The following is a 71,741-nucleotide window of genomic DNA, read 5'->3' as shown; positions in this document are numbered from 1 at the left end:
TTGGACAAACTACATGTACCTACCAGCGTACTCCACTACAGTGTCATTAAGTGACGTCTGAGACAAAGTTTACCCTTTCAGAGTTTGACTCACAAAATGAGCATGGACCCAAACAGCAGTTTAAAGCTGTAATCCCAGCATGCAACAATTTGTAAATTGTTTCCAGAATATTTTTGCATGCGTTCTGTGGGGCAGGGGTGGCACAGCCTGTAGAGGAAGTGTGTGTGTATGTGTGTGTGTGGGGGGGGAGTGAATTTGCATGGCATCGTTCTGAGGAAACAAGCAGAAAGGGGATCTGCTCATCCAAGCACGAGGCGCACCAGCCCACAGGAACAGGGTTACGGCACGAGGCTGGCCCGACACAGCCATGACTGTGCATCCGCCCTGTCTGCAGCTTCTGCCTGCGCAGACACCTTCCATACAGGGTTACAGCACCAGCCTGGTCCTGACTGCGCATCCGCCCTGTCTGCAGCTTCTGCCTGCGCAGACGCCTCCATTCAGAGCCAGAAAGCACCACTGCACTGTTGTGGTGCCATTCTTATGTGTGTCCTCAAGTGTAATTAAAGATAAGGGTTCACATAGATAAGCCCTGAGTGAACTCGAGGTTTGCAGGTTGTGGATGAAGTGTATGTCTGGGGGTGCAGTGCCTTTGGGTTAGCGCTTATGGCTGAAATCTGTATTACCCCAGGTAACACTGAAGGTGTCTGTGAGTAACAATACTTAAAAGCAAGGCTATGCAAGGGGTGAAATTAACAGCAATCTTTAGTCTAACCCAGTCTGTTGAATCAAGAGATGTCATCTTGTTGATCCTGAGAACATAAAGGTTAAAGAATTGTTTGCATACAATTTCTATCTACTTATGAATAAAACTTGAATGTTATATTGCTATAACTTAGAAGACATACTCAGGTGAAGGTTGTTAAAATAATTTTAAAAGTAAAAAAACTTCATCATGCCAGATGTGAAATATAACATACACCTGGAAACATGCATAAATCAGCAAGGCTGATAGCTATTATCTTTCATAATGATCAGTGAGAAAGTAATGACTATTTACAATATTTTGTTAATGCTGCACATCACTAAAGCCTTGTGTAGGGTTTACCGAATCATTTAACTACTGTATTTGATTTTTAAAAATATCCTGTTTAAAAAGTAATATGCCTAAGAAATAGGCCAAATCTTTCATGAATCTTTACTGTATGGTTTAAGTGGTTAATCTAATGCTGTTGTCACATGTCATTCATTAATAGTACTGTCGTGCTCAGGGAATCCAGTCGTTTTGCAAATACATCAGCACTGTTTATTTAAATGACATTTTTTGGCATGTTCTCCAGTTTTGTGAGGCATGAAGAATTCTGTTCGATATTGAATTGGAATGCCTCTTTAGGTAATGGCTTATTTTACTTGGTCCATTATTAAGACTAAAGAGCTGAGCCACAGCACACCACCCTCTGAGGAAGCAGTGAAAAATTGCATTTGGTTTGAGCGTTTTTTTTTTTTTTTCTTTTGCAGAAAATTTCCACATGCAGGCCAGAGCACCTTGGCGTCGGGGGTGCCATTTTGTGCCGCAGTGAGAGACGCGTGCACGAGATCGCGAGACGGCGAGACGGCGAGCCGCCCGGCGCCGAGGCAATGGCAGTGCTGCCCACTGCAGGCCAGAGCGAGCAGAGATGTTCAGACATGGCCGTGCGAACAGGGGGGCCACCGACGCGGCGCTGAACAGAGCGCAGGGGAATGGCGCCCAGCGCAGAAATTACAGCAGACTGCACGGACCCTCTCGTTTACAATTCCCAGATCTGCCCTTCACACTGAGGATGTTTACCCCACCCGAGCACTGAGCAGACCCTTCTACACAGACTTTACACAGTGGTCAACAGTGGCATGGGAAAGCATGCAAATAAATGTTAAATCCAAGTGATTAATGCTCTTACACGTTTTTTTTTTTTTTTCCTTGTGAATTTCTTCTGAATTTCTTCAGCACTCAAGACTACAGGAATTTGAAAACTGGTGTTCTTACGAAATGAAGCAAACAGCAGCATCGCCACAATGCACAAAACAGCCAGGTAAATAAAAATTGTTCATTCAAAATCACCTAATTATTCCAGACATATCGCCCCAGGACAGAATTTGTATTCATACGTGTTCAACGACATTGAAGATTTTAAGTCCACTTTCAGGTTATTGCTCTGAGGTAGATGTTTCTGTTTTCCCAAACTAGAACATGCCGTATTGAACATTGCATACTCTGAGGAACTAAAAGTAGCCACGGAAAAAGTTATGAATCACATATTTTCTTGGACAGGCTCACCTGTGCCCTGTGACTAAAAGGCTCTGCGGAAAGCAGAGGTGAAGTGCTTCTTCTGTGTTTCCTTCCCTAATCAGCCACAGTAACAATCAAGGCAGTGACAGATAAAGAAACATTCAGTGTTATGGTGGAAACCTTGATAAAAAAAAAGCAGCACATACCTGACTGTGGACTCTCTGGAGAGGATCTCTGTCCTGGATGTGTGGAGCAGCGGTGTGCACTCCCAGGCCACGCGAGGCAGGTGAAGAGGCCGCAGACTGAGCAGTGAGGTGTGAGAGAGGGGGGCAAGTGAGGCGGATATTCGGTGGGGCACTCTTCAGCAGAGTATCTGAGCTCTAGTACTCTGGCTACCAGTTACTGAGGTTAGAAGGAGGGGTAGGGTGTTGGGAGGGGCGGAGGGTCAACTTTTAGAGATGTACTTTTTTTTTTTTTGTCTCTGAAAGACACACCCCTCTGTCCCTCCTCTTCTGTGGCACTGTTTGTGATGGTGGGGGGGACAGACGTTGGCCACAGTTGAGAACTGATATCACATTTCCCTTTCAAAGATTAACACTCACTTTTCTCTTTTCTCTGGTCATCAGATGAACAGATTCAATCACACGTATGTGGCTTCTCATTGAGCACAACCTCTCAGGCATAAAATAAATCTGAGAGAATTCACGACTCATCTTTATTGTGTAAAGCTTAACAGGGATGGTATTCAAACGACTTCAACTGTATGTCCTACCATTTGGGCAATGATGCTGTTATATCCAGTATGTGTGTGCACATGTGCATGTGAATGTATGTGTGTGTGCATGTATGTGTGTATGTGTTTTACAAAAATATCCAGACAATGTTATTTTACAAATAACTAATTTCACTTATCAGTTGTATTACAAGCTACTCCCAGACATGATGTTGTTCCATGCGATTTTTTACCTTTTTCCTCTAACATCACATTATACAGAAATAAAAACTGCTTCCAGCGGGAATCTTATCTCACTCCGGGCTCACACTTATGCTGACAGAAAAATGTGTAGGAAACGTGAGTCCTCACACATATCACCGGCTATACGGGGAATGAAACCCTTACGCACCGTGTGAAACATGACAGAGCAAAAGTGCGTCACTTTCAGCTGTGCAAGTGAGGTCTACGGCCGGTAAAAACCGAAGTCCCCAGAACTCAGGGAATCAGGAGCAGAAAAAAGCTCAGTGTCTGCTGAGTCACCAGCCTAAAACTCTGTGGCTTTTTTTATTCGCCGCTCAGGCTACACTGTGTTGCATGTTCCGATTAACTTAATAGAGCCCTCTGTTACACTTCAGTCTCTCACCACGTGTCATGCCACCAAAAGCCGTCACACCTGACGAGACGCCAAAGATCTGTCTTCCATTGAGCATCCCGAAGGTTTGGGATTCCGTGGAAACAACCACCATTGCCTGCATCTCCTTGTGCGCAGTGTAGGTCAGATCTGCACCAACAATCACATTTGGGCAAGAGCTGGGCAGCCAGCCCAAGGGAAGAGCCCCCTCCCCCTTTAAGTCTGGTTTGTTCTAAGATATCCAACTTCCTTATTCTGGGTTTACTTACCACCCTTTGGCTTGATTATTTTCGGTATTACAGGTTCTGCTCCCGGAACAGAGGAAGAGAACAGAGAGTGCACAGCTTTAGGCTGCTGAGTCAAAAAATGTTGGTCCAGAAGACAGAGAGGACCATTTACATCATTTATATAATTTTAATAAAGGCCATCTTTATTAATTCGTTAATTTCTGAAATATCTGTATGGGGAATTAAAGCTGGTGGACCACTGACACATTTCAGCTGTAACACCTATTGCTCACTGGTATGTAAATCAGGTTTTGCAAGTTTAAACAAGATAAATTGATCTGAATGTATTGAAAAATTAGAAGCAGGTAGTAATAGCCCAGCAATGACATCTTTGCATAGTCAACTGTACTCTCCTACCTGGCAACCTCACAAAATGTTATGAAATATTGATTACAAAACAGGTAGACACCCAGAGAAATGCACAAATCAAATGTCACAAACCTTCCATTCAAGCTATTCAGCTCATGTACAGAGACACCCTCCTGCCCTCGTTCCCGACTTCAATAAAAATACCAAAGGATCCTATACAATCAACGCTGCGATAGGATACCAGACAAGTAGCTGCTAATCTGGTCACTGCTACATTATTACATTACATTATTGTCATTTAGCAGACGTGTTTGTTCACAGAGACTTCCACTGTGCAGGGAATAACATGGCATGAAAACGTTTGCAAGAGCAGGACACCACTAACCACACATGAACGAACATCGGTGCCAAACATGCTGAGCGTTGAGACCGCAGCCGTATGCCTATATTGACATGTACAAGTTATATGTATGAGTTAAGGATTACGCCTTTCCAGATATGATGCTGACACGTTCCACATACATGCAAGTAAACCTCAAAATACTCTTTTACATGAACAGACAGACTACAGAAAGTAAGTGCAGCGAAGCCTCCCATTCCAACTTGTGAAAACAGGTTGCAGAATTCTATATCATTGCAGAAATCTAAATTAATGTCTATCATATAGGAAATTATAACTGTCATTCAGCCATTTATTTCATCAGTTTTCTCTTCCTTACCGTGTTTATGATATCATCTGTTTTACATCAATTGCTACTAAATGCCCTCAGTAACACAAATAATGTGTCATCGACTAAAAGCAGGAAATGCATCAAGGAAGAAATGCTTAAATAACATACATCTAATACAAACATTTGAAGTATTTAACCCCTTTTGATGTATTTGGTGACAATCTCTCTATAAAACTACTGCTTTTGGCAAAGTCTTTGTCTGAAACTCTGGACACAAACTCCAAACAAACTCGCCATTTGCAACCTTCATTCCCTTTGAAATTGTATTTGCTGGATAGTTACAATAAGCCTACAACACTTGGCACTTGTGGAGACTTCCTTTAGACTAATGAACCTTGAGCTTTTTGTGTGTTTTAAGCCGATTCTACCCTAATATTATAAAAGTAAATTCAAGTCCCAGACACAGCTCTATCCCATACATCACCTCAAAACAGGTTGTGTCATTCTTATCACTGCTCAGGCCTTTTCAGAACATCTCTGTCCTCTTCCCCAAACGAGCAACCTACCCTGTTTCCCAACCCACATGAAGCTGCCCACACGGGAACATTAAAAAAAGAGAGCATACACACACACACACACACACACACACACACACACACACACACACACGCAAGCACGCACATACACACACATGCATGCACACACACACACGCACATGCAGAGGAGAAAGGTGCTTAAACAAAGCCAATAAAAATGCAAAAAAGGCGCTCTCACTAGGGCTGACCCCACAGTTGAGCTGAGAACAGTAATGCAAATTGTGACAAATGCTGTAATCATGGCAAGCGATAGCGGCCAGGCCAAGCCCGGGTGCAGACAGAGCCCGGACTGTGCCAATAATTTGTTAAGCAAAGTGCCTCCACCTTTCCTCCTCATCTGTACATTTACAGTTTTCAGGGAAATTAGGGACTGAGAGGGAGGCAGGATTCCGTATGCGTCCCACCGCTGTTGGGTAACCGATAAATGGCATCCTCTTAGGAACTTCATGCACAATCGATTCATTTGGTCATTTAAATGTTGTGATGGTGTTTTTTTTTTCCCCTTAATTTTTTTTCCTTAATGCAATTTTACAGGCCTATAACCATGCAAATATACATGCAAATACTTACAAAGTCAACACACACTGGACACGGGTGTTAAAACTGGGCCTGACAAGTGTTCTGTATTTCAGTACAGTTGGTAAGCCTGGTTGAGCAATATAGGGTTTAACAACAGTATAAACCACCTACATGACTCCACAACCTTTTAAGTTATCCAAGTACTTACAGTATTTAGTAACAAGGCATTCAGAGATTGGTCTTTGCAGAAAGTGCCCTGTACACCTGTGCCAGTTCCCCAAAATGTGATGGACAGGATCAGACAACTGTAAAAGTAACAGCACAACAGAACAGGTAGCACATTTTATATCAGTCAGTGGGGCTTTGGGGTTGTCATGGTGGTGCAACGTGGTAAAAAAAAAAAAAAAAAAACTTCACAATATACAGTGATTTTAATAGTGATAATAACAATCACAGAGGTATTAATAGTAACTGGGGCAACTAAATCTGTCAGTCTTTGCATGTGTAAAGATAAGAGTTATGTGCTTCCTTCTTTTGAACAATGTATTGATAATGGAATGGAGGATTTGAGTCCAAAATGGAGGAGAGAGAGTAAGTGGATGACTGTCGCTGCCTGTCCCCACAGAGGAGGAGAGTGAGGGGGGCAGAGAGGAGAGCAGAGCAGGCTGAGTATACAGTTGGGTCTGTGAGGAGAGTGCGAAGGCGAGGGACGTGGCTGCTCAGCTCTGATAAGGAGTTATCAAAACGAAAGGAGGGAGACAGCAGGGCTGACACTGACATTGAGCATAAACACGGGAACAGAAACACCCTGCTCCACGCACAGACACACACACACACACACACACACACACACACACACACACACACACACACTCACTCACTCACTCACTCACTCACTCACTCACTCACAGACACACACACACACACACACACTCATTCACTCACTCACAGACAGACACACACACACACACACACACACACACACACACAGACACACACACACACACACTCACTCACAAACACACACACACACAGACACACACACACACTCACAAACACACACACACACACACACACACACACTCACTCACTTACTCACTCACTCACTCACTCACTCACTCACAGACACACACACACACACACACACACACACACACACTCATTCACTCACTCACTCACTCACAGACACACACACACACACACACACACTCACTCACAGACACATACACATGCACACACATACACTTACATTCATATACACACACACACACACATTCATACACAGCCACATACACACATATGCACACACAAACACACAAATACACACAAGAACACACAGTCTAATCATTACCAGCCCACACTGAAACACTGCACATTACCAACATGAAAACTGTGGTGCAGAAGGCCCCACACACGCACGTCAACTCCCGCCAATACGGAGGATAATGTCAGCATGCACACACTGGGACAGATACTCTATGACACAAGCTGATGCACTGTACAATGTGACTCCATACACACCATCACAGTCAGACCAAACTGAAACTGAAAGACACAAAATGAGAAAGGGCACTGACACAAAAGACAGAGAAATGACTCCAGCCATGGGTGCACAGGAATGCATGATCTCAGACCCGACATCTTAGAACAAACAGGTTCATCCCCCAGCTGGCTCATGCTTTAGCATTTCATACAGCATCGTGCTGTGTCAGAGATGCAAATGAGCTAACTCAGATATCATTACACCACAGGCACAGTCAGAGAAAGCCGGCTCCTGGTACACATAGGAGCAGACCTCTGGGCTGTCTTGATGCAGAGACAGTATAGGATGAACACCAGCAAACAAGACTTCTAAAATGGGGGTGGGGGGCTATGATATATATGTTTTATTGAAAAATAATGGCTGAGGGAGGAGCAGATCTGTCAGTCAGAACTGTTCTTTAACTTTTGAGCCAATCAGACCACCACAGGGCCACTAGGCCTCAGTGGAAGTCTTCCTCAGATTGTCATGCTGAACGGAGTTCAACCTTTTTTCAGAGTTTCTACCATCTCCACTAGCTTAAATCACACATTTTGGACAGTAACCGGTTCCCAACCTGCTTGCCCTTAAGTTCCATCTGAACAAGACCTCAGAGACAATCAACAATACATGCTTAGTTACAGCAATAAAGAGATCAGGAACATATTTCACACACCAAAAAATGGCTAGGATGTCCATGCCAACAGCTTCCACGTAAACTAAACTGCCACAAACACTCGAAGGCATGTATTATTCACTGCACACCTGCCGCACTGTTATATGAACATGGGAGATGAAATAACATTTTCCTTTGAATATTATTACTGATTATTACCCAGGTTCCGCTGTACCACAGGCTGTGTGAATGGAGGCACAGAGGAATGAGAAAGGGAAAGGTAGAGAAACAGAGTAACTTTTACTCAGTTGAGCAGGAAGAGACAGATGGTCCACAGAGTTGGATGCGAGTCTGAGGCTCTGGGCCTCCAGTTCCCCAGAAAGAGGCTTCTGTGAAAGCCTTATCTTCACTGCACACTGTCTGCTGAGCCATTCTGAGATGCCCAAATACACCCTCTGAACTCTGCCCAGTCTTACTCTCTCTCTCTCTCTGTCACTTCATCCTGCCTAGCCATCTACTTCATCTCTGTTTCACCTCTTCCTCTCACAGCCCAACTTTCTGAGTGAATGAGAATGAGGAGGGGATGCAAAACTCTAACCCTTTCTGCAGCTGGATAACAGCTTCTATCTCCAAGATTCATGCAGTGCCATCTACACTACTGCACATGGTACATGGTACACTATTGCACTGCTACAGAGTAACTGGCACACCATCCCCAGCTACCTCTGGCCAGACTGCAGACTCTCGGAGGAGTCTCCTCCAGGAATCCCTATGAGGATGATCCTGGTCACAGTAGTGATGCTGTAACGGGACTCGAGTTCTAATCTGGCGTTTTGGTTATACTGCCCTCAATTTCATCGTCATTTGGAGGAAACAATTAATCTGACAGATTGCTGAGACCTTTCCCACGATGTGCAGTTTTAAGTTTGCATCATTAGTTTAATAAGGAAAAAGCCGGTGAGGTGTCAGCCTCATCAGTGAACATGGCACAGCGTTGCCCAGGTGCTGTTCTCGGTGCATGTGTGTGTGCATGCGTGTGCATGTGTGTGTATGTGTGGGAACAAGCGTACGTGCTATGCCTGTGCACCCCCAGGCTCTCGAACAGCTGACGTGATTTCTACAGAGGAAAGGTTTCACAAGCTTTAAATAAGAGGATCTACAACCTCAAAGCCACAACCCCCACAGGTACAGCAGCGCGGAAACAAGGCAGAGCTTCTGAGTAAGTCTATATTATAGTCTTTTACTAGAAATGAAGACCCTTTACAGTCATTGCAGACAGACATTACAGCTGTCAATTACGGAACAACAAATTAAGTTCAATGAAACTGACAAAAGAGCGTTTTTTTTTTATTTTTTTTTATTTACTGTTACAACCGATTCTGCTCCCACACCCTTAACAGACAGGCACACCCTTATAAGGCCATTTTGTGCCTACTCAGTGAAGCAGTTTGCTTCCATAGGCCTTGAATGAAAACACAAACACAGAGACCCTATCCATCTCTGAAGCTCCCAGCTCCCACGTGCTACTCAGCCAGCTTATCAGTGTGCAGTAAGTTTCCCAAGGAAAAACAGTTATCTGCTCAGGGATGCAAAGACCACAGTAATCCAGGGATCAGAGCGGAGGCGATTACAGATATAACATAAGAATCAACCAATGCTGTTTTATTGAAATATCCAGGGATAGCCAGCTCTGTTCTTGGAAAGCCATACTGTCGCTGGCTTTACTGTTCTCTGCACACTACTGCATAGTTCATTTATATCCTTAAACGTATCTGGATTAAACATTCAGATCAGATCATTAAATTATATAAGATACAGCAGAAACAAATCTGTAACTCCTGCCCTTCACTGCAGTGGACCATGCCAGTACAGTTTAAACCTAAGAGAAAATACAGTCATCAGTTATACACACAGCAATGCTGATAATACCAAATTTCAATATTTAGGTGGAAAATTATGTCATCACCTCAAATACTACGAAATAATTAAATAAAATGTTGGGCTATGATGTGTTTCCACACTCAAATACAAGACTAGAAAAAACACATGCTGTTGGGACGGATGTACATGCAGTCAGAAACACCCCCATGCATGCCCTTGGATTAGTCCAGGATCCACCAAACTCTCATGGAGGGGCCGGTCCACAGAGAATTCATAGGGGGGCTGTAGGCGCTGGTGAGAGCGTTTCCCTCCTCGCTGTGGAATGGGGAGCTCCGAGTGGTGGGCAGGAAGCGGATCTGTGAAGAAATATGGGTGGAGCAGAGCCTGGGAGGAGAAAGACAGAAGAGAGAAGACGACAATGGATTTGTCTTTCTCTTTCCAAATCACTTTGTTTGCAAAGATACTACTTTTAGGGAGTACTTGGTCAAGGTACTTTAGCATACACCTGCATGACCCAAATATTCATTAGGCATTTACCTACAGAGCAGTCAACAACTCAGTACCCCATTCCAAGCACTAAGGACAGAGCCTTGTTCATATAAAAAAAATATGGATAAAACCCAGTAACCCTTTGACTTCTGACCTGGCTGGCAGAGATTCGCTGCTTGGAGGGATAGACGAGGAACTTCTTCAGCAGATCCACCGCCTGGGCCGAGGTGTCCGGCACAATCTCCTCCAGGGGGATGGGGGGGTTCTCCTTGAAGGTGATCTTGTTGTAATCTGGCAGCTCCGTAATCTCCTGTGACATGGAGAGAAAGGAAGGAAGGAAGGGGAGTCACCCTGTTTCTCAATCCCATTATATTCCAACGAAAACCTCAATTGGCTAAACACGCACAGCCACAGGCTGCCTAATCACTATCAGCCACTTAATATCTCAGACAGCACCAGCAGGTCTAGCCGCCATGTCCCATCATGCCTCTGTGTTCCCTATGTGGACTTCCGTATGTCCTCTGTGTCCAATCATACCCATACCACCTGGCACTGCACATCAAAATACCGAGTATTTACACTGTGTTTCATGTCCAAGTATACCCTGTGCAAGTATAGCGAAACAAAAAACCTCAGTGTCTTCTGAAAGAAAATTAATTATCTGTGAACAACGTTAATCTTAAAAGGACTGCACACAGCAGATTCATGTACAACATTTCAATATTTTTAAGTAGAAAAAAATGAAAATATTTAAAATATCTGTGTCACATCATTCAATTTGTTCCTATGCGATTGAGTATAGTTTGAATATGGAGAGCACTGTATATCTAAATGCACTCACACCACATTATCCACACATACCTATGCAGCTTCTTATGTACTCCTATGAGAGGCAACTAGCGCACTGATGTGTCTGTAGGTCTTGGTTGTGTGTGTCTGTCAGGTCGCCCACCTGCAGCAGAAATGCACTGGCTGTGTGTCGCTGACAGGTGAACTCACCGGCCACACTTGCTGGTTGGGTGTGCCGAGGACCCTCAGCACGCAACACAACTGCTCAATGTCATTCTCCCCAGGGAAAAGGGGGGAATTATTCAACAGCTCCCCGAAAATGCAACCCACCGCCCTGCGAACACAGCAAAGCAATTGGGCCAATTAAAAAAGATAAAAACACAAATAGAGAGAAAAGATATTTCAAATATATGATCAGTAAGCTGTGGATAGCAGACACTTTCAGATAAAGGAATGAGTCACTGGTCTTCTGCTGTGTCTGCGCTGAAGCGTAAAACAGCGTAAGAGGTGCCACAGCGCCACCTGCTGTGCAGTCAATTAAAACAGAGAACGCCCTCTTTAATTAACCAGCGCAACAAAAATGTTTTTACCAAGAAACACTAGGTACACAAGGTTAGTAAGCTTAACTGGCACACGCTGCCTGTGTGCTGCCTCAGGAGTGGTCAGGATCGAGAGCAGACAGGGCAGCTATCACAGACTAAGCACAGGAGATTACTGCAATGAGCGAGACGACGCCAGAGCCAAGAGAGATAAAATCCTCAACAGTTTGCCCACACGGGATTCCACCAGACAAAACAACGAAGGGAAGACTGAAGAGAAAATTAAATCAAACCCAAGCCCCACAGTTGAGGAAAACATTCAGATGTCTGTGGCTTCCTGCCCATCTGCCGCTCGCTCACGCCAGGTGACTGCGCGTTACCTGGAAATCTTTCAGGCATGCTCGTCTTGCGAGAAATTCAGGGCGGGACACCTGCAGCAGGCAGCCTGCATACTGCCTGCATACTGCTTTTAGACGCAGGGTCAGCTGTGCTGCTGTGCGTAAGTTTGAGCATTTGTGATTCTTGTTCAGTTTCTGCTGCCTACCATTTCATGGCATCCATAGAAATGATGGCACAAGTCAGAATGCCATGTAGCAAGTACCATTCAACTATGATGCTGCTGGGAGTCCATACGGCTGGCTAAGGTGTTTTTGCTGCAAAAGGTAACTGATGTTGGCGATGTGAGGTCACATCTAAGATAAATGAAAGTACTGTAGCTAACTGTTGCTTTTGAGAAATATGGGATTTCTCAGCAAGATGAAGCATGGCAAAGTGTTTCCCTCAGAGTTTAGTCTTAACTTCATAGTCGTATGCATTAGCGCTGCTTAATACTGTAAGTAAAACATTTATTTTATATTTTGCCTACAACTTTATATTTTATCTACAATTATTGTTACAGCTCATATTATTAGTATTATCTAGCTGTTTCATATCTCATATGGCTGTGTGTCAGGCCTGCTTCACTCATCCAGCCTTACTTTAATACTAATGGTGAAAACCATGCCCGTAAATGAGATAAGTATGCATGGCCTATCAGGTCTATCACAGGCAGGAGACTTGCCTGTTACAAAATGTGCATTTGCCGTGGCAATTATATCATGCTGAATAGGTGCAGATGATCATGAAAAAAACAGTTAATGGCTGCGAGTCCCAATTAAGAGGAGAATGAGTCTCCCTTGTTGAACCTATAAGCGCCTTGTAATAGAGTGGCTTAAGAAGAGAAACGTACAGCAGTACATACCAGAGATCAACGCCTTCATCATATTTCCGCGCACCATACAGAAGCTCTGGTGCCCGATACCACCTGTAAAAAAAGGTAAAAAAAAAACAGCATACGCTGACTAACTTACATTCAAAAACATGTTTCACTTCTTGCATTTGTCCTCAAGACTCCAAAGCAAAGTAATTTAAAATCTGTATTTTTAAAAATTTTGGATTTTTTAAACCTACAGCTTGATCAACTGCTCCCCTACAATTCCATGAACTGAAGCCGTTTGGTCTCTGGTTGTATTACATGAGTCACCATAACTGCAAAGTTGGCCTTTCAAAAATTACTTGGATTTTTAAGTGATATCTCTTGTGCTTTTTTCTCATCATCTGTATACAAAGGGTTAAAACTGAAGAAAAAAAAAAACCCTGCTGATCAGTCAGTGTCCACGAGCCCTACAGAACACCCTTGAACCCGTATGTTTGTGTACCTGGTAGCCACCTGGTGACTATAGAGCCGGTCACCCTCATTGGAGAACAGTCTGGCAAGGCCGAAGTCAGCAATCTTCAGGTGGCCAGTGGAGCTGATGAGAAGGTTTGCTGGTTTCAGATCCTACAGAGGCACAGACAGCACTCCTACCGTCAAACTTCAAAAGGCACCCGTATTTACTTCACAACACTCCAACATTTTTGACATGACCATCTGTAGCCTGAAGATAGTGTGTGAAATACAGAGAGGGGACAGCCCATCTCAGCTTTCTGGAGAAAATAAAAACACAGAGAAAGAACACTGCGGGAAGGGGACGCACAGCGACAGGGATACGCATGCAGTGATAAAGGCAGGCACACGCAGCTGCACGCCGGCCAGTCTCACCCGGTGCATGATGGAGTTCTCATGACAGAAGGCCACGCCCTTCAGCAGCATCATCATGTAACCTTTGACCTGGGACTCGGTGAGGGGCCGCTGGGAGTTGCGGATGACCTCGGACAGGTCGGACAGCATGTACTCAAACACCAGCACAAAGCCCGTCCCGTGAGGGAACACATTCTTCAGCTTTACCACCTGAGAGACATAAGGAGACAGCAAGTTCACACTAACAAATAAAAAAGGAACAATGCAGAAGTCAATATAAAAGGACAGCAATGCATGTGTTGCATGTTTGGCACATACTGTTAAACTCTACTGAAATATCCAAGGCTATTTCAGGGAGGGCCTGACCTGGCTAATTTCCCTCTGCATACAGCTATGGTGAAACGCTGAATGGTTCAGGCAAAGACTCACATATTGATTGTCTTCAATCTCCTGCAAAGCCTTGATCTCTCTTAAGGCTTGGTTTGGGATGCCATCTTCCAGCTTTCTAAGAGCTACCTTTTTCAATGCCACAGTCTCACCTGTCTGTGAAAAAGAAAACCACATACATTACAATCAATCATTTTGACCACCTGCTAATCTTTAATATTGCAAATAAGTTTTTTGGTTGTGTTCTTTTTTACAACAAATACATACATGTGGCACTAATCTAATATACTAACTTTTTGTTTAAATATAATACTTAAAACACTGAACCAAATCTCAGCTTTTTCACTATGTTGAATGGAACACAGGGAAAAAGCAATTGGTGAATTCTGCATTTACCACCAAAGACAGATTATGGAACATCTTTGCCATCGATTACCCATAACAACAGACCTTCACTTTTTTGTACTTCAAGGTTAATCACCGCCACCCACTAGCTAAATCCACTGTTACATTTTTATCATGGTACTATTCTATGTATTCTAATTTCATCTTTATTTTTATCTTATTTTTATTAATATTTTTAATTTCTATCGTATTTTACATTAATTATGGCATTCTATGTTCATTCCATGTAAAGCACTGGGTGCATGCAATATCTTTATCGTAAAGCACTTTGAGCTACATTTCTTGAATGAAAGGTGCTATACAAATAGAGTGTTATTATTATTATTATTATTGTACTCGTATAACAGGGAGTAGCGCCCCAGCCCTCGCTTTTCATTCTGCAGGTGGGCAATGCAAAAGTACACTTCACCGAGTCTGTGATATCCCACGAGTGCTGCCAAAAAACTTTCCTTTACATGAGGATTAGAACGGCATGGTAGAGTAGCAAGCACGGTGGCGGAGAAATGCTGTACCTACAAAACATTTATCTTTAATGATACTGCTATGCGAAATCCACTTTATTACTTAAAACTCAACGCACATTTTCAGTGTTTAGCCAGTGGTGGGGAAATGCGTGACTTCTCTCACATGACTTTACGCATCTTATTTGTCAGCATACTATCGACATGATTAAACGCTCCGAAAACTGACTAATGCGGTGTTTACCGGCATTTGTGGCCATTGTGCAAGGCGCGGAGCGAAAATGATAAAAGCGGGGGTAAGTACGTTTTGTCTTCTATTATTTATCCAGCCACGACTCTTGCGCACGGCTCATTCATCGTACCAAAACATCTAGCGTGCGATCTACCTGCTATCACACGACAGGCAACAATAGCAAGTTAGCAAACCAGCTTCTCATCCAGACAGTGAACATTACTGACGTTGACTTAGACTACCTAGCTAACGTTAAATTAACTGTAGAGCGACCGAGAGTAACGTTATCTCGGTTGCGAACTCGAAACAAGGTAGTTAGCGAGCTATATAAAGCTAAAGTTGCTAGACAGCTAACAAGACTAGCTACATCGTAACCAGCTAGCCAGCTGACCAGTGTATTTAATGTTACACATCATTACCTCGATATGTTTCGCTTTGAAAACAATGCCATGAGCCCCTTCTCCGATTCTACCCAATATGCTGTATTGATCCATCACCGGGTGCGCATACAGACAGCTTTGTATGCAGCTAGCGCTTAGCTACTGACAGTGAGCTCTCAAGCTAATCCTCCCAAGACTGAGCTGATATCGCAAAGCTCGGCTTGAAACAGCTACATATTATACTTAAAAGGCGCCCATTACAAAGTGCTTCTTCAAGCGCAAACTTTGCTCATAACGCAATAACTAGAAAGCAACATTTGCAAACTGCAGGACTCTGTTGCTATAGTTACAGCACGCTTACAGCAACCACCAGGCTAAGTTAACTCTCTCTACATGGCTCTGGCTAGCACACAAGAAAAGCACTGTGGACGCATGCGCGCGTCTGACGTCGCGATCTGTACTGCTGCGTCTCAAAACACCAAAAACGGTGCGCACATGGACCAGCGTCTGAAATTGCGTATGGGGGGGGCGAGAGGGAACCAAGACTGTGAGCGAAGTAAATTATCAAGTTCATTTAGCATGAAATATTGGACCTCTAAGAGTATTTCTCAACTCGAATTTTACTTTAGCGAGGACAAGTCAGATTGCGCTGTGTGTGTAAAATAACAGGGAGCTTCCCTGCAGCAGTGTTCGTAGTCCTTGGTTTTAGCGACATTCTCTTTCCACCACATGTGCTGTACGCCTTTTAAGGACAATCCCCAGTGCGCGAGTAGATGATCGTTGGTTGTGCTGACCGTGAGTCTCTAGTCCGATTCTTTTTTCCGAGACATGATTGCGATATAGGTCTTCGGGACACCCAATTTATTGCGCTGCGTCAAAGGAGGAAAAGTTGCCTGTTGTCAGAGTTGTCATCTGCCTTTCAGCATCCTCAGCAGCGACATGTGGCAGTGTTGCAGAAGTTAGTGGTCGGCAAACTCAGGTTGCAGGCTCAAATTCCCAGCGGAGACATCGCTGTTATACTCTTCCTTTATTAAATACCCAGCTGTGTAAATGGATGAGCGAAGATGTGGTTATGCAAGTAGCTAAGGGAATCTGCGAAGCAAGCGAAGTGTGCACGTTTCAAATTCAGAACACTATTGAATTTGCACTCCTTCGGCTTCTGTGCCCTCAGTAGCACTCGGTGACCACTGGTGACTAGTTAGTCAAATCTTTCTACACTTAATTGCATGTTGATTTATAAACAGGTAACCAACTGGCTTGCAAATTCTTCCATTTTAAGATATCATTCTTGAAGCAGACTCCCAACAACTGACATGAAAGCAAGGGTAAAGTTTTGCCATTTTGATACCAGTCATTTCCCCAAATCTATCTGCTAGGGGTAAACCACCATAACCTTTTGATCTCTTCCACATTGCAAGCAATTACACTTATCAAATTGTTGTTGGTGGTGTATTCTAAAAGATGTGGATGGCTGAGAACCATCCATTACTGAACTTTATTTTTTTTAACCGAGGAGGGTAAGGGAACCAGACAAGCATAAATATGGTCTTGTTTTGGGAGACAACTGGATCACCTCCCCTCGTAAGGGTAACTCAGCATAGGGAAGGAGATTCATCCGCCTCACTCCTTTGCCTCAACATCAGAACCTGGACAGTGATGATTTGCACATGTTTATTTGCAATTTTTTTTTTTTTAACTTCGAAATCACTACGACCTTAAGATTTCATTGTGAAAAATATGTAACAAACTTTGCCTAATTGATGACCATTTTAAGCACTCTCCATTGCGAAACACAGGAGCATCCTGCAAGGAAGTTCAAGATTATGGTCAGTAGGACAGAGAATACAACTGACGAACGGCAAGCATGAGCGCCTACACCGCTGACTGCGCTGGTAGGGGAAAAAGAAAAGTTCAGCAATGACGCAGTATTCCTCTATACTCATATTAAAGTTAAGTTGGCAGTGACGTTCAGCCACTTCCCTGCTCCGTTAGCTACACATTCATACGCCACTTTCAACAGTTATGGGGGGAAAAAAAAAGCACAGCAAACTCACTCAAAGATGGCTGTTTTTTTATTATTCCATAGTAGTATTCGTAAATGATATTTTGAATGTATCCTAAAACCAGATAACACATTAACATACTAATTTTCACACTACAAAATGCTCATTACATCTGATGACATCACTGCCAACTTATCTTGAGTACAAGTATAAACCAAGTTGACACTTGAAGACTGACGATCTGCAAAAACACTGACTATTGATGGTAGAGAGACAGGACACAATTATAGCACAGCACAGGAATAACAAGAACCTATATTAATGCCTTTTATACACCCTACAGTCGATGAGCAAAGTTAGGGTGCTGCTATCAAAATACACTGTCAAAACTCATGTTCCCAATCTTCAGTTTTGAATAATCCAGACAATGACTGGGTGTTGAGAGGACTGACACTTTCAAATTACAGGTTTACTTGCCACAGGATTTTTCATATATTGATTTTCCCCCCAATGGTGACAGGCTACCTGAAGATAAAACCAAAGTTAAAAATCCTGTATCCACAGAATTGAAAGCAGTTTAATTCCTGAATGTCTCATCATCTTTGACAACAGACAATATGAGATGGTATTTACACTGTCCACAATGAAATGGAAAATAGTTTGGGAGTTAGCCATGTATGCAGTTCTGTGTGATCTGATCCAAAAGACCCATCGATCACCGTTCTTCAGCATGATACTGTACCTGCATTAGACCATTTATAAATCTGACGCTGAACAAAACTGTCCAATTTCACGAGTTTTAAACTGCATTCTCTTAATGTCCTCTACTTACTAAAATAGTGAGGGAAAGAAAACAGGGTCCAATTTACAAAATGAAAGATAACTGAGCAGGGAGACAGATATTTCTGTTTCTTTTATATGTCAAGACAAAAAAGCAAGAGATGACCAACATGTAAAAACTTGTTACAGATAATTATAAAAAAGCCAAGATTTTTTCTTCTTGCTATATGAAGGAACCAATTTACAGTTGAGCCCACACTCTGGCAATGCCAATAATCCTTGTAACCCACCCGATCCCTACCGCCAAAACAAAAAAAAAGTGACCACCCCGATTCAAAAAGACATACAAGTCATCCTTCTGGTAACATTTCTGTCACATTACACACAAACTTCCACCCCCCTGTCATATCTGCAAAATACAGAGCCCCCGAAACTAATGTAAATAGTCATCCTTTTATCAACATTTTCTGCAGACATTTTTCTCCACAATTTGGGAAGAAAAATCCGTTTTATTTCCTGCAACGTTCTAAAACAAGTTAGGAAAAAAAATCCTCTTAATCCCAACAGCTAAAAATGCACTGTGTTGAAACTACTGAACTGATGAAGGGCGGTTTATAGGGAGAATGAAAGGAGAGGAGGATGTGTGTGTGTTCTCTGCGAAAATTTCCTTTAATGTCCAGTTTTGGCGTACACTAAAGAATACAAGCGTTGAAAGAGTTAAGTAAACAAAGCAAAAAACCCTCCTCTTCTCTCCCTGGGTATTCAGTCCCGTTTTGTTTTCCCATCCTCTTCGAAACAAATACAAAAAGTCATTTCTTTTTAATTTCCTCTGATACAACAAGTACAAACAATTAATCGATCCAAGATTTAAAAAAAAAAAGAAAAAAAAAAGATTGTGGCTCCCTCAACGCCGCCACCTCTTCCCACAAACACACGGAAACTACGTGAACAAACAGGGAAGGAAGGAGTAAATGAAAAAAGTGAGGTTTTAAAAAAATGCACTCTGAAGTACACACATACACACAAGGAAAAAAGCTTTAAAAAATACAAAAATAAACCACACGCAGAACTTCTGCATCACCGCTTGCTAATTTTTTGGGAAGTTTTTTTTTTTTTTACAAGATTTGTTTTAATGTGCGGCAAAAGTCTCAGTTCTACTCTAAGTCTCTGAATCTACACAAACCTAAGTCCTTTCTTCTTTCACTTGGTGAGATCATCCATGATCTGCTCTTCCCTTTCAGCAAGGTACAAGCGCACAGTGATGCAACATAACAAGGAGACGGGAGTCCAGTTTGATGCCTAGTTAGATTTTTTTTCTACGGAAGCTAGTCGTTTCCTCTGGAAAGCATCCCCTTTGTGTGAAGTGCCATTTGTTTTCCATTTCGATGTATCCACCCATGTGAAGCTTCATGTCCTGCTTATCCTCCTAACCCAACGTCTTATTCACTTTAGACTTAAAAAAAAAAAAAAAAAAAGCTAACCGACTACGAGCAAAGTTGTAATCATTTCTATCCATTGTTCTTGTGTCAAAACAAGCCAGAAAAGGGTGGGGGAGGGGTGGGGGAATACATGTCAAACTAGTAAATGCAATTAATTTTTTGCTTGAATGCTGCAGTTTAGATTTGACAGAAAAAAATATATCAAGAAAAACAAAGGAAAAAGATGTGCTTTTCATCTGTTTGCTTATGAAGAAGCAGTATTAATAAAATAAAATAAAATAAAAAATACAGGTTGAGATAAGGCGTCCATGGCACCACAATGCCCAGTGACAGGGGCTGTTTGTCTCAAATTTACGTCAATCTCGGTTTCGTTTCTTTTGCTGTTTTTGCTGTGGTTTCATTTTTTGGATGGTTGTTGGTTTCAGCTGAGGCTGTGGTGTGGTGTGGTGTGTGGTGGTCAGGTGGATGATGATCGGGGGAAGATGGGTTCAGTCATAGTCCTGATTAGGAAGAAGGGCAGAGGGAGGGGGGATCCCTCACTGGTCTGATCTTGCCTTCTTTGGACCGGTGGCTTTCCTGCAAAAAGCAAAATCAAACCCATTTAATTAAAGTGGGGGACAGGACAAAGTCCCTAAATTTGATAGCACTTAATTTCCAGTTCAACTGCATTTTGAAGGCTTAGCAATTCACTTGTGCACAGCCAGTGACGTGCTGAATGAGGCTCCAGCGGCGCAAAGCTACTCACCCGTCAGGTGAAGAGACTGGTCTTTTTGTGGCGGGTTTCGCTGCAGAGCCATCTTTACTGGACTCTGCCAAAGACAAGCACCCACAGTGACGAATGTGTACAAGGAGGAAAAAAAATTGTTTCTATGTTTTTATGTTGTGAGAACTCCAAGCTGATCACAATTCCGCAGTGAGAGTTTGTCAGGTTTTCTAACGATAAGGCACGCTAACAATTCCAAGAATCCCCTGCACCAAACCAAATGCTGGGGAGAAAGAGCTACAGTGTAGCCTCAACGTAAAGCACACAATTATGCAGTTTTGCAATCAAAAACAGACATGCTAGACAACTGACTACCCTCTGAGTTTTGAGTTTCGCTGACCAGACTGGGCCCAACTTACCAGTTCAGACTCATGCAGAGATATGTCTCGCTTTACAATCAGGAACTAAAAGCCTTTACCGCAACATGCCATTAGCTAACTTGCTGCGTCTTCCCGAGTGAGAGCAGGGCGTCCGCGTACCTTGCAGCCACCGGACTTGTGTGGCGGGGCCGTAGCCCTTCTCGTTGCGGGCAGCGATGCGGAAGATGATGGCGGGCTTGGTGGTGTAGTCGATGTGGGCGTTGGACAGGCTGGACGACTGCACCAGGCAGGAAGGGCTGGGCCCGCAGTACACGCGCATGAAGGCCAGCTGGGCCGGGGTGGAGGCCTTCTGCTCTCCGGCCTGTGCGCTCTGGATGGCCAGGTACACCGAGTACTCTATGATCTTCCCTGACGTCACTGAGGGGGGCTCCCAGGTCAGGTGAGCACCGTCTGGGCTCTGAGAGAGAGAGTTGGGGGGGAGGGGGAGGGGGAGAAGCTGTTTGAGTAAAACTGGCCAGAAACAAGAGGGCGGGACAGTCCAGTAGTACAGCTGCTCAAAAATGATCGTTTTTGTTCCAGAATACCTAACAGTGATGTTCCAAATCCCTGAAAACTATGGGATTTTTTTTGTTGTTGCTGCTGCAGGTAACATAGACATGAGGCTAGTTTGCTAGGTAGTGCAAGCTTACTCTTTACCACTTAACTAGCTAACGAGTCAACTATAATCGATGTGAAGGTGAGCCACATTAAAGAAACAACTTCCGCTTGTAAAGTCCAAGTCATTACACTGAGATGAAAGTACAGGCGTGTTCAACCACATAAATGTAGATGTTATTCAGACACATGGATAGCTGTTCACCTCAATGCATTAATGTTATGCTGTTCAGAAAATCTGGGCTACCAAGAATTGATTTTGGCAAGAGTTTGTTCACTGGTAGCCCAGAGGGCTGTCACTTCAAGTCCTAATGTGGCCACCAATGAAAAACTGATGCCTGGAATGCAGAAAAGGGGATGAAAGATGGTGGCTGAGTTCAGTTACCTTGCTGATCTTGATGGCGCAGGGTGCTCCGGGGAAGCCCGGCAGGCAGGTCTTGAAAGCGGAGATCTCTGAGAAGGCGCCACGGCCGCAGGCGTTGATGCCTGTCACTCTGAACTTGTACGCAGTGCCCGGCTGCAGCTCCACCTTCTTCATCTGGCTGTAGTCTGGGATGGCGCCCGAGTCATCCTGTGAGAGAGACATGCCATCATCAGGCGCTCGCAAAGGGGCATGTCCTGGGCACGCCATGATCTCGGACATTTGTGTACTGTGCCACTGGCAGCACTTACATCAGTAGCAGGCGCGTCGTCCGTCGGTAGGTAGTAGTGCGTGACTACCATGTTTGTCACTTTGACAACTCCCACGTCAAACCATTGGTTCTCTTTCTTCACGGGCGCCTTCACCAGGGCTGGTGCAGCACCTTGCTTCTGAGGGCCCCAAACAAAGCAGGGAGTCAGTTTAAAAGAGAGAGAGATGGACAGGCAGACATACAGAAAGGAAATTCCATCCAATTTAATGCAATTCCAAGGTTGGCTGGTGCAAAAAACAAGTCCTAGTTGAACGCTCACCCCCGTTGCAGACTCGATGCCATTAGCCACCTCGGCCAGAGCTGTGGCGGCCTGCATCTTGGCAGGGCTGGTCACCACCATGGGCTGCGAGGGGGCGAAAGTGCTGGAGGGGGCCAGGGCTGCGGATGGGGAAACATTGGCAGGGAAATGCCCGTTAATGCCAGCAACTCTTTTGTCATCATTTAGATTATGAACAGTCCAACGGTCCAAGTCAGCCATAGCCCTGTTTGACATACTGCGTTTTCACTGCATGTGTCTAACGTGAAAGGGTGTATCCCAGGGGAAGTGCTAAACTTGTGCTTTCAGACACCGTACAGAGGGGATGTCAGGAACAGGGGGGACGCACAGACACTCACTCTCCGCTGAAGTGCTGGGCAGCAGCCTGGCCACAGCACTGGTGACGGCGGCTGCCATCTCGTTGTGGCCGTTGCTCTCGGAGGCGGGGTCGTTGAGGCTGTCGGCGGGGGCGAGGCCCTCGGTGGGCAGGGCGGCCTGGGCGTTGGCCTGCTGCTGCTGGGCGGAGGCGGAGGCGGCGGCAGCGGCGGCCGCTTGGGCCTGGGCCTGGGCCTCCTGCAGCTGCTGCTGCTGCTGCACCAGCGCAGCCAGCTCCTGCTGTGTTAGCACGATGGGGATCGTGGTCGGCTGGTGGCCGTCGTGTCCCCCGTCGCCTTCACCTGTGGGAGAGGGTGGAGAATTTAACACTTCTGCTTTAAGCTCGTTACATTACTTGCGTTTAGCGGACGCTCTTATCCAGAGCGACTTCCGTCACAACAGAACATAGATGTAACCATTCATTTTAAACAAGCAACAGTGTCAGACTCAAGACCAGTGAGTGTGAGCATAACATTATTCAAGCCCTACCACAAGTTAACTTGTGCAATCTGACAAAAACCAAATATACTACCACACAACAGTCCCTAAGCTCAAGTCCCAAGCCCAAAGCACGAGGACGTCTGCCCCACACCCAGCCCGTTACTCACTCATGACTGCCTGCTGGGCGGCCTGCAGGACGGCCTGGATGGCGAGCGCCTGGGCCTCCTCCGTGGCGGCCGCCTGCGCCGCGGCCTCGGCTGCCGCCGTCACCGCCAGCTCCTCCGGGGTCAGGCCCGTCACCATCAGGGTGGTGGGCTGGCCCTCGGACATCAGCTCCTGAGGCAGAGTCAGGGGCTCCTGGTCCTGGCCAGCGCCGGCCACTGCACCCTGCTCCATCTGCCGGGAGGGAGGGGAGACAGGGACATAAGCGTTTGGCTCGACACACACACACACACACACACACGACATCCTAAAAGTAAGGAGCCCTTTTGGCTCTTGCCCTTGGTTTAACTTTACACACTGAGGTATAACTTGCTAGGCTTGCCCGTGTCTGGTTTGTGAGCACGTGCACCTGAAAGCAGACACCCTGCAGTCAGTCAGTCAGTCACACTCTAAATGACACATTTAATTAGGCCTCGGTCAGCCCTGTGAAAAAGCGCTACCTCCTGCTCCTCTTGGCTGGGCTGGGTCTCCATGGCTGTGGGCAGCTGTTCCACCTGGACCTGCAGCACGGTGGCCGCCTCTCCCACTCCGGCGTCCTCCTCCATGGCCACGCCGGCGACGGCGGCCTCCTCGCCCAGCTCGGCCTGGCACTCCGTCTGCATGGGCTCGCCCGCCTCCTCCGGGCCGGCGCCCTCCACGCCCTGGGCTTCGCCGCCCACCGCCAGGACGGCCTGGGCCCCAGCCTGCTGCAGCTGGGCCAGCTCGGCGGCGTCCTCGCGCCCCACGCCCGACGACTCCGTGATCGAAGAGATCGACTGGAGGGGGTTAAAGACAACGAGAGATAAAATGAGAACTGGTTCAAAGGTCTGTCGCGTAGACCGTGTTAAGCTACATATACCGTTACGCTCAACATTTCAGTTGGTCATATAAGAAAGCTCAAAGCCCAGCTTTGGAAGCATAGTGCTGTCAAAATACCTGTATGCAAAGCAGCAGCAATCATGAACAGTATTCCAGAGTTTGTGGCACTGATACCCTTAGTGTCTGCATTCACAAGTCAATACAGCCGTATTAATTAGTCGAGTCCCTTGAGGTTAATCCTAACTCCAGGTGTCAGTAAATCAATCACACGCTGGGCTACTACAGAGATTCAGGCCAAATGTTCAATCAATGCTGCTTGTCTGAAAAGGCTACTTCAGCTAAATGAGGACTCGAGGACATGCATAAACTGTTTAAGAGAATAACTTGCTAACAATTTTTCTGATGTCCTGGACTTTTGCCTTTCCAGTTATTTTTACTTTACATCTAATCCCTTTCATAAACTGCTACGACCTGTGCCAGACCTCTCATATAAATGAATCCCTCCACCTAATGCCCTTTTGTGGCCATGATGGAGGCTCTGGCTCTGCTCCTAAGACTCTCTCTCTCCAACTGCACATAAATCGGCCTTACTGGCACAGAGGGTCCGGGGGCGGGCGTGGCCTGGGTCACAGTCGTGATCGCCCTGCTCTGTGTTGTCGCGGGATTGGCCGCTTCTGAGGGCGGGACCTCGGAGGCGGTGCTGTCTCCCTGTGTCGCGTCACCACCCTGAGCTGGAAGGCAAACGATGTCCAGGCAAACGTGTTAGCACAGTTAAACTTGTGTGTCATCCTGTGGTTACAGTTTGCTCTCAGGAAGAACACTAACACTCCGGGTGCACAGACACACGAAAGATAGTATGCTGTGGAGTAGAACTGGTTCACTTTAGCACAGCCAAAACGCCAACCAAACCAGCAGTGTGACACTGGAATGAGCACAGTTCAGGCGCACACCGGGTGAGATGCGGAGTGTGGGTGCGTCCGTACCTGTGCCCTCGCCGCCCTCCATGCTGCAGGTGGCGGTGGTGGCGGTGTTGGTGGTGCCGGTTTCGTGGGTCTCACAGGGCGGGTTGGAGCAGACCCTCTGCACGGTGCCTGTCTGGCTGGCGCCCATGTTGGAGGAGACTGTGGACGGGGTGTTGGTGGTGCCGGTTTCGTGGGTCTCGCAGGGCGGGTTGGAGCAGACCCTCTGCACGGTGCCGGTCTGAGCGGCGCTCATGTTGGCGGTGGACTGCGTGGGGGTGTTGGTGGTGCCTGTCTCGTGGGTCTCGCAGGGTGGGTTAGAGCAGACAGTCGGCGTCTGGGAGAGCTGGGAGACGGGGCAGGCGGCCCCACCCACGGACTGCGAGCTCTGTACGGTGCCCGTCTGGTCCGAGCCCATGTTGGAGCGCGCCGTGGTGGGGGTGTAGGTGGTGCCCGTCCGCAGGTTCTCAGGCCGGAGGACCCCAGGGGCGGCGGTGACTCCAGGCGTGGCAGGGGCGGCAGCAGCGGCAGGCGGAGAGGCGGAGGAAGAGGAAGGGGAATGGGACTTGCTCTCCACAGTGCCCATCTGGTCAGAGCCCATGTTGGAGCTGGCAGTGGTGGCCGTGTTGGTGGTGGCCGTCTCGTGGGTTTCCGAGGGCGGGTTGGTGCACACCTGCCGCGCACCGCCCATGCTGGCGGACGCCACGGTGGCCGTGTTGGTGGTGCCCGTCTCGTGTGTCTCGCACGGTGGGTTAGAGCACACGCGCTGCACGCCCATGTTGGCGGAGGCGGTGGTGGCGGTGTTGGTGGTTCCGGTCTCGTGCGTCTCGCACGGTGGGTTAGAGCACACGCGCTGCACGCCCATGTTGGCTGAGGCGGTGGTGGCGGTATTGGTGGTTCCAGTCTCGTGCGTCTCACACGGTGGGTTGGAGCACACGCGCTGCACGCCCATGTTGGCCGAGGCGGTGGTGGCGGTGTTGGTGGTTCCGGTCTCGTGTGTCTCACACGGCGGGTTGGAGCACACCAGGGTGACGGTGCCGGGGATGTCCCCCGCTCCGGCCTCCGCCACGGTGGCAGATGGCTGCTCAGAGGTGGGAGAGGCCAGGATGGACACTGGCAGATCCTGGACAGGCTGGGCCTCCACACCGCTGGGGGTGGTAATCAGGGTCACCTGGGTAGGCTGGTTCACCGACTGTCAGAAGAAATTGGGGGGGGGGGGGGGCAGGTGTTAGTAAAACAGGCTGGCAAGGAAAATCAAAAAATGAAGGACTCTGTAGGAGTTAGAGATTGCCCTCTAGTTTTTCAAGCTGAGGACGTGCCGTACCTGCATGGTGATTGTAGGTGTGGGCAGCGGGGAGGCTGTGGTCAGGCTGGTCTGGGCTGCGGACACCGTAATGGCAGCCGGGTTAATGACCTGGCTGGAGAGGGTGGCGATGGTGCCCAGGGTGGTGATGGGAGTGGCCAGGGAAGCATTGGCACTGGCTACGCTACCCCCAGCTAGGCTGGTCGACACGGTGCCCGTCACAGTGCCCAGAGTTGTCACACCTGAGGGGAGGGAGACCAAGAACTGCATTTACTCCAATTTCGTTTATGGATCAAGGCGCAAGGTAAACCAATTCTTAGTAACAATTCAAAAGGCTTGGGGACACACATGTAAACATTCAGTGATAAAATAATTAACAGGACAGCAGTTGAGACAAACTGCTAAACAGGATGTTTAGAACCAAGTCTGACGTGGGGAGGATAAACTACCTGTTGTTCCCTTGACAACAAGTGTGGTTACAGTCGGCTTGACGGCAGACACAGTCACTGGGGTAACCAGGCGAACTCCACCCATGGGCACAGTGCGCAGAATGGTGCCTGGCTGACCCGGTGCCCCCTTCAGAACCACCTACAATGTAAGTGAGAAGGGGAGCGCATTAGACCCAAAATACTCAAAAGACAGTAAGGCTATAAAGCCAAATAAATATCATCTAAATGGCTCTGAAGTAACTTCAGGATATAGGACTGCAAAACACGTTCCGGCGATGCAGTCGAGAATTCCACGCACAAACTACTTCAATAAGCTGCAAACTACACGTAAATATTTAGTCATAGCCTTTAGAGGTGGTTCCAATGCACAGCAAGCTTTTAACCAAAAACATTAACTCAGCAGCATAAGCTGATCCAACAACTTTATTAGTTTGTGGTATTTTGGGTGAGGTCCAATTCTGGAGCTTAGCCCTCATTACCACCATCTATCACTTGCAGATGTACAGGTCTGTGCTTTGCAGTGCTCTTCTATAATAAAAGCACAGTACACTTTGTCCTCAAGCTTGGGGAAAGGCAGTTTTGTGCAAGGTTTGTGCTTTTTCACAGGGTACCTGTGTCACCCCCTGCTGGCCAGGGCCTGCACCCAGCTTGGGCATAGCGGTGATGATTTTGCCAGGAGTCCCTGTGCCGGAGGTCATCATCTTGGTGGTTATTATGGTGATGGGAGACTTCATCCCTGGGGTGCTGGTCACTCCTGCTGAAGGTGCACAAACATTTTACACTGAGTAACAGCTGTGAAAAGGCCAGCACCAACCCCATCACCCTGATGATACAGGTGGAGCAGATATGTACTGCACTAATGCTGGACACTGGTTTAGTGCCCTTCCACAGCTCTAAAGGACACATAAATGCATGTTCTGCAGGCCTTGGCCCTTGTGCGGAGCGGTGCTGACAGTGGTGGGCCAGGCCCATGCTGACCTGTGGCTCCGGGTTGGGTCATGATGGCCGACATGGGGATGGTCTTGATGATGGTGGTGGTGCCAGGCTTGGTGGTGGTGGTGGGCGACACACTGCTGATGCCCAGGATGGTGGGCTTGCTGCCGGTGCCGCCGGCCTGGGTGGTGGTGATGATGGTGGTTGGCTTGCCGTCCGCGGAGGTCACGAGCTTCAGGATGGTTCCGGCTGGGAGAGGACCCTTTGCCTGGGCGAGGAGAAAGAGAAGAAAAAGAGGGGTTGAGTCAAAGACTGAAAGACCCGCCAGTCTTGCTGCATTCACCTTGTCGTCTCTGCCAGCTGACCTGTATGATCTGGGTGACAGGGCTGGTGGAGGCCTGGCCGGTCACGGCGGAGGTCTGCACCGGCTTCGTCTGCACCACAGACATCACCTTGCCCAGGTTGGAGATCTGGACAGAGAGAAAAGAGGGGAAAGAGGAGGAGAAGGGGATCACCATGTGCTCCGATACCTCAGCAAGCAGGTGCATATGTACAGGGTAGTACAAAGCAGCTCAGATTTTTTTTCATGCGTTCATGCATATTCCTAACCAATAGGATCACTCAATCAATCCAACACAGCTACCAGTATTAAGACAATCGTGATTTGGGTAACGACCGTCTGTACCGTTCCCTGTTGCAGCAGCGCATCCCTCCTAACTCTCCCCCACCCCAGCGCCCCTTCCCTGCCCATACCAGTGTACCGCTCCCTCCCATGGCGATGGGACTCTTGACGAGGGTGATGGTCTTGGTGACGCCACCCACCACGGTGGTGACGACCTGGGCCTGCTGGGCCACAGTGACCGTGCCGGACTTGTGCACGGTGATGATGGGGCGCGTGGGCGTGTTAGGGGTGGAGACGGCCGACGTGCCCACCTGGGCGGCCGCCGTCTTCAGCATGCGGGTGGCCGGGTTGCTCACCTGAGGACAAAAAAACATTTTTCTATTCATTACAGGCCTGATCAGCTGATTCAGGCTAATGTGCTGATGTCACTGAATCTGTCACAGTATCAGACATCACCGCAGTTCATGCATAATATAAGGCTCCCGACTTAATGTGCCATCTTCACAGCTGTGCAAATAGGTTTCTATTCTGAGGCACACCAGACTTAGACAGAGCAGCTGTTCTTCTGTGTTGACCAATTCAGGAGAAATGCATGATTGTTTTCACATGCTTAATGTTGCAGGCTGCAGCTCTGAGCACTGCAGCCGGACATAGCACTTTGTTTGATAACCAAACTGTTCCATGCAGGAAAACAAGAACTTAATTTACTGATCATGTGTATCCCCCTCATATCAATCTGGTCAACATTTTTACAACATTTGTAATTTTTTTAGACCTGTCATGTAACATGTGGATGATCTTATAGCTAGACAACACGCTAATGGAAATGGAAATTAAGTTCTCTCTTTCAGCTCAAACATGAAAACCTTGTTTGCACAAATGAGTGCCAACCCTCACGGAACTTACCATGACAGGTGATGCTACTTTGACTGTGGCTGGCAGAGTGGTGGAGCCTGGAGTCATGGCCACCGTTTTTACAATGGTTGCACCAGCTGGCACATTGAGCACAGTAGGCGTGGAAGAGGGCGGGATCTTCTGTGTGGCTGCTGCAGCCGCAGCCAGGGCGGCCATGCCACTCATCTGAGGACTGCTACCGATTGGCTGAAAAGGAGAGATACTTCAATGACAAGCCTATACCGCAAGAATTCCTGAACCACTAGTTTCATGAGAACTGTCATCATCTCATCCTGTCATCATATTGCAAAAAAAAAAAAAAAAAGATTCTGTGTACCGTTCCCTGGCTGCTCTGTGCAGGCACGACCATACGGACGCCAGCAGGAAGTGACGTCACAGTGACAGGAGATTTCCCAGCCGGGTTGGCCTGGCGCACAGTGACAATGGAGGTTCCAGCAGTGGAGTGCGGCGCTGCCACTTTCAGGATAGCTGAGGACAGCAGGGACATCGTTAGCATTACTGTTAACACAGGCACCGCGCAGAACTGAACACAACTCAACAGTTACAAGTCTTCCCCAGTTTGTAAATCTGGGCAGCTTTCATAGCTATGCTAACGACAAACCAAGATACAGAACTTAGGGCAAAGCCGGTGCTTCTGAGGTGGTGCCTGCTCAGTGCCTGTGGGGCAGGGGGAGAGAGCGGTGCATACCTGGGCCGCGGGCGGTGGTGGCAGCCAGCGGGCTGCCGGGCATGGAGGTGGTCGGCGAGCCGACCTGGGGCACGAGGGTGATGCCGGACAGCGGCAAGGTCTGCGCGGACGGCGCGGCCGTGGCGGGAGCGGGGCTCTTGGGAGAGTTGCCAGGCAGCGAGGGCGTGGTGTTGAGGGCCGGGGAGGTAGCGGCGGCGGCGGCCGGGATGTCGTACTTCTGCAGCTGCAGCAGGTAGCTGTCGGCCGTGGGCACGGCGCCCCAGCTCACCTCCAGCGAGTTGGTGTTGGCGCGGACCAGCTGGACCCGGGACGGTGCCGGCGGTCTCTCTGCACGAGCAGCGACAGACGGAAACCCACATTTAGCGTTTCCAATTTCTAATTTTCTTTAAATTGATTTTTTTTTTTAATTGAAGGACGGACTCACCTGTTTCCAAGTACCAGAGGTCTTTGCAGCAGACCTGGTTGTTCCATGCCTTGCGGTAGCCGTCGCGGCCGCTCCAAACGTACAGCCTGGAGTTGATGGCCACGGAGCAGTGCCCTGCCCGGGCTCTCGGGATGTTATCCTCCAGAGTGTCCATCAGAACTGACTCCCATGTCATGGTGTCTGAGGCGGAGAGACGCAGTGCGTTAATGAAATGGAAAAATGACATCATGACCATATGCGTAAAAGATGTGACATGCTGCTACACTGCAAATTAAACGGTTTGTCAGCTTCAAGTCGGCAGACAGTATAAACAGCATATTTGTGCATTTATGTGACTGTAGCATCAGCATTGCTGACAGTGTGCGTTTTATTTCTGGAGCAAACTGCAGATAAAGATGCACCAGAGAGACCCAAAACTGTGTCCGCACAGACCCAGAGGAGTTAACTGGCGTAAGGGGGAGAGGCATACCCAAATTCAGGCAGGCCAGCGTGTTGGTGCACTTCCACTCCTTTTCATGTGTGGCCACCTTCACATCATCCATCACCAGGGGAACCCACCCCCCAAACACGTACATTCTGCGGAGGGAGAAGAGGAAGACGCGGGGCGATCAGCTCCTCTCAGGCACAGGGTCATGTTTAAACATCAGCACCGGCTGCCGGTCTCCCCCTGGCCGACTGAGCTACTCACTTGTTTGTGATGGTGGTGGCGGAGTGGAGACTGCGGGGCAGAGGAGCTGTGCCGCTGACGGCAGGCTTGTTCCAGGTGAGGGTGTCTGCAACACACACACAGCACGGAGCAGGCATTGAGTACACAGCTGACACACTCACAGCCCGTTCTCACGGAGGGGACACAGCCGCTGAGTAATCGGACCGCATCGCTCACGCCGCCTCACCGATATCCAGAGTCCACAGGTCTCCCAGGCGACAGCCGCTCATGCCCCCGTAGATGACCAGGCGGGACTTCTTGCTGGTTTTCTCTGTGTAAACCACAGCGGTGTGGCTCTCGCGGGGAGGCGGAAGCACTCCGTATGTGATGGGGATGTCCCAGCCCACCACACTGGAGCCAGCACGCAGCTCCAGGATGTACAGGTCATTCAGGTATCTGCGCATCGGGAGAGAGAAGTGTCTGCTGGGCATTCTGTCTGGACCACCTGCCTTTTATTCACCCCCAAATATCAGTTTCTTTTGCCCAAACCACCTTAATATGGTATCCACCTCAATTTTACTACTACACTCCACAACGTTTAGTCTGATTACTTTCCTTCCGTTTTGTGTGTTTAATATCATCCCTATTCCTACTGTACCTGGGAATGTTGTTTTTGGGGTCCTCGCTGTCATTGGCCAGCCCTCCGAACAGGTAACACTTGTTTCCCACCAGGGAGAAGCTGTGGCCCAGACGGGGGCAGGGAGGGGGCCCATTCTTCGGAGCTTTAGGCTTCAGTCTCTTCCACTCCCATCTGCTAGCCTGCGTCACAAAGAACGAGGATTAGAGAGAGATGCTCAGGACAAGTGGTGGAAGAAGTGGGATTGTTTAAGAGCACTCCTTGCACTCAGGGACTACAGATAATGGGCAGGAAAACTGAATGGCTAATTCTTCTGCTTCTTACATTATTAGAAAATTAGTGCCTTATTCAAAATATTTGGTGTAGCACTGAACATTCAAATTTCATAACCGTGGCAGATGATGCTTACGTTGCAGTACTGCTGTGCTGCAGGTGCACTGCGTCCGAACCCCACACCCAGCAGATATATTTGACTGTTCATTTCCTTTGTGATGCATGGAGAAGCACTTTAAGAGGCACACATTACCGGGCGTGCTGCAGAACGCACTCTTACCTGCAGCTCATACAGGTCGTTGCTGTATTTGCCATACTCCACCATTCCTCCAAACACCAGCAGTCGAGTACCATCGCACACAAAGCCATACGCAGCGCACCCTGGTGGGATGTCACCGCGCACCGCTGGGATAAACCACTGGTTGGTGGCTGCAGACAAAGACAACACAGTGTTTAAGAACCAAGAAGGGACCACAAGTTATCGTCACTATCTCAGTGAAGTATGACTAACATGTAAGCCACTTTAAACGAGGAAATAGGCTAACGTTACCAAGAGCATGTTGTGTTAAACAGAATTAACCCCTGCCAAGGTTCACAGTATCCAGAGAAATTACACACTGCCAAGCTAGGAAAAGCTCTCACCATCAGAGAACTACACACTGTTTTGAAACTGTTTCACTGGATAACTATAGTCACAAATAACAAGAAAGCAGAGTAGCCAGATAGCATCTGGCCCACACAGAAAAGTCTGGGGCCGTTCTTCATCTGAGCGCAGTTTACATGTAGTCTTGGCTTCCACGCAGCCAGTGAAGGAAGTGGCATCCAGAAAAGACAATGGCCTGTGAGCCATCGATAACAGCATCCAAGTCAGTCCCACAGTCCATGGTATCACTACCATACAGCTAAAATTAGTTTGTTCAGGAAATCTATGACCACATGGATACCCTGTGATATGAGCAGTTTTTTAAACCATACAGTTAATAACATTGTAATAAGAATACATTCAACATGTATTTAATAAAGTTAAAACCTTGCAGTTGTGAAATATATTAAATTTAAATTAGATATGTGGCAGGCACACTCGGAATCAAGAAAACAAGCCACTAGTCTGAAGCTCAGTCAAGGCAGACACCATTCTTTATCTATGGCCAGTGTGTTATCAAAATTTTAAACCAGCTTGGCAATGACTCTGCAGATGTATTGTCATCCCAGAAAACATTTGCAGAGGAAAAGAACAGAAAAATGATAAGGCTTGAAACTTGACTCCATTACTTCAGCATTTAGTTTGCAACATAATATTTTTACATGACAGGACGCAGTTCAAATTCTCTCTTTCAATAAGACAAAGTACCCGTTAGCTTTCAAATATGAGTTGCATATTCGGATGATGTATCAAGTATTCAGGAGTTTTGTTAACCATTATTGACTGCCTAACCGCTACACTGACAGTTACGACTACCACAGGTTTCATTCTGGAGTTGACGTGCAAAACCCAAACCAGGTGCAATTTGCAAGAATCCCCATTAGAGGTCAGTGTTTCCTTGCCAAATATAACACAAACAGAAAGGGGGAAAACCTCAGTAGTGCCTCTACCTAGCTTGTAGCATTCTAAGCTTCGCTCTGTGTAGAATAAACTCACTGAACACAATGACTATACAGCCAAATGCAGGCTGTGGGGTACAAACCTGAAATTCTGCGGTGGCACAAAAAGCAAACAACCATCCAAAATAATACTCTGCTCCACCTGCAAAGACGCACTATTTTCTGGGTAGATCTTAAACCCAAGGAAGAACAAAATTTTGCTTAAGTCCTCCTTTTTTTTTTATTTAGGAACCAAATTCTTTCACCTGGTCTCAACTGTTAAAGGAAAATTTTCACTTTCATAACATATTCTCTTCCACTTAAAACAAGTACACATATTATATATGACAAATTTCTTCATGAATTAGCCTCATAAAGGACATAATGTTAAATATATTCTGCTCATGAGTACAAGCAAGCAAGAGGACGGGCACAGAGGTTCTTATCTGTGGAATTTTCCAGTGTTTGGAAAAAGTTCAAGCCATTTTACTACTGAGGTGCTGCACCAAAATTCAATCTGGGATTCCTGTCCTTACTGCAAAGTTAACACCCATGTGCATGACAGAATCGAACTGAAGGAGGAAAAAAAACAAAAAACAACTTCCCATTTACCCAAGCCCATGGACCCCATGTTTTGGGCCAGCAGGTAGAACAGGTTACATGCAGCCTGCAACAAAGGTTATAATGTGACTGGTACATGCTAGCAAATTTGTTTTGTATACTAAGTGTGTATGTGAAACATGTCAAAGGCTACTGCTATGTCAGGATAACCTGCGTTTTCATACACGAGGTGCAGCAATGTACTGTTTGGGATACCAAATCAGGTCCTGATTAAGACTGAAAATGCATTACCAGCTGATAGAATATTTTTTGCTTATATTACAGACCTGCGTTGCAATGTATTAAGTGGGGCTCAAAAATGGCTACAGCAGTATTTATACGCTGAACATGGTAAAATCAATGAAAACTTACACAACATGTAGAGTCATGTGACTTTAGATTTAACTAGTTTTTGGAAATGACCCTGCAACTGGCAAGCCCACACTGGAACTGCACAATATATATTGTCAGACAACTTTAGACAGATAGCTAATTAGCTAGCTTTCCAGTGTCAACAGCATGTGTGTATTTGTATCTGTACAAATATTCGCTGAAATGTTTTATGGCATCTATGGACTTTTGCCCAGACACTTGAATTTTAGCTATGCAAGTAATGTCTGTTTCTTCAAATTGCATAATTCAAAAATTGAGAAACTGTATTCCTTGCTTTCACTTTATCATAAGAAAATTAACGTATACTGCATATCATTTTTGCTCGCGTTAAACACTGCAAGTGTCAGATGCATCGTCACAAGTACAAGAACATCTACTGGTGCAAGCATATTTAAAATTATGCAAGTCACATTGTACATATACTTCATTAAACACTTTGGATTGAGAGATTTTTTAATACTTTTTGCAGTTTTTTTTATTCTCACAGGTGCATTCAGGGTTTCATTCAGAGGTACTTCACGGTTTTGTTCAGATTTTTATCTTCTTCTGTCACGGTTTTTGAGACAAAATACTATGGAAAATCAACATACGGTGAAACTCACAAAACTGTATGACGTTGCATTATATGCTGTATCAGACTAACAGCATGTAAACCTATTTGGTTCGCACTCATGCCCGAAATCAAAGCAAGTACTTACAAAACTACATTAAAACTGATACCACAGAAAGTCGACACAATTAACTAGCCATTTCCACAGACACAAGTTGAACTGTAAATGGAAACAGCTGATCTTGAAATAGTAGTAGGACATTAGTACACAAGGTAGTACATTTCAGACCAAACAGTCAGCTGCCAGATTAGCTCACATTACAAATTTTGCACTGTCGACTGGCTGGCAGTTAAAGACAAACACATGCAGGGTTCTAAATTAAGCAAATTAAAAAAGTTCAATTTTTCACCAGCCAAAATAATTGACTGGAAATTAAGCTGCATTTTAACTAAAAGGCATATGTCTTTATGGTAGCAACACTATATTATTAGCAGCTAGTCAGCAACCCAGCAAAATAACATTACAGGTAAAGCTCACAGCTAACACACAGTAATGTTTGCTACTACTACCTATTGGCTAGTTAGATAATGTCTTTCAGGCTGGCGACGTATTTGACAAAGTTGGAATTTTGTTGACAATGACAGAGGGAGGGCTTCGAAATACCTCAACTTTTAAAATAATGGAAACGCATACATATCCACTTCAAAGCATCCAACAGCAATGTCAAAGTATACCAATAAATTAACATCATAAACTTCAGATAGTCACAATGTTGGGGTGCAGTGAATGTCATTCACTAAATTTAAACATAAAATAAACTTGATGTATTTCTGAGTGTGTATTGTATACTGTGCAGCAGATAGTTTCTCTAGTTTCTCAGATGTTTTTCCCCTTTACGCAACCCTGTTTAGAACTGCCAATTGTACATTTGGCTCATCTAAAAGCAACAACCTTGCCATTCATATGGGAGCACTGAGGCGTGATGAATGCAGGCCTCCATTACACTCACATGAAGCCAATGGCTATTTTTTGCATGACAAGTCACACAGCCACATCAGTCAAGGAGGTGCCAACTGTAGGATAGACGCTACCACACTGATCATCCGTGCAATCTGCTGGCACCCAAGGAATCGCAGGGTGCCTGAAAGTGGTTTGATGAGGAAAATGTGGCCAGGTTACCAAACCCAATTTTGTTCTGCTCTTTGTATCTGTAGACTCCTGATCATTGTCAGGAAGTGACACAAACAGTTTCAAACGCAGGCCACGGAACTCAGTCTGCAATCAGGAGGAACGCCTTGCCAACTGCTCCACTCAACAGCCCCTAGTCTTCATTTTACTTAGCACTACTGGCAACAAAGGGCTAGCTCAGTGACATGTCCTGTCAATTCTCATTTGTCTTCTTCCTTCATAATGCCCTGCCATCAATCAGAATTTTAGATAATGCAGACACTACATGCCTAATTTCACTGATGAATCTGTTCAGCTGATCTTCAGAGCACTGAGACTCAAGAAGAGTTTTTCACCTGAAGAAAGCATGTTTCTTTTGTTGTGCTATTTTATGTGCTTTGGTAAATTCAAATTTAAACAGGTTTTCACTTCTAGCATGTTGCACGCAATTACAGTGATATTAAAGGGAATACTTAACAGCAATGCTTAATAGACAGAATAAACTATTGCTATTGGGTTTAATTTCTTCAAAACGTGGTTAAATTAGCTAGCTAGATATCGCATAGGATAAACAAAAATGATGAACACTATAGTACATCAAATTAGACAGGTCAACAAATATAGTATGTAGTCAGCTAAACTAGCTTGCTCTGTTGACTAATTCTTTACCAAATCAGTAGCTAACAAGCTAGTTATTTAGGCCACTTTTATTCTTTGCAGATGACTTAGCTAGATGACTAATCATATGCATGTCTCAATATGCAACACATAACAGCAGCTAGCAAGTTAACTCTACATAATCTCTTGTCAACCTTTCCCATCTCTGAAACTGGAACAGGGAGTACAAATTTGCATGTGACACTACTCACTTAATGTCTTTTGAAAAGCCAATAGTATAGTAGCCACGAGTCACACCCTACTCTAGCTGTCCTGAAAGGAGCCGCAAGTGACAAGGCAGAGCCAAACAGATTACTTTTGCTTTAATGTCGGTGCTTGTCTTTGCTCTTGTAGCAAACCATTCAGCGCTCAATGAACATGAATGCAGCATCTCATTATCTGGCAGCATGTTAAGGGAACTAATGAGTGTTTACATGGAAAGCTGTTGAATTTTCACAAGACCTGTACCGTTAGAGGTTGCACCAGTGTTTATGTCTACAGTTGGTTGCTCTCAGCTAGTATCACCAGCCCCTATTTTACTAGCATTGCTAACAAATGAAACTAGTCACAATACTATTGCCCTGCAGTTTTGTCATTTGTAAAACTTGTCTGTACCTCTCTACAATATAATTCAACATTTATGCCAAACATGTTTTCAGGATGTTGTGCACATTATAGGATTTTGGGTTTGTCTCTAGCAGGATTGCCCCCTCTCACCCCAAAAATCCCAGACTCACACCCTGGTCAAACAACAATTAGTGAAAGGTAATTACTGAACACAAACTGCACAGCTGGAAAGAGATTACTGTACTGCAGATTCAGTTTGATTTTTGTCACTTTGACTTCGATTACAATTACCCTACATTATAGACATTCATCTTTTTTGTGTCAGCAACTCCTGGAAAAGGATGAAATTTTATAAACTGATGTCAATGCAGGCCTGTTCTGCATGTGGTAGCACCATTGCTAGTTTCCACATATGCACAACACTCAAAAATAGAAACCATTTTGTGAGAAACAGAAAAACATCAATTTACATGAGCTACATAAACATGGGTGAACAAAACTGCACACTACCTAACTGAGACAATGGACTTGTTATGAGCACTCCTGCTGGGAAGAGATCTAAGTAAGAACATCTACAGCCAGCACAGTAACAGGTAAAACCAGAAGCTCTTAAAGGACTGAAGGTGCTGAATAGCTGGTGATAATGAATACAATATTTGTGGCTGAACCATGAAGTTCTGTCTCTGACTGTTTTGCTCCTTGCTACTTTGACCCGGTAACACAGCTGGTAGTAGCACACTGGAACCACAGATAGGTAAGCCTATTTTACATGCTTAGCACCATAGCTGCAGATATGTATTAAAGAATAACCTTTCTGCTTTTTGTACTGGTAGGTTGTCTACCATCTTGTTAATGAAATCTGATATCTCAGCTTCCCTTGATCTGCTGGACCTGACAATGGGCACAAGCGACACTAAGAAAGGAAATTGAATGAACACACAATAAAAGAACCATCCCACCCTTTTAGTTCAAGGTTCTGCTTCTCCCAGGTTACAACAGCAGAAAAGGGACTACCACAGCTATAGCTTTTACATACATCCTGTGAATGCACTTGTGACCAAAATGGTCCTCAGATTAACCAATTTCTAAAAATGGAAAATTTTAAACAAAGAGTGGATCTTTAATCGTACACGTAATAGTTATACATATCTACGGCCTGCACTGAGGTACAAATCACATTCTCTCTCTGTGCACTAAATGTATATAATTGTACACTAATATACAGTACTGTATATGTAACAGTTGTGTATATATATATATAATTATACAGATCAACAGCCTGCACTAATGTCTACTTTAACTCATGTTCATTGTGCAATACCTGCTTATACCTCATTCATCCCATCCTTAATCAGTGTGTGACCTCCACTACTGTTTGGTATTTGTTCTTGTCACTTTGCCGTTTGCACAAAAGCACCACAAAAGTACCACAAAGGCATCGGAAATTCACATTCCTTGTATGTATAGAAGCAAGCTTGGCCAATAAAGTCTGATTCTGATTATCATAATTAGTTAACATGCTTTTCTTAAGCAACCTCTCTGAAATATAAGTTCAAAATGGAACCTGTGCGATACCTGCGGACAAGTCAAATTTGCTACTGCTAAAGCTATGTGGTAAGATTAGGCAAAGGCAATGGAAACAGACCACAGGTGTATTCAGCAGACAGTTGGTGATTCCCCGTGACTTTGTACCTGCCAATTAGGTATAGGTATATCACCACATTGTGATACTCTCACACTGAACTGAAAACTTATGGTGCAAAGCTACTTTTCACACACTACAATACTGATGTGCACAACAGGAGAAACATCTGACTGATCTGAGCACCACTCAAGGATGACAATTCAGCTATTTGTATGTGCTTGCTTCAGAACACAGACACAAGCTACTGGACTTCTGAAAAGTTCTACAGTAAGAAAAACTCCAGCTCTCCCTGGCTCACTGTTGAAGTTGTACTTCATTAACTTGATAAATACTATGAATATGCACTTAATCTCTTATTTGAAAAGGGTGGTTGCCAAATGAGGACTGCCTTATATTTAGGCCAATACAGTACATACGGGGTATTCAAGTACAAAGCACCCAAAACAAAGTGTAGTTTGTTCTGCTGCATCACTTCTGTGTGAACATGGTCTGAACTGCAGATTGCAATGATTGGGCTTGATTCCAAACAAGAGAGCTCTCCATTCAATATCCATTTTGACAAGTACCACCTTCCATTAAGTTGACTATGGGCCCAGTATTTTTCTCCTTTTTATTAGGACAAGAACAAAAAAATGTGTTGCTGCTTTTCTGTGCTGACAGACAAAAAATACAATCAGGAAAGTAACCTGGAAGCTAAACAAACAGAAGAGTCCATAGCAAGGATGAAAGCCAGTATTAGTCAGGTTATATTTGAGGGGACTGAGTACATATTTAGCTTGAAAGGCTAATGTCTGTTACCATGATATCTGAAACCAACAGTGATGCTTAAAAAAATCTGTCTGGACTCCACTCAAGGAATTACACACAAACATCTTCTGACAGCTTGGCAAAATGGCCAATAATGGTTTTTCTAGTTAAACTGATTCTCACTGGAAAATGCACTCATATGTTCTGTGCCTTGCCACCATTTCCATCATAAAAATATATTATAACAATGTGGACTGTTAGGCTGTTAGGGATTTGTGTAAAAAATTGGATGTTTTACACTTTAAACACACTCCAGAAACTTGAAACTTCATATTGCAGTCTCAACTTGTAAATTACATCAAATTAAGACGAGTGTTCAGATTTCATTAAATTAGTAAAAGGTTTACAAACAAAACTTAAAATACATAAAGACATTTACAAAGAGTATCTATATTGTATCGCATTCTAAAAAGACGTTTTATTTTATCCTCGTTTCTGGCGGGGTATTATTTAATAAATATATACGTATTTGTCTTAAGTATTCCCAGTTCAACTATTATTAAATATACGATTCTATGAAAAAAATATGGTCAGATGAGCTAACCCAATTTAATTTCCATACGTTGGCACCTGTGCGTGTTACCTTTTGTCACAGCACTCGCTGAAAACAATGCACCTGTATAACACCGGGCTTATCTTTTGCGGCCGCCTTTAAGAATTCATTTCTGGCCGGATGGGGGCGGGGGGTGGGCGGTAATTTATTTAAGGAACTGCGGGGCTCCGTCCGTCGTGTTGATTTCGTAAGGCAGGACCCGATCATTAAAACCCATGATTTCCCAACAACTAACACAGGTGTTTACTACGCGTTTACTCATATGAATAATGTTAATAAAGCGAATAACGGGCACTGGGAGTGATGTTTCAGCCTGGACGGTGATCCCGCCCATTTCATTTTAACCCGCCATTTTTCTTTGTATTTTCCCTCCACTCCCAGCAGTTCCGCTGTAGCGCACAACAAACTGTCGTTTTTCCAACAACCAGTAATTCTTTAAATGCACAACAGACCGTCTGTTTTCACACTACATTATCAGCAATAGCTCTACTAAAGCAATTCGTCTGCTGATAAGACATGATTATCTAGTTTTTAAACGCATGCTGGCATTTTCATTGTTTCCAACATATTGAGCCGAGGTCGCATTATCGCTAGCTAGCTGCCTAGCTACAGCTAGCATTAGCCGCTAACGGAGTTACACCACAGCACGAAGGCTAGCTAAAAGAGGCCAGCAAGAATAAAAATATTGAAATATTTAAGTCAGATGTATTCGGACGTGCAGTTGCTAGTCGACATTAATTGCGTGACATTAAAGATTACAGATCACAATTTAAACAATGTTAAAATGTATAATATTCAGCCTCCTCGAGACCTGATAGCTTTGTGTGATACTTAATGATACAAAGACACGCTAGTAATTTCCAACTACACTTACCTGTGTTATAAACGTGCAGTTCGTCCACGATTCCTTCATTGCCGCCGCCGAAAACGACCATCAGCTCCTTAATAGCGACCGCTCTGTGTCCGTGGCGGGGTCGGGGAACCGGGCCGGACCAGCCCAACACCCGCTTCCACCGCGGCTGCAGGACCGAACCGGTGGTCCCAGATCCCGTGGAACCAGGAGAAGACATTTCCTCTTGAAGGGGAAACAAAAAAAGAAAAACTACCAAACTAAATGCTTTATCAGAAACGTCAGCGCGAATAAAGGCTAGCTAGCTAAGTTAGCTAGCCAGATCTGCAAGAAGTCTGGCTAGGTAGCTAGCCAGCTAGCTTCGTGCTAGCAAGCTAAGAATTTAGGCAAATAAAAAACGGGTGTAGCAACTTCGTAAGTTATAATAAATAAATAACCGCAAAGTACGAAAATAACACGAAAATTGTATCAAGCTTCTGTCTTAACTTAAAGCAGTATAACGTGGTTTAAAACGTCAATATTAATAGTTCAATTCAAAAAGATGCAAAAATCCATGGGAGCCGCCATTTTAGCACAGCAGAAGACGCTTTGCAAAGAGACGCGGAGAAAAAAGCCGGCTGGTAAAGAAGTGAGCCCTAGGGCCACCGGGAGGAAAAAAACGTTTGCATTTGGTGCTTCTCTCACTCAGGCAAAATAATTTCGTTTATTTTCCTTCACGCAGGATATATAATAATGTTATCCTGTGGTTAAATCCCTCCAGAAGTGCAGCAGTGCCACTCCATGGGAGCCGCCATCTTGTAAGAGCCAAACAAACCTCCGCCAGCCTAAAAAATGGCGGCGTTTAAATGATGTAAAAATCAAAAGGGGGTTGAACCCACGGATTGTTGCATTAATGTAGCCAGCCAGCTAAGCACAAACTACATTGCACTTATGTTTTATCCAAATTTCAGTCCGGTATTAAATCGCCCAGATTGTTTATTTCTGCAGGAATAAGATGTGTAGCTGTCTTAAAGCTGGTTTATTTTTCATTCCTAGTTTGCTGGCTGCCGCAGAAGGCGATTTTCATGCCTCTCTGGGAGTCGCCATCTTGTCAAACAACCCAAACACAAACCCCCTCCTGTCAAGCGGCGATTTTTGCATCTAGTTAACTCCCTGATTAAAATAAGTGCAGTTTACACGTAAGCATACACAGAAAATATCATGTTAGTTAATTTATCAACAATACATCGAATGTTTGAAAATTCAGTTCCACATTATAGACTACCAAAACCGTTCAGTTTTACGTGAACGGTTGCTGGTTAGCTTGCAAGCTAGCTAGCTAGTGAGATTGATACCGTAAGCCAGCTGGCTATCAGTGTTAGCTACGATACACACGAGAATTACCAATCTATCTTTATGAGCATTTTTTTGACTTTCATTGCAAACACTGGAAAACACCATTACGTATTTGAACACTATTAATGTTCAAAATAGTTTCTATTCACGCCTCATCAGTGGAAGCAGCCATCTTGTTGACTAAAACTAGCTAGCTAGCAAGCTAATCTTGCTCACTAGCTAGCCATCCTTCCCTCAAGAAAAATGGCGGATGGCAGCTAGCTAACATTAGCCGCAACGAAAAAAGACACGAAACAACCAAGCGTGTAATTTTCACAACTTAATATACTTACACCTTGCGTGTTATTTTTTCTGTAAAACGTCTTGGTGTTGAGGACTTTTAAGAAGTTAACCCCGGCGATTTCGGTTTGTTAAGAAGTAGCTACCTCCTCTCATGCCTTTCAGGAAGCCGCCATCTTCTTGACAACCAAAAAAACAAGATGCTGCCGCCGCCTCCGTCGCTCTGGCCCTCAACAGTAATGGCGGGCAGCTGAATAAAAACTACCCTCTCTTAACAGCTAGCAACAGAAAGCCTGGCCTTTTTTCTTTACGTTTACTAACATACACTGATTTTTAACTATAATTACATTATGTAAGTATTTATACTTAAATAGAAAATGTGTAGTTTTTGAATAATGGGAACGGTATAATCCTTAAACCACTTAAAGAAGATGGCGACTGCTAGCTATACTTTTTTAGCGCAACCATAATATAGCTAACATTAGCTGGAAAGCTAGCTGGTTAGTATCTTTTGTGGATCTCTCGCTGAAAATGTCGACGTGAGACAAACTCTTTTTTTCTACCCCTGTGCATTAAAGAAGAATCATGTTTTAGGTATTATTTTCTTGCAGGGGTCCAGACCAAAGTAATAGTAAAGTGGTTGAATTCGGCACCCAATCGCTTGGTAATTAGAAAGGATGAGCTAGTTTCAGCCCCTTTGTAGAAGCCGCCATTTTCGGGCAACCCCTCCCCGCATCCACCTGATTTAGACAGAGTGAAATGGCGGTTTGATTCAAGTGCAACCTCACCACGAATGCATTCAGATAAAACGCAACAAGACGCACATTGGTCAGGCAGTTTGCATGCAAGTACTGAAATGCAAGCATTGATGGTGAACCGTTAATAATTGTTAAGCCCGCACCGGTTAAACCCCTAATGGTTGTTCAAGCGATAACCAAACAGCACCCTACAATGCTGGTAGAATAACAAAGAGCATCTCATACCCAATAAGCAATTGACTTTTAAAACTATAAACAAGCTCCAAAACGGGTAATTTAGAATGCAAATGCGCTTGAGGTGTTGTATGTGTCGTAGAGGACTCTGAATTGGATTTGCTGGAAAAATATCCCTTCCTGTGATTTCAGTCTATCAAGTAGTCTAGATAAAGCATCTGCAGTTGGGAAAATTGTATGTCAGGGCAATTAATACGGAATTAAGGTGGATGCCATATTATTACACCCATGCTACAAAATATTTTTTAAATTATACTGTATTTTGATGATAGACTTCATGTTGAATTCCCTGCAGCAATCTGCAGAGTACCATCCATAGATTGTTGATGAAGAGTGGTGAAACCTTCAGATCCATGCAACTATAGGTATAGGTGCGCTAATCCTTAATTTCCTGGCACAGTAGGGTTTTAATTGTGAGTTCTTTTTGATAGATTGCCATAAAATCCTTTAGGTCAATATGCATGTTTAGGGTGTAGATGATTCCCCTGGGGGGAAAACAGCGCTCTTCTTGATGCAGCATTTCTTTTGTGAATTTACACAATTTACATGTTGACATTTACATGACAATTTACATGTTTACATGGCAACATGACTGACATGTGGGCAGGCATACACATAGGTACAATGTTTGCAACTTTAATAGGTGCATTTTTGTACTCCTACTTTATTAACCCAGAATAAGCACTTCTGTGAGAATGACAGAATGGAAATTTACATTTCTACATTCTCAAACTAAATGTAGTTAGGTTTCATTTGTAGTGTACAGGACATACCTTTTTCAGCTGTTCATGGCCTCAGTGCTAGCACAGGAGAGCTTGCCACGACTGCAATCTGTCACACAGCTGCTGGATTGACAGTTTGCACTGGTGCAGGTGTTCAAGATGAAAGTATTCCACAGTGCTTTGTTTTGTAATGTTTAGTATGCATGGGAATAGCCATTTTATAGCCCCTTCCTGTTTATTTTTCTAAGGGGTGCGCTTCACAGTTTTGTGTACTAAATACATGGCATAAATTACATGTAAGGAAAACACATTACTGACACAATTAAATTTAGCTTGGGTTCTGTTTTGTCTACATTCAATACTAAAACACTTAAAACTAAGAAATGGTGTGGTACTGAAGTCACCGCCAATCAATTTCAATGTATACATGTGAACACACCTTTAATGGTTCATATGCATACAGGCTATTAGGTTTTCCTCAATGTCCTTCATCTCTGACATCACCTCCATCACTACCATTACCATCAATTAGTTTTGTTAGTTACACTGTATGATTCTTTCACTCCAATGGTACATGGGGCTTTCTTCATGCTGATTTTTGTCTTCAGCCACCTCATTCTGAATCTGACACCCCTTTGACTTGAGTGATGGTCTGACTTGACAGTTTCTCCAGCCTCTCATGTGACCAGTTACCAGTTTCACCAGTCTTTTTATAAGCAGTTTATCTATGGCATACTGTTTGTCCATGTAGTGAAGTATGAGAAACTTCACACAAGTAACTTGTGCTGAAGGACATATCCAGGTCTGAAAAGCTCCTCTTCTACTTTCCCCATTAAAAGAGAATATAACAATGTAACAGTGAAAATGCCACCTCCTTATGCTCATAACCCCTGAAACAAAAATTCAGTAGAAAAAACAAAAACTGATATGCATCATAGTATAGTGTTTTTCTATTTGATCGAACCCTTCAGAATCATCCTCATCTTGAGTGCCAAGTCCTTCTCATTTGCCAAAAGATAACTCTAGTCAACGGCATTGGTAAGTGTCAGTGATCTCTAAATACACATCCCTTCTGGACAACCATAACTACATGGGTGCACAAAACACATGACAGGTTGTATTTCTGATGCCAGTTTCCTGCTCCTCTTTGAAATTTGACTGATCAGTGATTGCGCAGTTAAAAGGCATTCTGTTGTGTTGCTGTATTTTCTTCCCACTTTGATCGAGATCGTTGAACAGTGTCACCATGAACTCCACGGGACAATTTCCTTTTCCTAATCAAGCAACCCCATCACCTTTGCGTGACTGTCAAGGACTGTCAACCCCATCACCTTTGCGTGACTGTCAAGGACACTGTGTTTTCTGAAGCACATCCCATTCTAACTACAAACAACATTGACACTACTACTACATAACAAATGTGTTTTGACATGAAGATAAAGGTCACAGGTATTACAGGCTTCATAGCTGTAATAAGCAATGACATTTTAATAACAAGGCAACAATATAACAAATAGTTGACATGATGTACACGTTGAAAATATATAGGATCTTTAAAATGAAACCCCTATGATGCTGAGCTCTTGTGTACCAATCACAGGAAATTTATTCTGGCATTCTGGTCATACTCACATTAACCATTTTTCAACATTGATCACTATGGTCAACACACAGTACCCTGCAAAAATAATTTATGGACAGAATTTCCAATTTTCCAATCATTTCCAATTTCCATTTTGACCATTTCCAGTCATTACAAATGCATAAAAACACAAAATTCAATAAAATATAAATATGCCCTGATACAGCTATACAGCCAATGTAGTTTTGACAGTAAACTGTTGATTACAATGGAAAGCTGAGCTTTGGTGACCTTGACTTTTCTTTGAGATTTGTCGCAGGTCTCTCAGTTGAAGTGCACTGGTGGCAGTAACCTTTTTTTTTTTTTTTTTGCAAAATATGGGGATTTCCAGACAGCTCAGTACCTACTTTGTATTCAGTTTGATCACCCCTTCTCTTTACAGGAAAGAGAAAACGACAGAGCTAACCAGTGCCAACACAATCATTACTAACTGTGAAATGAACCCTAATGTGCCTCAAATTACAAAAGTGACACAGACATGTGCGAATAAAAGTATTTTACAAACTGATGATATACGTTGATTTGTAAAACCGTAAAGCTATCAGACTTACATTTTCCAATAAATTAAAAGATGCTGAAGTAAAAAAAAAGAAAAGAAAAAACATTGCTTCTTGGTTACATTGTAAATGGTATATACAGATGTGGGTTCATTCAGAAATGTTAGTCCTGACAGTTGTTATTTTTTTTTCTTCTTCAAAATGGCCAACAAATCAGTTTTTAGATTTTCCATGTTGCAGTCTGTTCACATGCTATGAAGGTTTCCTCCTTCACATAGCCCGGTAATAAGTCCTCAGAGCTGCCCCCCCCCCTCCAAAATAGAAAGGACCACATTATCAAAGTTTTTTTTTTTTTTTGAAAATGATTACATGCACACACAACTAAAATGTAATCTGACACTCTGCTAAGCAGCCTCAAAGGTATTGCTGATATCTGTTAGGGAGACAGAGGAATGTTGTGGTCAGGGAGTTGGACGTAAGAGAAGGGGGTTACAGATTTCCACTCTAGGTGTGGCCCTGCTGTCGTGCACTTGAGCAAAGCATTTACCTTGAACTGCTTCAGCAACATGAATGGACACTCTGGTCAGGAGGATTTTGATGGACATTTCTCTTCCAGCTTTCTGTGTATTTTATTCTTATTGATGTTTCCTAAAATAAGACTGCTGAAATTTGATTATGAACAGTGTCTCTGTTTTTGGAAAAAGGAGTGAAAAATTACATGTCAATGTCCTTTAAAGGACCGGCAGCATAAACATTTAACTGGGTTTTCATTTGATTTCCATGAACGAGCAATTGCGTAACCTTTCATAACACCCATAACTAAATTGCTGAAGTGAGAGGAAATCATTATTCATTATGGTAGACCTCACTGTAATCAGCTAAACAGATACATTTATCTTTGGTAGGCTTGTTTAAGGGAAAGGTGTACTTTAGAAATAAATATCCAAATACGCCCAAGCCCAGAAATACTGTCTACAAAATGCAATGAATGAAAGTCACCCTAGAAACATACAAAGTAAAATAAATAATGCAATTTAATTTCAACCTGTGTAATATTTATACAAAAAGTGAATAGCTGCATAGTCTCTCGCATGTTGGAATGCAGAGACTCTTAACGGCTGCTCCACACTAATGGTTAGTCTGTCAGAAGTGTGGATCTGTATTGATGTGGGTATGAAATGACACAAAGAGATGCAGTGTGGGACATGTCAAAGTAGTTTCAGTGTAGAAGTACCCCATTTGTTTGCCAATGCAACACATTATGCAAAATAACACCATGACGTGAAATATAACTTCCACTCATTTGATAAGGCTTGAAAAAAAAACAACTATCTGTAAACATTAATCTGGTTTTGAGAACTTTGATTTCATGTTGTGTTTGTGAACCGTTTCAGCAACTCAGAAAAGATTTTTCCACCAGTCTTGTTGTACTTAATGCCTTTTTTACTTGGCAAGTGTGTCTCTCTTATCTCTCCTATGATACCTACATAACATTTAACCTAATAATTTTATCTTTGAAAATGTCATTAGGATGTAATTTTATATCAAAGAGCATCTATGCCTCTATATTTAGGAATGCTTGTAGATGTACACTGTGATTTGTGTTTCATGTGTTTGTGTGTTTAATTGGATTTGTACTGGCTGGCCCCATTGGTCTCTGCAGAAGTATCCTCAAACTCGCTCTCCTCTGGTTCGCGACTTTGACTGTACGCATCACCACCTACGAGAAGGACACAAAATGCATCACAGATTACTACAGTTTCATAATCCACCTAACTTGTGATGTGGCTAAAAACTGAAAGGGTCTACATTAGTCTGCAGTCATAAACTAACTTTGCACGTAGAATTCCATGTGCACCAAGCCATTCATGTACAGTGAAAATATATTATTATTCTGAATCTGCGGTATTTTGAGTCAGAATTTCCTGTAGAAATATAAACACTCATAGCAAGGGAAAGCAGTAATATTTACTATGCTGATTTTACATTAGTTGGTCCCATGTGCCAAGATCAATTACTGTACCAATTATTTTTCTGCCGAAATATTAAACATGGTGGTGTAATGGCACCCTGACTGTAGTAAAAAGATTAACCAAAAAGCTTGATATGAAAAAAGAAACACGTCTAAATTAACTTTGCAGAGCTCATAACAACCACCCAGTTAATAGATTTCTGTCCAAAGCTGTCCATAACCTTTTCAGTTATTCTGCTGACTATCAGAGAATGCTACATTTCCTCTACTCCCCTGATTCCATGCTGCAGTATCATTCTTTTTTGTTTGCTCTCTCAGAGTTTAGATTTTATAGCTATATATAGACAATTCTTGTCCTATGATGGGGAAAAATAGGATATTTTGAGAGATGAAGAGGTGGATGGGAATATGATCCTGTCTTACAGAGGATAACAACAGGGCTCATAATTGTAATGATGATTGGCTCTTCATGTTTGTTTTTCACTTCTGTGGCATAAAATGACTATATCTGTCTATATACATGCATACATATATTACACAACATTATAGTCCTCTAATGGGACGTTTTAAAAACAACTGTGGCATTCATTTTCAACATTTAAATGAAACCTTCATAAAATTGTCATTTTAGATTTATTTCCACACCAGAAAAGGGGAAACAGAAAAAAGTACTGCCTTTAATTAATGAGCAATGGGTAAAATAAGCAAGTATAGGCTGAAGTCCCTACAAACTGGGTGGTGATTCTGGAAAAGTAAAATCAAAGAGTGGATCCAGACTTCAGAAAACTTTCTGACAACGTGTGCGAACTTTGAAAGACTCCACTTCTAAAAACATACTCCCCCATTTCCAAATAAAACATTGAAAACTAGTGAGAAACTGGACATATAATAAATAATAAATATAAATTAATATTTATAGCTGTGTTGTACCAGTGTCCTGCTGAAATTTGGTAACAGTACCCTAATTTTCATCAATGTGTTGCTTGTCTTGAACTACGATTTGTGCACAATAAATCTTTGGAAACTTCTGTAAAACTGCAGTTGCAGGTACACTCCAGTCCAGTGAATGGCGCTATTCCTCACAGTGTGGCTAATCAAACACATCAAATGTTTGCCAACTGTATGCCACAAGCCATGAGGAAAGTAGGTTTAACAGCAATGCATTCAATACTAATACATACAATTATGTATGTATTAGTAAAAACGTCAGAATAATAGATTTCTGTATTTCTGCAACCTGATTGTATAAAATTATTATGCTTTTTATGTTGAAATTTGCAGAAGTCTTGCATCAACTGAATGGATATTGTCATGTGTCAGGTGCTTACAAGTGAAAATAATTGCTCTTGCAAAAACACCTACGAATTGCAAGTCACAATTACAGCGGGTCGGGTTTCAAGAGCTAAGCTCACGAGGGAGTGACTGCAACAACCAATGAAAATGACCGTTCAACCACTTAATATTCAAGTAGCTGGCTCTCACCAGAAGGCACAATGTTCATTTGATATATGTACAGCAACTTTGCTGGGAGACAGGGAAGCACAGTAAGTGGACAGAAACAGCCAGGATGTTTGGTACTTTTGTCCTTTCGGATAACTTAAGGTTTAACACATTTTTATTAATTTGTGTAAAGACACTGATTATGTAATTGTATTTCAACCAGGCTGGGTATGAAAATATTTTAAGACCACAATGTCTGGCCACATTGCCACTTTTACATATTTTTCTGCCCAAAGGTATGGGTTTGCATGCCGTAATGGACCACAGCTTGACCTTGATCTGCAGCCCTCACAGCTGGTATGGTCTGTGTTACAACAGCCAGTGTGCCCTACAGACTTTGTGTCTTTGGATCTGGTAATGCATCCCAAAATGCATTTGGTTGAGTTAGGATCAATTCTTCTTTTTTTTTTTTTTTGCAAATGTACACATTAGTTCTAGGGATGTCCCAATCAAGTTTTTTTGCCCCCGATCCCGATCCGAGTCATTTAATATTGAGTATCTGCCGATACCGAGTCCCGATCCGATATTTGTATCTTCCTAGGTAATACAGTTGCACAGTGCACACTTCAAGTACATTAAAGTTATTAAAATCAATCCAATGTACATGCTTGACAACTGAATAGCTCTGCAATGCATTAAGAAAAAAATGGCCAGCATCCAAGCTGTCCCTTAATGTTTTTTTTACAAAATAACAAAGTAAACAAACTAAAAATATTCAATGTCAGTATTCATATATAATTTGACATGTGTGTGTGTGTGTGTATCTGTCGATTGATCTGTCTGTCTGTCATATAGATAGATAATATATAATGCAGTATGGTTGGAAAATAGGCCAATATTTGTTTCATACAACATACAATTTTATTGAATTAACTTTGCTTGCACTAATTTATCAGACTTTTCTAGCAAGTATTACAACTAACCCTCTGTCTGTTACAATTAATCCCACCCATGGGGTAAGTTGTAACATTGTACTTCCCTTTTCGGTGGAATTGTACATGAACGGTAGATGCTAGAAACAAAGTTCAAGTGTTTGTTTGTAGCAGAGATGTATATTTTGCTCGTATAAAAACATGATTATTCCAACTTAAATATTTTAAAAATTATTTAGCAAAAACCAAAATGTGTTATGTTGTGCCCCACTCTCCCCTACTGAACTCAGCTCTGTTACCACCGCCTCGCGAAATGCTCGCATTGCAGACATTACAAGTGGCCGTTGGACTGCTTTCGTTTTCCAATTTAAAATATTTCCACACTGCAGACATTTTGGCCGCACCCTGCCACAAACTGAGCTCTCCGTTTACAACACCTATGTGACAGCTGACATAAAACAAAGGATCGGGCTTAGGTTAGTGCTCAATAAAGCTGATCCCGATCAGTTAAAAATGCCTTGATCGGCCCAACCGATATTTGAGATCATTAATTAGATCATCATGAAATCTCACAAATAATAATACAAACAGATATACTTCAAAGGGAGAGTGGATATAAAATGATACACCTCAGTGGAAATGAATACATTTTTCAAATATCACTGAAAAGTTTCATATTAGAACTCTCACAACCTCAATAATTTCTGTGCGGGAGCATACAGCTATAGATTCAGTGCAGCATAACTCAGCAGAGGATTTTTCAGAGATGGGTGTACACTGGAGATAATCAGCCTGGTTCACCATAGAGGGTAGTGAGTAAACCAGGGCATAAAAATGGTTTTCTCTGCATTGAGGCTAATATTTGGAGCCTGTGGTAGGATGAGGTTTTATAAAATATCAGAATAGCTCTGGTGATGACAGAAACTGGCTGTGTCACATGTACACCTGCCTCATTAGATACATTGGGCGCACAAAGTCCCTCACCACCCCCACATCGCTGTCTGACTGACACAGAAATTTCTGTGTCACTCACACGTGTCTTTTCAATTATAAACAATAAGCAAAACTATTTGTAGAACACCATTTATGGAAATTTATTGGTGAGAGACCGCTCATATTTTCTGTCTTTCTTCATGGCACATGTTCTTAATCAAGTCAGTGGATTACTAAAAGTATTGTGCATTATTCTTGTACTCGTAGTCATTCATGTCAATTAACTAAACTCTGTTCACGTATTGGCATTCTCTAATATATGGTAACTGCTGCTACACCTAATTAACCGATATCATGCAACCCCTACAGCTGAGTCACTAAGAAAAACATCCCCTATTCCCATTATGTGTATCCTGGGGCTTCTCCAGCTGTGAAATATGAGTGAAAGCCATACTCCTAATAGTATAAGTTATAACAAAAAAAATGAGTGATGCTCTAGCCCCAGCCATCAATGGGTCATCAATTGGATTAGAATAATAGTCTGTGTTGGATCTTCTGAGGGATTATCTGAGCACTTTTCTAATAACTAGTGTTCTGCTTGTAGTTTAGACTGGTAGACTGTAACAACTGAGATTTTTCACCTTTGCACCAGTACAGGGTAAAAAATATTCAAGACAGGAAGGTACAGATCTGTGCAAGTCATAGTGTTTAAATGTAAGGAGAGAGCATACATTGCAGCTCTTATTGTGAAAAATGGGTATAGGTATGGATGTGAAGGTATGCATATTTGATATAATTGGAGGACTTACTTGTATGTTTTTAGTAAGTCCTCCAATTATATCAAATATGCATACCTTCACATCCATACTTATATATACTGAATAATACCATCTTTATAGAAGATTACTCTTCAAGCAGATAAGATTGCATTATCTATATATTTATTACTTATATATTTATTATCTGGATATTTATTTATTACCTGCTGCAATGTTCTAGACAGACTAAAATTATTCCACTGGAAAAGAAAAAAAATCTTATAAGACAAACCGTCAGAGGAGAGGAGAACTGAGATAGGGATCCTGCCCTCTTTGTACAGCGCCATCTTCTGGACTAAACGCTGTTTGACTGCATTCACAACTATCCTCTCACCGCCCATGTCTGGTACAACGGAAAGAGAGAGAGAGAATGTGAGAGAGGGGAAAGACTAAACTTCTCTTCCACATGAGTTAATTTAATTCCTCTGGCTGCTGGAATTGCGTATTCCACTGAATGGATAAGTGTTTCTTTTTTTCTTACCTGAGTGAGCGCTGGCCTGACCTGGCGCAGACATCGGCTCACTGGGTGACCGGCCACCCCTGGCCAGGCTGTCCAGAGACGGAGACGAGGACCGGAGCTCGCTGGGGTGGCTGAAGGAAGACTGCGGGGAGGACAGGTACTGCGAGTACCCCCGGCTGTCGTCCGATTCGCAGGGCACCTGGGAGGAGGGGGACCGCTGACCCCACGGTCCGGAACTGCTCCCGGACGGCTGTGCCTGCGAGCTCAGAGTGTCCGAGGGGGACAGGGAGTCATCAGGGTTCGGAGGGCAGTACGTGTCCTCCTGAGGTCCCAGCTTTGACATGCCGTGGGTGATGGAGTCCAGGTAGTGGAGGGGGAGAGAGGGAGTGGCGGAGGGGAGCGACTGGCTGAGGGAGATGGAGGGCTCCTCGGTCCTGGGAGAGGCCAGGCTGGAGGCTTTGAGACGCGAGTGGAGGTCCTCTAAGATTTCAAACACCTGGGAGACACAATGAAACGCCAGCGATAAACACACCAGCACAATCGCCCACGACAGCAAATGTGTATATGAAACATCCATTAAATCTCAGTATGTCCATCAACCTTTTCTAACATCATTTTTGTGTTTACATGGATAAGCTTTTTATTTCTCACTTCCCAAACAGAAACCCAAATCAATGAATAAACACAGAAATTCCAAATTACTGACACTGATGTAGATGTTTGCAAAGTTAAGAAACACTATTAAAAAAAAATCCCCTTGTGGTGCAAGACTGAAAATTTCCGCTGGCACATCAAAGGTCGTTTGGGACGGCCGGCCATTCACCTCCGTCATAGGCGGCCTCTTCTTTTTCCTGCGATCCAGACAACGGCAGGCCAGGGCGGACAGCCCAAGGGACCCCTGGGGTGCAGGTGTGGCGGCCGGAACGACGCGCGGGTCCAAGTGATTCTTCCAGATGCATATAGCTGCTGGGGAGTGCTGGGAACACACTGCGCTGTCCAGCCCTCTTCCCTCCTCCTCCTCCTCCGCTTCCTTCACCAAATCTTTCTGCGGGCACAGAAGAGGCTGGCTCAGAGAGTCTCAGAGCGACTCCACACAGATGCTATCAATTTGTGTTCACACAACTAAGATGTAGGGTTCGCTATGAAACACATAAACTACTGGTAGTAACAGCTCAGTCGGTGATCCTTCAGGTCCACCCACACTGTGTGGAACAGGTACGCGTGTCACAGTCACCTGATCAGTGTGAGAGTAGCCTCTCTTACCAGGTAAACAGCTCTGGATTGACTGTCCACTTCCAGGGCCCTCCTGCCAGTCAGCATTTCCAGCAAAACCTGAGGGGAAAAAGGACATGTACAGTAAATAATGTTTGCCAAACTGCAATCTCAGCTTAAGATCTCCTCCACAAGGGAACAGGCAGTTTGGGTTGTGTTCACGTTTTTAATAATGTAATACGTTAATGTTAGATTGTTTAATAAGTAGTCTCAACACAACGCTCTCATATGCTGACAATAGCGGTTCCCCCTGGAGTAACTCTTGAGACTGACACAAGCGAAGTGCAGTGTTATGCGCAACACCTAATCAGCAATTGTGCAAATTGTCCAATCAAGTATTGTGTACCACCAAGAGTCATCCAATGAGCAAAAACGCTAAAATAGGAATGCATTTACAGATGCGCAACCAAATTTTAACCTAGTTATTTCAGTAAGTTAATTCCAGTCCACAGTTAGACAATGTATGTTTACCCAACATAATAGCCATAATGTGCATAATCCATATCACAGATTAAGAACTGTATCTGTGAATGTATCTGTGACATTAGCTAATAATATAGTTATTGTTATACCTATTGTCAATGTTCTATTACCCACACAAGGATACTAAATTATTTTTAGCTAGCTAGGAAAATGTTTTTGTATTTTATTTTTAAAAGTTAGTTTTTCTTTTCCCTGTGTCTGTGTTACAGCAAGCACTCACCCAGAAAAAACTTCTAGCATTATCTAGCAATCTAAAAAGGACCATTTCATTTCTGCTGTTCCAGGTGATGATAATAACAATTATTATAATTATATTTATAATAATATATATTATAATTATAATAATCATTATGACATATCATCATCATATCACTATGACAGCAATCTTAAACTGAACTGTTAATTACTGACAATTAAAACATTATCACGCCTAATCTATCTATGGTTGATAGAAGTTATTTCAAAAAATAGTTTGTCTGTTTGAAGAATGTAAAATTTAAGACAATTTTGATTTCTTTATAACACTTTTTTGGTCACTGCATAATTCCACTGTATGAATACACATCAATTTCAAGAAACCTTGAAGGCCACAAAGGTATCAGGACACAACGCACCTTGTACAGTTCAAAAATTACAATATAAGTCAATAAGAGATGATTTCATTTTAACTCAAAAATGACACACAATTGGCTTTGCCCTGCTGGGGGAAGGGCTGGATTGGACTAGTGTCCCCTCCACCACCTACTATCGCACTCTCAAATGTCATGTAAGGCACCTGAGAGTCACTCGGATGACCTGAATGGAGCCACACCCATCCTCCAATCAGAATTTGCTCTGTTGTGGTGCACTGTGGGACTTGCAGTGTTAGGAACAGGCATTGGAAGACTGCATCCACAGTCCAGCACCTCTGTATGAGTAGTGCAGAGAGACAAGCTTAATGTAGTACAGCTGACGATTCCAGAGGGGTAAAAAAGGGGAACAAGCCAAAAAAAAGGAAAAAAGAGGAAAAATACAACACAAGACCCTGAGCCAATTTGCATGAAATACAACGGATGAGCCAGTTTTCAACAAAATCTGAGAGGGTCATACCAAACCAGATTCCATTTCACATAGATTGACAGAACAGGCCCGAGGGCCAGGATCTGCCATCTTCACACTTTGATCAAGTGTGTGTGTGTGTGTGTGTGTGTGTGTGTATATGTGTGAGGAATTGTGTGTGTGCATGCATGTGTGTGTGAGGACAAGCGCATGTGTGCGTGTGTGTGTGTGTGCATGTGCGTGCGTGCACATGTGTGTGTGCATGTTGTAGACTCACCACTCCAAAGCTATAGGTATCAATGCCCACTCCCAGCTCTCCCTTCTGGACGTACTCGTCAGGCAGGTACGCCAGCGTCCCTCGTAGTGTCTTGGTGTGCGCCATGGTGGAGGTCTTGCCCAGCGATCTGCTGCTGGTGCTGTTGCAGAGGCGAGCCAGCCCAAAGTCCCCCAGCTTGGGCTCCAGATACTCCCCTAGGAGGATGTTGGAGCTGCGGGGAAGAGACAGTCATTTTGCTGTTATTTAACAAGCGCGTTTGATATGACAAAGGGTGGCACTGCAGTACAGCTGAGTGTTGCAGTCACCCTACAGGTCCAGGATTCAAACTTGGAATCCTTCTCTGGGTCCTCAAATTCCTTCCACAGACGGTAGAAGATGTTCCCATTTTAACGTCCCAGGGGTTCACATACGAGCCCCAGTGAGGCTGCAGTGTAGCGTAGTGCTTAAGGAGCAGGACTTGTAACTGAACGCCAGTTCACTTCCCCACTGGGGTACTGCTGCTGTACCATTGGGCAAGGTACTTAACCCACAATTGCCTCAGTAAATATCCGGCTGTATAAATGGATAAACTGTAACTTATGTAAGTCGCTCTGGATAAGAGCGTTTGCTAAAGGCAAATAATGTAATTATGTAATGTGTTCAGAGCATGCCTCGGTCTCGGTCTTACGACCTGTGCTTTCGAGGTTCACCTCCAGCCCACCGCAATCCTCTAAAGGGTTATGAACTGGCTGGAGGAATATGTCACTGTAAAGCCCTGCCAAGAGTCTACATTTCCTTTGAACATCATTTTACTCAACTATGCCACAGCAGATCTTCTTTGGAGCTGAAAGAGAGGCTCTAATGTCTGCTGGGCAAATCACTTGAAGTGCCTCTGCAGCCAGGCTGTGAGATCCTCTCTAGTGTTCTTTGCGAAAAACATTCAAGGTCTTGACAAAACAAGAGAGACACAAAGAACTCCCTCTCAAGGCCAGGGCTGGGTGAAGCAGATCTCCAGGCCGGGTGCTGACCTCCTGCGCGCCCTTCGGCGGGTGACTCACCTCTTCACATCTCCGTGGATGAGCTGTGGAGAGCAGGAGTGCAGGAACTGGATGGCCCTGGCTGACCCCAGCAGAACACTTACACGCTGCGGCCAAGAGAGGGCAGCACTGCTCTGAAAAAACCACACATGGGCAGAGGCACTTAATCACATACCAACAAACACGCATGAGGCAAGGGGGGGGGCGCGGCGGGGAATTAACAGCACATCAAAAATAAAACGGGGGGCACAGGGTCAAACAGAAGCAGCAGCACCGCTCCACATAAGGTCTCAGTGAGGCTTTTGAGGTCAGGATTTCTGGGTGATCGAATCGCTGCTGATTTATCTCTGTGGTTGCCGTGAGAGAGGAAACAGCACTGGGCACAGGCCTGAAAGGGGTGAGGTGTGCTGGGCCGTGTGCTTACCTGGCAGTGAAGCCGGTCCTCCAGGGACCCGTTGGGCATGAAGACGTAGAGCAGACAGTGCTCCCCGCCCCCGACGCAATACCCAGCAAAGTCCACAATGTTCGGGTGTCGGTACCTGCAGAGTTAAGAATGCAGTCACTAGGGTAGGCAGTCACAAAGGACAATGCAGCACAAGGCTGGAGCTTCTATGCAGACATACAGGCTTCTCACAGTGAGGGAGGCAGGACAGGGGGCCGTGTTTGAGGAGGGTGGAAAATATTATTTGAATGAGTATTCAGCGAGAAAGTGGAATCAGATAAAAACAAATAAAACCACTGCGACGTCTGCAAATATTTGTCAGCATCAGTCCTAGCACACTATGTACTGCCCTTTAAATTTGCCAAGCCGTGTAAAGGTTGGGACTAAATTTCAAATACAAAACACAAAGAGTGAACACGCTTTCTGCGTAGATATCCCCGACAGATCTAATTTTAGGGGGGAAAAGAACAAATTTAAGAGCCTCTGGTTCGGGGGGGGTGCATCATAGCTATACCAAGCGAAAGAAGGACTAATACGAAGGGGAAGAGAAAGTGAAATCAAATGCTGCAAAAAGAAGAAGAACAAAGGGCCGAAGGTAGGAGCGAGACAGTGAGAAGCTGAGCACTTGTGAAAGGAGGAAGGCAAGTCATCAAAGGGATGAACGGATCTTCCTCTCCGCCCAAACACAGCAAAAAGGGAAAAGGGCCGTACTTTGACAGCTTCTCCACCTCCGTCCTGAAGCTCTGCTTCACCAGCGCCCAGTTCAACCGAGAGTCCTGTGCAACAGCGAGATCACTTTCAGTACCATCAAGACCAACACAACAAACCACACCTGGCAACCAGAGCTGGAATGCAAAGCTGAGAAAACACTGAGGCTAACACTTTCACCGCCTCACAGCCACGGCTCTGACCTAAAACCAGTGCGAGAGACCCTCTTTGATTGCAACAAAGAAACCTCTTTAAAAAAAACTCCTCTAGCAGTGACATGCATTTTAATGGTGAGGAGTGCAATATTTATTTATGTTCAGAACAGGCTGAAGTGATGCCTGAGGAAAGGTACAATCCTGACAGTTTTAACCGCAACTGGCGGGTGATTTTCCAGCGACAGAGAGTGGCCGCTGGCCTTTCTACGCGCCCTCACCTGTTTCAGCCTCTTGACAGCGTATTCAGTGTTCCTCATGGTGGCGCGGTACACCTGTCCAAACCCTCCCTCCCCAATCTGCCGCGCCTCTGAGAAATTGTCCGTCCCGCGCTGCACCTCCTCGAATGACCAGCACATGGCATCGTAGGATTGCTGGTGGACACTCATCCCAGAGGCCGGGCATGCTGACTGGGGACAAAACAGCCAAAATGAAGGATAAAACACACTGACGACACACTGAAGTGGCATTCAGTACTGGGAATAAGGGAAGACTGCACTCCAAATAAACCATAAGGAAGGCGAGGAGAGTCACACACTCTTGCAAACCAATTTAAGTTTATAGTTTATAGAAAAAAAAATCAAGAAAAACATAAACCAAATATTGCTTCAATATTACAATTATTTATTTCACGCCTAATCTATGTATGGCTACTATAGGAGCAGCCAATAAAATATGTGAAAAAAGGGAGTGAGGTACCCCTTATTTCCTTTCTGTCATGGTTAACATACATGTATAAACATGTGACTCTTGACCGATTTCTTGTTATAAAAATAGACATTTGTGAAAGCAAATCAAACTTCCACACACAGAATCACTCCTCTCTAATGCTCACTGTACTCATGTTGGTGGTCTTATTCCCCTTCCTATTATAAAAAAACAAGACTAACCATGATCATTTTGACAGTGGAATCAGTGGCCACATAATTTTGTATTAAGAGTCTTGATGATACTGACATTCACACCAGCTGTACAGCTGAACTTTAACACTGAATGAGAAAACATGCCATTTAACTTATTTTTTGCTTTAGTCAAAATGTGTCTCATAATTACTTCCTATTTCCTTACTTCTGCACATAGATTTTCTGCAAAATTTTAAAGACTTAAAATTCCAGAGATAGCAAATTCATATTTTGATTTTTTTTCCCCAAATCCAATTTTTAAATTAAATGCCACATTACCTGTCATCTTTAGAAATTATGTCAGTTTTTAACTCTGTGATCTTGGCCTTAATTTGAACCATCCATTATCCATTACCAATGCATGAGAGTAGTACCTGTGGAAGTGTGGGGGCTTCTGCCCTCTCCTCTGTCCTCAGACCTTGTGGTGGAGGACTGGGTTTTGGCAGAGGCCTGGGTACTGAAACAGCACAGAATGATAGTAATGCATTATCATCAACTCACTTCCTACCAGGGACACTTTAAAAACATGCACACAACTGTCAAACACAGCCAAATGCTAAACGGCAGCAAATAAGAGTGAAATGTTACAATACAATACAGTGGTGCAGCAGTATGGAGCAGGGCTCATAACTGAAGGGCTGCCATTTTGACTCCCTGCTGGGGCACTGCTGTTGTAACCTTGGGCAAGGTATTTAAACCACAACTGCCCCAGTCAATATCCAGCTGTATAAATGGATAAAACTGTAACCAATATGTATGTAAGTCATTCTGGATAAGAACATCTGCAAAATGGCAATAATGTAATGCAATGTTATACCATCCTTATTAATTATGTAATCATAACAATAATTAATATCTAACTATTATTTCAAACTGTTTACATTCAAAAAACAAGCAAAATACATTTTGGGATTTCATTTAAGTGAACGTGACCTTTCTTGATGATAACCTGACAAAAAAATGCCATTCCTTTCCATGTGTCATCGAGTGACATTTCTTGAAAATTTGAGAGAAGAGGTGACTTTGACAGTCCAAGAGAGAAAGCACGAGCTACCTCTGGCTTGGAGGGGCGTGGTGTCCTGATTCCAGTCCAAGCTTGGCTTAGTGGGAGGGGTAAACAAAGACTGAGGAGGTTGGACAGGGGGACACTGCCGAGGCTGTAAACAAGAAGGGAAAAAGCTAAGAATGTGGCAGTCTGACGGAATGGTGGCAAAACCAGTCCTAAATTCTACTAAAGTAAAAGGACCTTTACATTAGAGAAGGTTAACTAGCAAACTACCTGACGAGTTAAAAAAAAAGTCAGAAAAAGTACATAAGTAGCTAAAGTAGAAAAGAAATCATAGATTTTTTTTCATGATCCAGGCACTCTTGCTCTTGCTGTTTTTTTCCTTACATTTTGTTTTTCTGGATAATTACGTGAACACTTCATAATTTAAGACATTTTCTTTAACATTAAGAAGAATACAAAAAATACAAAAAAATACAAGTCCCTTTTTAAAGTCCAAGGACTCATTTCCAATCTTAACCGGACCAGTGAGTTCCCATAAAACTCCACTCTACTTTATTTAAAGTAAGCACTGAAACCGAACACAAACAGGTAAGTGTGATCACTGTAGTGAGTTGTTTTATGGTAGAACGCTTCTGTTCTAGTCAAATTTCATTACTCACCGCCTCTCGCAATCGGTGAACACTCTCCCCTGCACAAAAACAGTGAAACAGACACGGTTGAAAGCCTGCCTGCCAAATAACACTGAGAACAACGATCTTTGTTACAGATTTCTGATTTAACAGGCAGACTGATAACAACACTGACACAGAAACTATATTTGTGTTTATTTTGCATAAATATCTGTTAGCCCCAAGAAGGCTGAATGACTGTGAAATTCAAACACTGATTTTTGTTACAGACCTCTGACTTAACAGACAGCTACGTCAGAAATAACATCATTCATAACAGAACAACATTAAAACAGAAACTGTATTTGTGTTTTTTTTGGCATATAGTATGTATGCATCTGAAGGGGGTGTAGCCCCTGAAGGGGGTGAGGTGTCCCGGGGCGGGGTGCAGGCGTGACTCACAGCTAAGGATGATGTCTCTCGGCCTGTACAGCTGCAGCTCCTCCAGGACGCTCAGCAGCTGCCCGACGGTCCCGTTCCGATTCCCCCACAGGTTCATCACCCAGTCCGTGCGCCTCTCCTTCCTCTCCGCCAGCCGCAGCTCACTCTGGTCCCTCACCACGCGGGAGGCTGGGGGGGGGGGAAAACACGCGACACGGTGCTCCATCACACAGTGAAGAGAGGCTGACGTTTTCACCCTGCACCACCTCCCCGTCACACTCTCAGCCTTTCCAAACTCAGTGGAATCTGCTGTGGAGGATCAGTGTGTGATCTGTGAAAGCGTCACAGGGCAAACATACTACATTATTGTCATTTAGCAGAGGCTCTTTTCCAGAGCAACTTGCATAGGTTATATTTTTTTACGTGTCATCTATTTATACAGCTGTGTATTAAATGCCATTTTTTGGGTTAAGTACCCTGCCCAGGGGTACAATGGCAGGGGAATCAAACCAGCAACCTTCCGGTTATGAGCCCTGCTCCTTTGCACTATGCCACAATACCACCCTCCGGCTCAAGTTATTCCAATGGTTTCATTCAACCAGTCCCCGGGAATGCGACTACAGAAGTCCATTTCAACACGGCATGGATCGCCTGCATCATCATAAGATGCATTTCTCCCCGTTCGTGCCGAGCCCAGGCCTGCATATGGTGCAGCTTGGAGCCGCGATAAGGAATTCACAGTAATGTGGACAGACAGAGAGAGACAGACAGATGGTGTGAGAAAACCATCAGCTGGCCAGACGAGAGTGTTGAGATCAACACGGTGAGTCAGACTGGCATGCGCAGACAGACCCAAGAGCGACTCGGGATGAATGAACTAATGAGCTAAAACGTGTGTGTGTGTGTTCACGTGTGTGAGTGTGCACGTGTGTGCATATGTGAGTGTGTATAACCAGAGGGGTGGGAGGGTAAAGACATGCCCTGTTCCGGATTCTTCTTTCTCAGGTGGGCACGCCAGCTACTGATCAGAGCTGAAGGAATTTAGTGCTTGATGGTACAAGTGCACCACAAATGAAAAAACACAACAGCACAGCCAAAGCTGCACAAACTTGTGACGCTATAGAAGTCAACCATGAGTGAGGTTGTAGAGCGCAATGCCCAATGGATCATATCAAATACAATGCAAGCATGCAAGCAGCAGGCTGCTGCAATGAAAGAATTCACATATACGATTGATTGCATACAGGCCTACAAGGGGTTACACACACACACACAAACACAGAGTCGCAACAGTCTAATTAAAATCAGACACAATGGCATCAAAGAATAAAAGGCAGACAAGCACACTAGCCAACTGCTTTTCACCAGGCAAAGTATGAAGATGGCCTGCATGCTAATCAGACCGCCAACATCTACAGCAACTCTTCAGCCTTAATCAATTGATCTACAGTGCACAAGCCCAGAGTGCTCCTGTACATCGGTTATGTATGAAGAATTTGGATTTCTTGAGGCCTACATGAAATGTCTCACTGTCCAGAGGAGAGACTACCAAGATGGTCAACCTGACTTCTCTTTAAAAAAAAAAAAGCAAATAAATACATGAATAAATAAGCGATGTATTAGGTCAGAAGTATACTTTTGGACTGTAACTAAGATTTAAATATTCTACAATTCAGTACACTTTTTTTATTGTACCTTTTCTCTCCAGCAACCTTATGAAATTAATACAAAGCGCACTGTGCAGTTTCCAGTGGTAACTGGGAATTGTGGATCACATCTTTGGTACAGCTGATAACGGAGACTATTACAAACACTGTATGACCTTTCATCACAGTGAAAATCAACTAAAGCGGTCTGTGTCTTGGGAGTGGCCTAACTCAGGCTGACGGTGATCAGTTCAAGTATCATGTTTCCTTAACTTTAAAAGTATTTTCCAGCTACAAACAACAACTTGAAAGCATACTGCAGTACTGTACTACTACTGTACTATCATGATGTACATTGTACAACTATGGGAAAGGACAACAAGATTAACAAATGCCTTTTTGTGGAATTATTGCGGAAGTGTGGTATTTGTAATATGGCATATAGCTGGGACAAACTACACTTTTTTACATAGGCTACATTAAAGTCTAATCTAACAGATTAGTCTAACAGTCGGAATAAAAACTTTTCTGGGAACTCGACTGTCCCCACAATGCACCACAATCTTATAATAGTCATAATTTACTGCTTTGATACATTGTAGTATTTAAACTTTATCTTACATATTTATCTTCTAAAATAATTTACAAGCGACAAACAAGCCATCAAGTTATTTTCCTGAGAAGATTTCTTTCATCAGTAAATTTTATGTAGTTATATGAAGGGGAAACCCATATAAACAGCTGAATTAAACAGAATAAAAACTAGTAACATATTGACATATTTGTAGTTACATCACTACTAACATGTTGTACTTTCCATAGTTAAGTTGTATTGACCTCCGCTTCATTCATCCTGTTGCAATCTGTGCCATCGGAACCCAGAATGATACGATACGAATGGGAGTAACAGGCTACCAGTTCATCAATACACCTCAAAGTGCATAACAGATGCTAGCAAAATTCCAAAATAATGCGTAACTTTAAATGTTTAAAGATGAATGTTAGAGATGATGTACACAACATCATAAATTTTATATGAACATAGCACATAGCATTATGTTTGGGGTCAACGTTTCGAGTTCTTATTTTGTTACGAAGTGATAACTTACGACTTGTGGGGAAAATGTAACACATCGAAATATTTATTTTTTAAATGTTTTCGCACAAATCGTAACTTCTCACTGGGTAACAAAGTAAGAACTCGAAACATTGACCCCAAACAACCTGTGACTATCAAAGTTGTAACGGAGCAGCAATAACCAGCCAGCAAAGAACAGCTGTTAAATACCTGGCAACTTGTCAAAACCTGTCCTGCTAGGTAGCTACTTGACCGCCTTCGTTTTATTTACATTATGTCAACCAGGCAGACTGAACTAAGATTTAAATATTCCACAGTTCAATACATTTTTTTGTTGTAACTTTCCTTTCCAGAGACTCTTATGAAAATAAAAGAAAGAGCGTGGTTTCCTGAGGTCAACCAGGCCTTAAAGAATAGTAGCGAGAAACCTTTAGCCACGGCTACATTTACTCGGAAGCGTATACAGTATAAATTAGCCAGTAACTAACTATATTAGATACAACAAACAGACACCGAGTATGAATTTAAGCTAGTACAGCTGGTGAAATGAATGTCATATAATGGTTTAGTACGTCTAACAGGAGTTATGTTTGTACAGTAGGCACAGATGTGCCTTGCGAGGACCCATAGCTAACTCGCTAGCGTTACTTAGCACGTTAGACACATCGTTAGCTGGTCAGCTGGATAGCGAACACGTTATTAACTAAATTAATGTCAGCGACTTAACTAGTTGGCTAACCAGCTAATTAACACCCAAGGGCAAATGGCTAACTAGCTAAAGGTATAAGGCATCGGACCCAAGGGGAAAAAGACAAAAACCGGGCAAATCCAGTTAAACACAATTGGCCGTCTAACTTTGCTCGCTAGTCTACCTAAACTAACGCTTCTTAGACGAATTAGTAATCCAATCTATTTTATCTTATCTAGAGAGTTACCCGAGGGTCCTGAAAACCCGTAAAAGCTAGTCAACCATCATCCTAAAAGTGAACAATCCGATGGTGTTACTTATATCTTATAATTTAAGTTATTTCCAAACCAAACAATTCATGTTTCCTTGACCTACACAGATTATTGACAGAAGTTACTGCAGTCCTTTTTACTAATTAGACTAGATAACGTCATCTAACGATCTACTTCGGGGGCAGTACAGTAGACCAACTGATGTTTTTCTAAATTTCAACACTAATAACTCGATAGCTAGCTAAACCAGTTAATTAGCAAATGAATGCGAAGTTAACCTAGCAATTTTAACACAACAGCTAGCGCACTCACCGAATCTCTCCCACTCAGTGCTGGATAAGGTGTCCATAACTCTGTTAAATTCATGTAAAATCGCTGGAGGTAAGCTGTACACGTATTCATTTCTTATATTCCAATCCGACATTTTCAATCCAAAAATTCGTGTTTTTTGATCCAGTTTTTGGCCGAAGTGCGCTGAATACTCCAAGGAATTATGGTGACATGTCTGTGAAGAACCATCGCCTCGGACGAGCTGATAACGCCATCTGTGGAAAACTTTGTTTTATTAACAGTTATTGCGTTTACTCACTTCCCCTTTGATTACTGCTAAGGAAGGGGACTTTCTCTAAAATGCGCGGAGAGGCATGCATGGGTGATTCCGTGAGACAGCTCGGGGTAGAGACTGGCTGAATTAACTGATCCAGGATCAGAAACAGGTGGCCAAACCACTTTGACCAACTTGTTGAAAGTGTTCCAGGATCAGCCTACTCAACGTATTCGAAACTGATTCGCTAGAGCGTCAAGTGACGCATCACGGCAAATTAAAGAGCACCATACAAAAAAGTCGAGAAGCCATGTTGAGTGTTGCACGCCTTCACTTGTAGATAACGCATCTCAAACTATCTTCATCTGTTCTATAAAAATCTCAAAGGTCTTCACAAATTTACGTCTGTCAGTTTCCCTGAATCAAGTTTTTGTCTGAGTAACTTGTAGGATAGTACAGTAGGACAGAAAAATACGGAATGTTATATTATATTTCATGCTGTGTGTACATAACAAAACACAAATCCAGGGCTATTGAGTTAAGGCTACCCCAAACAGGAGCGCTTGTCATGTAACGGAAGGCCCTGTACAATGAATATGAGGAAACAAAACTATGATTTAATATTCAAACAAGACATCCGAAGACATACAAATACTGCTCTGGTTGAATAGGGTGAACTCAGAAATACAAGCACATCCAAAATTATCTCAGGAGCATGGAAAAAGAGAAACTATGAGTTAAACAGTACTGAAGTTGTTCAAAAATGTTCATAGATATTTATTATGCAGAACCACAAACAAATATTTCACCCACATGTTATAGGATACCCAAAGGCGAGCAGCATCTAATTCAATTTGTAAAATGGTACGCAACATCAAAGTTATTTGACACAATGTTTTTTTTTTGTTTGTTTTTTTTAAATATCTTTATTCCTTCACGAATGTGTAATAAAACTGCAGCCTTTATTTGATTATTAAATAACACATATCTCAAATCTAAATGAATCACAATTTAAAAATCACAGATTCCCAATGCTGAGTCTGCCAGCAGCAGATATCAGGTAGTTGAAATGTGCTTAAAATTGTCTGATTTCTGTGTCAGATTTCTGGAGGCCAGTACTTCTGTTTCGTACTCTGAATGTGTATCCAGTCATAGTAAATGCAGAAATGAAAGGCAGTGTATATTACAGTCACTGCCTCTCTTAAGCCACTTGTATGATGTTTTTCTTTCAGCCCAGCCTGAGCAGTTGACTCTGAATGAAATTTCTGGGGAGGGGAGGAATATCTATGCCAAAAGCACTCGACCTCCTCCCCTGCCGGTCTTCCTTTCCTGTTTCTATTTCAAAAATAGTGACTAGACAACCACAAATCGGTCCTACTGAACTTAAGAACAATGTACATGGAAAGTCCAGAGGAAATTTTAAAGTGATGATATACACATATATAATTTTTTAACCTGACAATCTGCAATGAAAAAAAAAAAAACTGTGGATATTACTCGTCCCATTGTAGTGTACACTTCACAGCTAACAATGCATGTCACAGAGACAGCAAGCCAGAGCTGACATTGTGGTTTACTGTAAAACAATCTCAACCATATGTACACGCCTCATACTCCCACCATACTTACTGCTGCATCATTCCTTGCAACTGCGCTCCTCGTCTCCACATACTGGGTCCTCACTGCACATCCGGCATCACTTAAAGCAACAGCGCACGCAGCTGAACTCTACACTTCCAGTGTGTTCCCACAGTTTTGGAGCGGCTGGCCCAGCGCCAGGAGTGAGGCATTTGTTCTTTCTGAATTATGCAATATCGCAGCCGCCGTGTGACTCATCAGCTTCACTCCGCGCAGCCAAAACATCCTCAAAGCCTCCGCAATTATGAAATGTAATGTATTACATTCATATTGCACAAAACGTGTGGTCTAAAATAAATCCATGCAGATGTGGATCTTTAAATAATTGAATCGGAATATTCCAAAACACAGCTTGTCAGTTCAATAACAGAAGCTCTCTGGCTTACTGCTTGACATTCTCACAGAGACCAAATTTTCCAGTGCCTGAGCACATCAAATAAAATGAAGCGGTTGAAGTTTGTTTTACTGTTTGAGCTACAATATATACTGTAATATTTTAAAGTAAAACCTGTGATAAAATACAATGCAAAGAAGTAATGTAATTGTCAGGCCATTCAGAGCTATATTAACTATTAAATTCATGAAAACTGAGGGTCACAGCTTTCTGTTAATGTATTGTCATTTCCAGTGATAGCGTTTAAGATTCAAAATCAGAAGTAATTTTCCATATAAACCATATTTAGATTTAAACAGATTAAACCGTGTTAAACTCTCAGATGTTATCTGTGAAAAGGGGGTACAAAGCATTGTGACGCGTTCCACAGTCTTCATAAATTGCTATGATTACATGGGTATTTACAATTTTTAAACCAGAAGGGAATTCCTGACTGATTTCCACTTTCAACCTCTGAGTTGATTCAGTTTTGACATTTACAGAAGTGGAGGAATGATATTTAACTGGTGTGGCACTCCAACCTACCACCCAAAACCTACAATCCACTATGGCATGTTTGAGAAAGAGCAACAATATTTTTGATATTGACCATTTTTTATAAAACAGTTTTTATATTTATCTCCTGTATTGAATAATTTATATTTGGTAATTTAAGGAGGCCTCATGTCATGAAAAGGAACGCAAGCAGCAAAGCACCAGTTATCATGGAGATACTCAAGAAATAATGAGTTTAATTTGAACTCTGATTTTATGTTTAAATTTTGTTAAGGACATAGGCTGGGCTAGGAAAATGCCATCAATTTGATGGGTGACGGTTACACAGTATTAGTCATGTTTTTTTGTTTTAATGAAGTATTGTGTAAAAATAATAGAAATGTACTTCCCATACTTTCATTCCATGTCTGAAAAACTAAGGACGTTTCTCCATGAATGCAGATAAAATATTACAATCTAGCAATCCATTTGGGTCTATTTAAGAATGAAGCCATCCTGGGACATAGTCTCTTCCCAGCTTTTTTATAGCTAAAAAAGCTGGGAAGAGAGCCTGTTAAATCCTGTACATGTGCCAGGCCTCAGATAGAAGGTCCATCAGTCAATGTCCATTGACCAATTGAAAAAATTGACAATGTGTTGGTTTGATAAATCACTGCTCCCTGGTTGTGTTTCATATTCTAAAGGAATTTTCTGTTGTGTATTTTCTTGTTAGTCACTTCTCAAGATTCTCTGAAACTGTATTTATTCATCTTTGTATGCATCCTGGATGTTTAATAAAGAACAGCTATTGACAGAAATTCCAAATCCAGAATGCAATATGGATTTTGGGCTCTTCAGGCAGTGATTAGTAGTTATTAAAACCACCCCCTGGGGTAACATCAGCATGGTGGATAAATATGAAATTGTCTGCATTACTTTGTATTTGCCGTATGCTTTAATTATCAATCTTCAAAGGAGCGATAGTGGATAGTGTTGTGGTTTAAAAACATTGCTTTAGTTTCTTTGCTGATATATATATATATATATCTATATATATAACAGATAATTATATATATACACGCACATGTACAAAAATTTCTTCTGTCAACCATTGTCTCTTGTGTCCCCCATATTCTGCCAGCAATGTTTGTGTTTAATGCAGTATTTGTGTTACAAAACTGTCTTATCTCTCTCTGGGACATCAGTGCATACATCCAGCTGTGGCACTCATACAAATCCACAATGACTTAGGTGTCCTGCCAGATTTACTTCAGGTGAGCCCAGGTGAGAATCATCATAATCACTCAGAGGCTCACAAACTCACAGAAACCAAACTACAAAGCAACCACCGAAATGCTTGCTGGCCCCACCCCATTCCTCAAACCAAAAAAAGGAAAATCCTACTCAAATAAAGTCAGAGAAAGGTTAACAGATATTTAAAACAAATTTTCCAACATGATCACCATCTGGAGTTTTTCAGGCATGGACATCTGGTCTTGTAACGCAGCATTTTAACCAAAAGAATGGATAGGTTCAGGGGAAATAGTTACTGAAAATGAATAAATGAAAATGGAAACGTTATTATAAACCTGTAGTCAATAACATACTTAACCATTCTTAGAAGTCATACAGACTGTCAATAGCAGACATACAGACTACTGTTTGTCTAGGCCTTGTATCTTAGTATTAGTTTGTAACTTAACATACTGTGACATTTTTAATTTAATTGTTCAGGTTTTTTTTTTCTAAATACCAAATTAGAGGAACATATGGTACAACATTTCAAAGTTGCAGTATTTGCAATTTCAATTCCAAAACTGTGTAAAAGGTCTTCTATTCAGTCTGGAATGCTCTGGTTTACTTCCTAGTTTTCTGGCCATGAAGAACTGTGAACTACACGGGGGTGTGGCCAGCTGCAGGGAGTATTGTACCTGAGCTGGAGAGGGAACTGACCAGCATGGAAACTAAGAAATGTCATATATGTAATGGCAATACTACTTACATAAATCTTAGTTACCTTACCTCCCTGGATCAAGTTGTTTTTTAAGTCTCCAGTCATTAAAGAATTCACTGGTGGCTTGCCTGAAACATTTAAGCCATTTACCTTGTATCAAAACCTTTTTGTTCATGTGTCTCCAATCCCCACAATGCACTATGAAGCTAGTTGCATATTCCTCATCATTTATATTTTTGTAACGGGCAATACAACAGTTGGCCTGTTTCACCACCATGACTGTGTAGTCATGCAGGAGTAGGGGGTGAGGTGCAAGCAATCTCCCCTACACAAACACTCACACCTACAACTATTTCCCATACTACCAGCTCCACAATGCCACAGGAGGCAGACACTGAACTGAGGATAGGTGCATATCCGAGTAACTCCTTGGCGCTCAAAAGAGACATGAGGTGCCAAGAGCAGTGTGATGAGGAGACCCCTGTTGGCCTACCTAGCCCTATCCCCTGCAGGAGCAAGGTGCTTTGATTTTGGGCTTAGCACAGATCACATGACACGTTCAGACACAGGCAATAGGGCTCAGCCTGCGCATGGAGCAAGCGCCCTCACTGTCTGAACCACTTGCAAGAGCTTCACTGTGTACTCCTTGTGCCTGTTAGCTAATGGCTAGCAATCTGACAAAATGGATGTAATTCTGAACTTCACACAATAAGATACAAACTAGCTCAGTGTCTGAAGAGGAGCTCATGTACACAGCTTTGTGTAGAATGTGACCTCTGTATTTTATGATTATTTTATTGATCAGAATGAGCAACATTACATCATTTAGCAGATGCTCTTACCCAGAGCGACTTCCAAATAAGTACAATCATTTGCAAATTATTTTTCCACAAAGAGGCATAGTAGTGTAGC

At 43.4% G+C, this 71,741-nt stretch overlaps 4 protein-coding genes across 5 annotated transcripts in view; all 4 read right to left on the bottom strand.

The window, feature by feature from the left end:
• gata1b (GATA binding protein 1b) overlaps positions 1–2,660 on the bottom strand; it is a 9,558-nt gene extending 6,898 nt beyond the window's left edge. Inside the window, exon 1 of the mRNA XM_036533698.1 lies at positions 2,470–2,660. The gene's annotated coding sequence lies outside the window, so the exon portion shown is untranslated. The remainder of the gene's footprint in view (positions 1–2,469) is intronic.
• Positions 2,661–9,514: 6,854 nt separating this feature from the next.
• On the bottom strand, positions 9,515–16,150 carry cdk20 (cyclin-dependent kinase 20). The gene is made up of 8 exons (XM_036533969.1): positions 15,788–16,150; positions 14,313–14,426; positions 13,905–14,093; positions 13,522–13,643; positions 13,065–13,127; positions 11,496–11,619; positions 10,651–10,806; positions 9,515–10,391 (listed from the first exon to the last, which is right to left on the bottom strand). The coding sequence occupies exons 1-8, from the start codon at positions 15,860–15,862 to the stop codon at positions 10,200–10,202; spliced, it is 1,035 nt and encodes a 344-aa protein (XP_036389862.1). The 5' UTR covers positions 15,863–16,150; the 3' UTR covers positions 9,515–10,199.
• Positions 16,151–18,646: 2,496 nt separating this feature from the next.
• hcfc1b (host cell factor C1b) lies at positions 18,647–43,712 on the bottom strand. 2 transcript variants are annotated; one of them, XM_036532633.1, is made up of 28 exons: positions 43,379–43,712; positions 41,736–41,936; positions 32,621–32,769; positions 32,089–32,249; positions 31,678–31,886; positions 31,473–31,557; positions 31,254–31,360; positions 30,785–30,964; positions 30,361–30,687; positions 29,989–30,140; positions 29,664–29,858; positions 28,889–29,113; positions 28,501–28,605; positions 28,181–28,403; positions 27,814–27,959; positions 27,203–27,341; positions 26,775–26,995; positions 25,475–26,642; positions 25,083–25,222; positions 24,134–24,448; positions 23,639–23,867; positions 23,015–23,332; positions 22,659–22,777; positions 22,380–22,517; positions 22,093–22,278; positions 21,213–21,510; positions 20,716–20,779; positions 18,647–20,546 (listed from the first exon to the last, which is right to left on the bottom strand). In XM_036532633.1, exons 2-28 carry the CDS (start codon positions 41,929–41,931, stop codon positions 20,507–20,509), a joined length of 5,835 nt encoding a protein of 1,944 aa, XP_036388526.1. In that variant the 5' UTR covers positions 41,932–41,936; positions 43,379–43,712; the 3' UTR covers positions 18,647–20,506. The 2 variants fall into 2 exon arrangements, with proteins under 2 accessions (XP_036388526.1, XP_036388527.1); XM_036532634.1 differs by having other exon boundaries at positions 27,814–27,956.
• A 2,907-nt stretch (positions 43,713–46,619) lies between these two features.
• Positions 46,620–66,535, bottom strand: irak1 (interleukin-1 receptor-associated kinase 1). The gene is made up of 15 exons (XM_036534322.1): positions 66,138–66,535; positions 62,163–62,330; positions 61,752–61,780; positions 61,138–61,240; positions 60,458–60,540; positions 59,403–59,591; positions 58,973–59,037; positions 58,244–58,358; positions 57,841–57,953; positions 56,804–57,014; positions 54,997–55,065; positions 54,557–54,778; positions 53,755–54,229; positions 53,506–53,616; positions 46,620–48,898 (listed from the first exon to the last, which is right to left on the bottom strand). The coding sequence occupies exons 1-15, from the start codon at positions 66,247–66,249 to the stop codon at positions 48,801–48,803; spliced, it is 2,163 nt and encodes a 720-aa protein (XP_036390215.1). The 5' UTR covers positions 66,250–66,535; the 3' UTR covers positions 46,620–48,800.
• Positions 66,536–71,741: the final 5,206 nt, after the last annotated feature.

The sequence above is a fragment of the Megalops cyprinoides genome, chromosome 7 (genome assembly GCF_013368585.1).
Source record: "Megalops cyprinoides isolate fMegCyp1 chromosome 7, fMegCyp1.pri, whole genome shotgun sequence".
Classification (NCBI taxonomy): domain Eukaryota; kingdom Metazoa; phylum Chordata; class Actinopteri; order Elopiformes; family Megalopidae; genus Megalops; species Megalops cyprinoides.
Note: the sequence above shows the minus strand (reverse complement) of the source record. Positions and strands in the feature narration are given on the sequence as shown.

Bases quoted from the DNA above. Each gene is read 5' to 3' on its own strand.
- cdk20 (XM_036533969.1), bottom strand. From the start codon at position 15,862: ATGGATCAATACAGCATATTGGGTAGAATCGGAGAAGGGGCTCATGGC. The intron at 14,094-14,312 runs GTGAGTCTTTGC...TATGTCTCTCAG, and splicing joins AGATTGAAGACAATCAATAT to GTGGTAAAGCTGAAGAATGT. The intron at 10,807-11,495 runs GTGAGTTCACCT...TCCATGTCACAG, and splicing joins CCAACCAGCAAGTGTGGCCG to GAGATTACGGAGCTGCCAGA.
- hcfc1b (XM_036532633.1), bottom strand. From the start codon at position 41,931: ATGTCTTCTCCTGGTTCCACGGGATCTGGGACCACCGGTTCGGTCCTG. The intron at 22,279-22,379 runs GTAAGTGCTGCC...TCTCTCTCACAG, and splicing joins ACGACGCGCCTGCTACTGAT to GATGACTCGGGCGCCATCCC. The intron at 20,547-20,715 runs GTGAGTAGCTTT...TGCTTTTTGCAG, and splicing joins CCAGTCTCTTCACCTGACGG to GAAAGCCACCGGTCCAAAGA.
- irak1 (XM_036534322.1), bottom strand. From the start codon at position 66,249: ATGTCGGATTGGAATATAAGAAATGAATACGTGTACAGCTTACCTCCA. The intron at 53,617-53,754 runs GTAAGAAAAAAA...CCGTTGTACCAG, and splicing joins TCAGGCCAGCGCTCACTCAG to ACATGGGCGGTGAGAGGATA. The intron at 48,899-53,505 runs GTTTGTCTTATA...TCCTTCTCGTAG, and splicing joins AGTTCTCCTCTCCTCTGACG to GTGGTGATGCGTACAGTCAA.